This window comes from Oryctolagus cuniculus, chromosome 4, assembly GCF_964237555.1.
Source record: "Oryctolagus cuniculus chromosome 4, mOryCun1.1, whole genome shotgun sequence".
Taxonomy (NCBI): domain Eukaryota; kingdom Metazoa; phylum Chordata; class Mammalia; order Lagomorpha; family Leporidae; genus Oryctolagus; species Oryctolagus cuniculus.
In genome coordinates, this window is record NC_091435.1 from 115,946,366 (window position 1) to 116,018,454 (window position 72,089).

Below are 72,089 nucleotides of genomic sequence, written 5' to 3' on the forward strand. Positions count from 1 at the left end.
TAAATATTTACATGTGTAATGAAATACATAATGTTGTTTGAATTAATCTCATTTCACTTCTATGACTTTTGTGGAAGCTTTTCACAGTAAAAAAATAAATTAAGCTCTTTTTTAAAAATCTCTATTGCTATGACAGACAATTCACAACCTAGTTTTTATAGCTTAAGTAGTGCTCCAAATTCATATTCTAGTCATGAAAAGGCTTGGTGTTTAAAAAAGTTTGTTTTACCCAAAAATAATAATTTTGGTTAGGTTTTTCTTTCCCAATGCTTTTTTCATTTAAAAGATTCCTTCAATTCTTAAGTTGATAGATTTGAGAAACAAAGCCAAGTTCATAGATTACATTTCTTTCTGTTATTTTTCAGTAATTTTCTTTTAAAATTCATATGCTGTCATCCAGTGGTATGTCTGAGATTGTTTTTCCATTTTATCTTAACATAGTTCCTGTTACATATACAAGAAAATTCTGATAACAACTCAAAACCTGAAGAAGTTCCAGAAAGTATATATAAATATTGAGAGTTAAACATGTATGCTTTGGGGGCTGGTGCTGTGGCATAGTGGTTAAAGCTCCACCTGCAGTGCCAGCATCCCACATGGTGCCAGTTTCAGTTCTCAGCTGCTCCACTTCTGATCCAGCCCTGCTATGGCCTGGGAAAGCAGTAGAAGATGGCCCAAGTTGTTGGGCCCCTGCACCCACATGGGAGACCCGGAGGAAGCTCTTGGCTCCTGGCTTCAGATCGGCACAGCTCCCCCAGTTGCAGCTAATTGGTGAGTGAACCAGCGGACAGAAGACCTCTCTCTCTCTCTCTCTCTCTCTCACTGCCTCTCCTTCTCTCTCTGTGTAACTCTGAATTTCAAATAAATAAATAAATCTTTAAATAAATATACATATATATACACACACTTGAGAATAATATTTTATATATTACTTTTATCTTTAAACAAATAACCTATCAAGAAAATATAATGACCAATATAATGATATTGGTATTATAAAACAAAATATTATAGTAGAGTATCATTGAACACTTTTCCAAAAGCTTTAAAATTTTAACATTATAATAGAAGTCTTTTGAATTATTCTGCTAAGTTGTTGCATATTAGAAAATATAGTCTCTGTATATTGTTATATTAATGTTATATAACATAATTCCAATCTTTACATGTGTTCAAATAAATTAATATACAATTTTAAGTTTTTTGTATTTATGAATATGTATTTGCATATAAATACCTCTACTACCACAAAACAAATGAAAGTCAAAAAAATTTAAATATTACTATAGGTCTGCTGAGAGGGCATTATTACTCATTTATGTTTTCAGATTTTGAGAAATATTTCTACTCAGTCATCGAAGAGAAGACTTTTGCACATTATAAAGTTATTCATATGGGACTAAGATATTGATCTGTCTTTAGAAAATAAATAATTTAATAAGAATAATAGAATATGAGGTGATTATTTTTATTTCAAAAAGACAAGTAAAATAGATTCAAGGACTAAGGTTGTTCTTTGAAACTACATATATGTCTCTTTAATGTACAAATATATGTATGCCCAAATGTATCATAATTTTATGGAGTCTAGAATTCTTTGTATAAAATAAACCATGATAGAACTCTCTATAATGTAAGTAGAAGTTTTCTGAAACTTTGAAATATACTGGAAATATAATATTGATTATTGAATGTATTTAGAAGCAAAAATGTGAAAACACTTGAAGATATATTTGCATCCATTTCAGAAATACACCACAACAATAATATATTTTACATTTGTTAGTATGAGGCCAGTAATTGTTTTTCCAATTTTAAATACAAGTTTATTTAAGACATTGCATTATCCACTTAGATACAACACTTAAAATGTGCAACGTTATTTCTTTTCCATGTGCACATGTTCTATATTCAAGTGTTGAGAATACCCTGTAATTTACTATAGTAGCTGAACTTTAAACTGCTACAGAATTGGCTGCAAATTTGGGTCCTTCCATTTTTTACTGTGTGGAAAAATGCTGCATCTATACTGGGATTGGCTTAATCAATCTCCTCAACGACAGACACTGCAGAAGCATAACTGGACAGAGGAGCACCCCAACCAGGCAAGCCCCCAGGCATTCCTCCTGGCCTGCCCCCTGCACTCTGGTATAGCTTGATAATAATGGAGTTGCAGACTTTCTCCTAATGTTCAAATTCTCTTTAGACAGTCTGGTTCTAATCCAGCCAGTTGATGATTTCATTGCATTTGTCACGAATCTTCTGTTTATCCTCATCATTGATCTTGCCTTGAAGTTTTTTTCATCTTCAACAAATGCTTTCATGTCAAATGCATAGGATTCAAGTGAATTATTAGAGGAAACCATGCCCCTCTGCTTCTGATTCTCAGCTTTATACTTCTCAACCTCCTGGATCATATGTTCAAAGTCTTCCTTGCTCAAACAGCCCTTGTCATTAGTAATGTTAATCATGTTCTCTTTTCCTGTACTCTTATCCACAGCAGAGCTTTAAGGATTACATATGCATCAACATCAAAAGTGACTTCAATATGAGGAACACTGCAGGGAAAGAGAAGTGATATCCAACAGCAACAGATCTTGAACATTTTTGAATTTGTCTCCAGATAGAATGGCTGTCAGGAGAGCCGCAGCATAGGCAACAGTCTCATCAGGGTTGATGTTCTTATTTAGTTCTTTTCCAATGAAGAAGCATTGAAGAAACTTCTGAATCTTGAGAATTGTAGTAGAATCACTCACCAGGACAATATCATGGGTCTGCATCTTATCTAATTTGATGGCTCAAAGAGCTTTCTCTACAGGGCCTAGGATGCCACTGAAAAAGACAGCATCCAACTCTTCAAATTGAGCATGAGTAATGGAGATATAGAAGTCAATTCCTTCATGGAGAGAATCTACGACAATGCTCATCTGGGTGCTAAAGAGAAGGTACGTTTAGTTCATTCACAAGCAGTACGGAGACATCTGATGGCTCTCTTGTTCTCACTGATGTGTTTCTTATGCTTGCATTTGAACTCAGCAATAAAATGGTTGACCATTTTCCTGTCAGAGTACCCTCCACCTAAATGGGTGTCTCCAGCTGTGCATTTGACCCCAAAGCTTCTATCTTTAATTCTGAAGGGCAGCTTACCAATTCAAAAGTTAGCAAACGTCCTTCAGCTTCAATCATTTTGTCTAATGCACAAGAAATAGCAGCAGCAGATAGCTCACTATATATGTGTATATATATATATATATATATATATATACTTCACTATATATATATATATAGTGAAATGAAAGGATTTATTGAGCCATTACGTATACTGGTCAGAAAACAGGACCGAGTCCTAGATTTCAGTAACTACCAGCAACAAGGCTAGATTGCAATCGGGAAAATGTCCGTTAGACCTAAGGTCATTTTTATTGTGAAAACTTGGTGAAGGAGGGCATAATTGTTTATGCTGAGGCTATGTTGAGTGTAGATAAGAGGGGTAGGATAACAGGAAGTGGGGGAATCTTTTGTGTGTTTTTTATTTTTTTATAGAAAGCTCTTATTTAATAAATATAATTTTCATAGGTACAACTTTTGGATTATAGTGTTTCTTCTCCCCACACCTGCCTGACCATCCCCAAACCTTCTCACCACCTATTCCCTCTCCCATCCATTCTTAATTAAGATTCATCATCAGTATATACAGAAGATCAACTCTGTACTAAATAAAGATTTCAACAGTTTGTACCCACACAGACACACAAATTATAAAGTACTGTTTGAAGATTAGTTTTAGCGTTAATTCTCATAGTACAATTAATTAAAGACAGAGGTCCTACATGGGGAGCAAGTGCACAGTGACTCCTATTATTGATTTAACAATTGAATCTATTATTTATTTATTTAGAAAACTTTCATTTAATAAATATAAATTTCAAAAGTACAACTTTTGAAGTATACTGAGACCAGCAATGTTTTCAGCATCTTTGGTTACTTGATTCTGAGAATCATTAAAGTAAGCTGTCACTATGATCGCAGCGTTGGTACCAGTCTTCCCAAAGTCAGCTTCTGTGCTTTCTTACACCTTTGTCAGGACCACTGATGACACCTCATCCGGATAGAAATTTGTCTTTCCCTTGTACTCGGATCCTAGACCTGCCTGCATCATTTACTGCCACAAAGGGCCACTGCTTCCTATCAAATAGGACAACAATATTCTCAAATTTATGTCCAATCAATCATTCGGCATCAAAAATCACACTGGTCGGGTTCATTTCAACTTGAAATTTGGCAGCATCACTGATCAGTCATTCAGAGACAGTAAAGGTGACATAGCTTGGGTTGGTTCAGTTGCCATGGTCGTTGTTATTATCTCCACTTTCTCATGCTGGAAGACATCCACACAGGGTAGGTGGTGCCAAGATTGATGCTGATTGTGGGTCCCTTAGACTTCATTTCTTGCACGTTGGCCCGGTTTTTCTCATGAAAAAAAAAAATCCACAATGCTCAGAAGCTGCCACTGATTTAATGAGACCATGGTTAGTAATTTAACTAAGAAATAAATTCACACTTGCTATTATTTGTACCCCAAGATTTAATATGTTTAAATATTTATGAAATATATGAAATTCTTTAAAGAGCAGAAAGTCCTTTTACGAGTCTATGACATTTACTTTTCAGACTTCTTAAGCTATAAAATATCTTTTTATTAGATTCCTGTTGCCATGGTGATGCTTTAAATAATTTCAGACACAAAGGTTTTGAGACAGTCATTGCAATGGTATTGTAGAATTACTTAAAATATGGTTCGCGTAGAGAAACTATTCGATGGCCTTCAGCGAGGATTCTTCTTTCATCACAAGGTTTGATAATTCAATTTATGATAAAATGAAGATGTTAATGCAAGAGCATGTTCTCGATTTAGATGCCATTGAATTCAATTTGAAACTTTTAGATCTAAAGATGACTCCATTATACAGTAATATAAGTTACAAAGCTTATCATGACTTTACTGAGGCATGGCGAGGTGGGGTGTGTTTTGTGGCCTGAATTTAACACAATTTAGCCTGAGACTAACCTTTACTTGGATAAGATTGTAGACTTTTAATCTTTTTCCATATCATGTGTGAATGAACTTTTGTATAGATGTCTCAAAGCACAATAAACTAACGTCAGCTAAAATGAAGACATTAATAATTTAATTTAGAAATATGATGATTAACCAATTTCCTGTATGACCACTTTTTTAAACATTGTGTTTAGCTATGTTGATAAAAATTAATCTGTTTGGGCCGGCGCCGCGGCTCACTAGGCTAATCCTCCGCCTAGCGGCGCCGGCACACCGGGTTCTAGTCCCGGTCGGGGCGCCGTTTTCTGTCCCAGTTGCCCCTCTTCCAGGCCAGCTCTCTGCTGTTGCCAGGGAGTGCAGTGGAGGATGGCCCAAGTGCTTGGGCCCTGCACCCCATGGGAGACCAGGAGAAGCTCCTGGTTCCTGCCATCAGATCAGCGTGGTGCACCGGCCGTAGCGCGCCGGCCGTGGCAGCCATTGGAGGGTGAACCAACGGCAAAGGAAGACCTTTCTCTTTGTCTCTCTCTCTCACTGTCCACTCTGCCTGTCAAAAAAAAAAAAAAAAAATTAATCTGTTTGTATTATATGACTGAAGCCCAATCAAGCATAATTGTAAGAACTCCTCTCCTTTGGGAGTCTCAGGAAAAGTCTACCTTCATCACCTTTGAAAAACATCAAATGTGGATATGTGTATAACCCAGTGGTTAAAAATGTCACTTGGGAAGCCTACATCCATACTGTATCAGTGTGGCAGGGTTAGAGTCTCTGCTCAGTTTCCAATTCCTGCTTCCTGCCAATGCTTAGCCTGAGAGGCGATAGGAGGTGGCTCAAGTATTTGGATCCCTGAAAACCACAGGAGGGACCCAGAGTAAGAGACCTGCTCCTGACTTCAGCATTGTCCGCCCCCAGAGGTTGAAAGCATTTTCAGAGCAAAACAGCTGATCGGAGATATCACGCTCTGCGTGTTGTCTAAATAAAATTTAAAAAAAAATAAATGTTCTTAAAAAATCAGTTGAAAATAAATACTTTCCAGTTTTTCACTTCTCTGTTTTTAGATATTGTGAATTTGAATAAGTATTTTTGCAAAAACTTTCAGAAGCAGACACTAAATTAACGATCCTTTATAATAACATATTTATGTTTAAAATATTTTAGTAAATCACTTATTTTATCTATTTCAGTTATTTTGTTTTATTTCATAAAGAAAATCTATAAATTGTGTGAAATAATAGTACAAAGACCTTGGTTTGAAATAATAGCCATTGTCAGGTTCATAAAACCCAGCTTCTGCATCTAAACCTAGATTTTTTTTTCTAAATCTTTTTTCTCTCTGCCAAAACTTAATTTCTCAGAACATAAATGTGTAATATGTACTTTCTTTTTTTTCTAGAAAGAAACTCATTCTTGGGAAAACTCTTAAAATTATGTATGGTGTAATGTTAATTTTCCAGGATGCTTTTCTTTTGAATTGCATATGCTTACCTTGAGAAATTCTCCATTTTTTCAAAAACCTCTCAAGAGAAGCAAAAACAGAGTACTTACTGACAAGTCAGAATTAATTATGAAGAGGAAAGATGAATAGGATAAAAACATAAAGAAACCTGTAAAATTTAATTTTCTTCAAATTCTAAGCATTACAAAAGCAATTGTATTGAAGGATGTTTTCTGTATACTTCCATTAAAATTTCAGAAAAAAAGAAGTTTACGTAACCACAAGGATAAAAAACAGAATTCAAGTGTCCTTTTTCAATGTTTGAGAAATCTATTTATGTTTTCCTATAAAATTTAAAGTTATTTTTACCTCAGGAAGTTTTGAAAATCTTGAATTTTGAATAAATAAGAAAATGTCAGTTAGATCAGTGTCTATATATGCCCAAATGTTCATTCATTAAATTATTTTAAGCAATTTCCCATACTTTCCTGTTATATCTCTCAAAAATATATATTCAGAAAGCTTCTTTAAAATTCATAAGTAAGTGATCTCTTAAGTAACTGTAATGAAAGTAGGAAAGAACATATTATAAAAACTGTTTCAGGGAGGTACTGTGGCTTGGTGGGTAAAGCTACTGCCTGCAGTGCCAGCATCCCATGTGGGTGACGGTTCGAGTCCCGGCTGCTCCATTTCCCATCCAGCTCTCTGCTGTGACCTGGAAAAGCAGTGGAAGATGGCCCAAGCCCTTCCGTCCCAGCACCCATGTGGGAGACCCACAGGAAGCTCCTAGTTCCTGGCTGCAGATCAATGCAGCTCTGGCCCTTGCGGCCATCTGGGGAGTGAACCAGCAGATAAAAGACCACCCTCTCTCTCTGACTTTGCCTCTCTGTAACTCTGCCTTTCAATAAATAAATAATTCTTTAAAAAATACTGTGTCAGCAATTTTAGCTGATTGCATATGACTGTTTTACTTTTCCGCAGTTATTTAATGAATTTAAACTTCAGATTTTGTAATTACATAAGTGATAGGAAATGTGTGTCTTCTTTTTAGATATTTTAAATTTTAATTTGATCACTTTGGGGAGAAAGTTTAATTAAGAAAATCATTCTTAAATGATGTTGAGTAGTATTTGCTTCCTGTCATAGACTTGAAAGTAATACATTTCATATTGGATCATGTCGAAAATGTGTTTATTGATGTGTTTATTGGTTCTAAAATACACTTCAAAATTGCTGGAGCTACAAGTATGCTTTTAAATTGTTGACCATGTGGAATCAAAATTATTAGTGAACATATGCCAAAGAGGAGAAATTGAACCACTGGGAAGGTTCAATATAGTTTTGTGGGTTTATTGCCATCATTGATGTTGTCATTGCTGTTAAGTGTTTAGCAGAGTAGGACCCTAAGGAAGCTAAAGAAAAACTGGCAATTGCAATTGAGCTGGTTAATTGTCCTACATAAAATTGTTAATTGTCCTGCAGTAGGGATAGATTTTTATACAGAAAGAGGAGTGGTTTAAATTCCGTGGATGCAGGGCTCACACTGTGGCATAGGGAGTTAAGCTGCTGCCTGTGACACCGGCATCCCATATGGGTGCTGGTTCCAATCCAGCTCCCTGCTAATGTGCTTGGGAAAGCAGAGGAAGACGGCCCAAGTGCTTGGGGCCCTGCACTCACATGGGAGATCAGGAAGAAGCTCCAGATTCCTGGCTTCAGTATGTCTCAATCTCAGCCATTGCAGCCATTTGGGAATTAATCAGTGGATGGAAGACCTCTCTCCCTGTCTCTCTTGTCTTTCTGTAATTCCGATTTTCAAATAAATAAATAAATCATTAATTAAAAATAGTAAATTCCATGGATGCAATCAATTAGCATGATGAATAAATGGGACCCAGGATCAGAAGGGCATGATCTTGACATTCATAATTTGTGTGACCTCTGACAAAACATTTTTTTTCAAAACTACCTGGACTTGAAAAAATGGGGAGAGAGTTCCCTGCTTTCCTCACAAAATAGTTCTGATAATTAGAAGCACACACAGACACAAAACAAAGATGATTTTGAGTGCTTTATTGAGTGAAAAATTGCTATCTATATGAGCTATTTCATATTGGATGAAATGGATATTGGTTATATTTTACACATTGAATTCTGACACATTTGGCACATGTCTAGCAAATCTTTTCTGTATGTATAGAATGTCCCAGTCTATCCATCCTGTGGTTGAATTCTTCTATAACCCATTGGGTAGCCTCTCCCATCCACTCTGACCTCTCCCCCCCACATCGCAGTTCTGTGATGTTTGCAAAGCTTGTGATGCCATTTTCTTAGCTTAAAATCTATTGCTGCTTGGTATGACCCATAAATCTCTACTTAATCTAGTCCCTGCCTCACTCTGAAGCTTCATTATGTATCTCTGCTATGATTAATTGATTCTACCACAGAATTTGTTTAGATTTCTCGGACATGCTATGTACTCTTTACTCTTATAGCAATGAGCATATCATCATTCATCTTCCAGCTCCTAGAAGACTCTATTTACTAGAACACTGTTTTTTGTTTTTGTTTTTTCTCATGTGGTACATTCTCAGAAAGTTTTCTCTGATCTTATCTAGCATAAGTCCTTATAACGTGCTCACACAGCCCAGGGACTTTTTCTCCAGAGCATATACTACATTTATTATTATAAATCCAGTATAATGACTATTCTATTAATACTTATTTCCTTCACCAGGCTGAAATGTCTTTGTGAATAATTTTCTATTCTCTGCTTACTATTTAGCTACATAAAATTTAGTAAATTACAGGGGTCCAACAAATAGATTTTATGAAACTTTAATACATGTTGTGATATTGTATTTGCAAAATTAATTAGATCATTTGTTTGATTGTAGATGATAAATTTTAAAATGAAATTATCCATGGGTCAGGCAGCAGGTGACAAAAAAAAATGAGCATGCAAGTAATTGAGTATATTATTAAACAGAATTTGAGAATATTCTGTATGCTTGTCAGAAAGGTTTTGAAAAGCAATGAAGGGCCGGAGCTGTGGTGCAGTGGGTTAACGCCCTGGCCTGAAGCGCCGGCATCCCATATGGGCACCGGTTCTAGTCCCAGCTGCTCCTGTTCCAATCCAGCTGTCTGCTATGGCCTGGGAGAGCAGTAGAGAATGACCCAAGTCCATGAGCCCCTGCACCCACGTGGGAGAACCCAGAAGAAGCTCCTGGCTCCTGGCTTCAGGTCAGAGCAGCTCCCACAGTTGAGGCCAATTGAGGAGTGAACCAACAGATGGAAGACCTCTCTCTCTCTCTGCCTCTCCTCTGTGTAACTCTGACTTTCAAATAAATAAATAAATCTTTTTTTAAAAAAAGAAAAGCCATGAAGATGCAAGTACAGGTAAATTCAGTAAACACTATCCTTTGGACTGTCATCAGCCCACATGGAGCCAATAAATTTGAATGACCTTGACTATAATGAGTGGCCTTGTTAAGACAAATCCCAAAGTAAGCAACAGCTTTAAAGACAGAGCTGTTGGAAGAATGTAGTAGGGGTAGTGGGGGCATAAAAATTTACCTACTTATTAAAGTAGTCCCTGTACCAATGTGTATTTTTGAAATTTTTTTAGTTCTTTCATTAAAATATTAAAATTTCTATACTTGTAATGACATAATCATGTGTATGTGAAATTATAGTATGGTCCCATATAAATGAGTACAACATACCTTCCAGAGATTACACACTAACCAGTATATGTACCAAGCACTGTAGTTTGTAAAAGAGAGGAATGAAAAAGAAATATTGATAACGATAAGAAAGAAGGTGATCAGATTAAGAAAAAGATAATGAAGTCACCTGAAATTTATTAGCAGACTATGTGAAATTTTAAACAAATAATATACCCATTTGGAATTCAATACTAAGGTATTTGAGTATTTAATACAAAATGCTCTCACTGAAAACTGTTTTTCTTTTGTCTTAGCCTATATATTTAGCGATTTTTAAAAATTGTGCTTGTTCATTTCAAACATCATGGCTAGGTAATAATGGTCCCTAAATTACGTCCACAGCCTCATCCTCAGAACCTGTGAATATGTTACCTTACTTAGCTGGAGAAACTTTGCAAATATGATTAAGGTAAAGGATTTGAGGTGGCGAGAATCAATCAAGCCAAATGGAATCTTAAAAGCAAAGAATCTTTCCTGGCTTCAGGAAATTACAGGAATGTAATCCTGTATGATCTAGAAGACAATGAATGAAGCTGGGAAAGGAAAGGAAGAGTTTTATTTTTCCTGAAGTGTCCAGAAGTAATACAGCCCTACTGACACCTTCATTTTGGATTTCTAACCTGGTGAGCTGCATGATAACAAATTTTAATTGTTGTAAGTTTCCAAGTTTGTGCTAATTTATTATAGCATTCAAAAAGAAATAATACATACAAACACAATGGTATGCTTATTTACAAAGGAGCTTAAAATTTAAAGAAATAAATGATAAAATGAACCTAATTAAAAAGGAAATCAAGTTGAGTAGATTCCAAGGAGCAAAATTTAGAATTATAAAAATCAACTAGTGCTATTTTTCATTCTTTATCATTCAGTCAGAATTATTTTTTTCATTTCATTGAAATTTTAAAAATACAATTTTTTATATTTCTTTTTAAGAAAGTTTTAATTTAATGAATAAAAATTTCATAGTTACAGCTTTAGGAATATAGTGGTTCTCCCCCCACCCAACCTCCCACCCCCACTCATGTCCCACCTCCTATTCCCTCTCCCATCCCATTCTTCATTAATATTTGTTTTTAATTAACTTTATATAAAGAACACCAACTCTATGCTAAGTAAAAATTTCGACAATTTCCACCCCACAACACACACAAAGTGTAAAGTACTGTTTGAGAACAAGTTTTACAGTTATTTCTCATAGTACAACTCATTGAGGACAGAGGTCCTACATGTGGAGTAAGTACACAGTGACTCCTGTTACTGATTTAACAATTAATACTCTTATTACGATATCAGTGATCACATGAGGCTCTTGACATGAACTGCCAAGGCTATGGAAGCCTTCTGAGTCCACAAACTCTATCAGTATTTAGACACCACCAAAAGCAAACTAGAAATTCTCTCCTCCCTTCAGAGAAAAGTACATCCTTCTTTGATGGTCCCTGCTTTCCACCGGGGTCTCATTCACAGAGATCATTCATGTAAAACATTTTTTGCCACAGTGTCTTGGCTTCCCATGTCTGAAATGCTCTAATGGACTTTGCAGCCAGATCTGAATGCCTTAAGGGCTGATTCTGAGGTCAGTGTGCTGTTTAGGGTGTTTGAAATTCTAGGAGTCAGCTATGTGGACTGCTTCACATGTTGGAACACTCTCCTTTTTAATTCTATCTATTGTTATTACCAGACACTTGGTATTATTCAAAATACAATTCTGTAAGTCAGTAATTCTTTATCTAAAATTGAGTTATCTTCCCAGAAATTCAGTGAATAAAATGTAATCTGCAGCTATAAATGTTGATTTCTAATCTATTAGATTAGTCAACATAGTTTCATTGACTGTCCTTTATATTAGCTTAATTAAAAAATTAAACTTTATGATTCCAGAAGCTTTTTGTACATTAAGATAAATAAACTTTCAAGAAATAGACTCAACTTACGGTCCTATATAAATGAAATGATTAAACATGTTTCAGTAGGTTGTCAGATTGTGGTCAACTAACAGTAGATATGAATTCAGATAATATTTCATTTATCACCAAAGTAATGTATATTATGTAATGATATATAAGAAATGTGATTATTGTCAGCCATCAAGTGTTATCATTTCCAATTTTGTATGATATCAAACCCCACCAAATCCCAAGGGATTTCATGTTATATCATTATTTGATGAAGTTATAACATACTCACCACAACCTTTATCACAAGAGCTCTGTTCTTTGACTACATTCTTGGTTCTATGTTAAGTGTATTATCTTTATCAGCTCATGATCACAGCAGCCTGCATAAGCTATGAGAGAAAAGGAATCTTATTTCTTATTCAATGATTTGAATACTATTTGGCACTGTAAGAGTTCTCAATAAATGTTTGTTTGACAAATACCATATTGAACAGTTTTTTGTTAATGTTTGTTAATCACTGCATTCTATTACAGGAAAAGAAACTGAAACTTTTTATTGCTTAAGACGAAAGGAGGATTTGATATCAGCTAGTATGCTTTGGTGTCATGTCTCCTAAATTGATTTTAAATTTGCTTCCACTAATTCTAGTTCAAAGAGATTATTTCTGAGTCAGGTCCATACTTTGTGGCTCATATTTCCAGTATATTTCTGGGAGATGTATAGATATGATCACTTTTTTATTTATTTGACAGAGTTATTCAGTGAGAGAGAGACAGAGAGAAAGGTCTTCCTTTCATTGGTTCACCCCCCAATGGCTGCTACAGCCGGCGCTGCGCCGATCCAAAGCCAGGAGCCAGGTGCTTCTTCCTGGACTCTGACATGGGTGCAGGGCCCAAGCACTTGGGCCATCCTCCACTGCCTTCCAGGGCCACAGCAGAGAGCTGGCCTGGAAGAGGAGCAACCGGGATTAGAATGCCCATATGGGATGCCGGCACCGCAGGCGGAGGATTAACCAAGTGAGCCACGGTGCCGGCCCCGGATATGATCACTTTAATATTTTAAAAAAATTGCTCAGTGTCTGTTATTTTATAGAATAGGATCTGCTATAGGAGAGACTTTTCCAAATCAAAATTTTCTGCCCATCAGTTTTACTTAGTTTCTCAAACCAATTCATCCAGAAGTTCCAAACCCTTTTTACACCTTTGGGATATTAATACTCACTTCCTGACCCATAATATTTGATGGATATAATTTGTTTTTATCATCTGAAAAAGTTCAAATTATTTTGAAGAAAATTTTTGGGTCCATTGTTACCTAATTTCATTTTCACTCCTATGTTTGCCTATACTCTAATGAAGATGCTTTGAAAGTGTGTTAATATCTGAAACTATACTCACCCACAATTCTGCTATAGATCTTAAAATTAATAATGACTTTATGCTTCATGAATAGCAAAGTCTGATAATTCTCATTGCCATTATTATTTTGATTCATGATAAAGCTAAATTAAAAAGCTTTGTATAATAATTTTTATTTCTACGATATTATGCTTCATTAATATACCAATATATAGAGACTTGATGGCAAACTAATTTATTTTTATTATTTGAAGCCTTTTTAAATTCCAATAAAGATTTACAAATATATTCTTTTAAATATAAGAAACACTTCTGTAAGGAGCAATCCGGACTGGACTAAGTTACTGGAATTAAGACTTATTCTATGCATCTGCTCTCCCACAATATGGCGCTGGGAGAGAAGAAAACAGCTTCTACACAGCTGCCTCCAGTTCAACCAATAAACAGCAGGACCTACTCCTGATTGGAGGAGAGCAGCGTACTCGGCGTGTGGGCAGCCGAGTTGGGATTGGCAGAGGAGGACTATAAAGGAGGAGAGAGACGGCATGCACCAGGAACATATAAGGGGAACATCTAAGGGGAACACCTGTGCAGCCCCCGAGAGAGCCGGCCGGCGGAGTGCCGCTCCCCTGCAGAAGTGGGGAATGTGGCCAGGGGGAACCGCCCTTCCACGGAGGTGGAAGGGACAGTAGCCAACCCGGGAAGAACCAGCAGCAAACCCGGGGAGGGCCGAGCAGATGAAAGAACAGCGCAGGGTTTAGTGTCGCTCCTCCACGAAGAGGGGGAGCGACAGGGGAGCGACAACTTCAGTCGCTGTTTTCTTTTTTAACTTCCAATTATTCCCAAAGAAAGATTAGCGCATCAGTATCTTCCAGAGTAAATGCGTTAGAGAAACACTTGCAAGCGATTAAAGCCATGATAATATTTTTTGCTTCTTTGAATTATAATCTGGTCCTCATTCAGTAAATATCACTGATTCATTTTTCTAAAGACTACCTGAATAGTTATTAAAGAGAAACTCAGAGTTTTGTGAGTTTGCTTGTTCAGACTAAGGTGAAATGTGAAGCCAAATTACACTTAGATGATATTATATAAATAACTAACTACAGCTTAGTTGTGTTACTAGAAATCACCACTAGGTATAAATGGATAACTATTTATTAACTTTGAGAGAAAATGTGGGGATGACTGGAAGATTATATATATCCATTTTGTCTTCCTAATTGCTTTTTCTTTTATTTTGTCAGATTTGTGCCATGTAAAGACAGGATAACCAGGATACAAAGATAATATTTTTCTATCATTTAATAGCAAAGCATATTAAATTTTATGGCATATTTGATTAAGTTATATGAACAGAGCAGGATGACCAGCTTAATCCTGTAAAAAAAAAAATCTTGCCATTCATCATTAAATAATTTTAACTTGCAAATGTCAATTGAGGATGTGCAAATTAACCCAAGATTGTCAACCTTTTTTTTAAGATTTATTTATTTACTTAAAATTCCCAGAGTTACTCCGAGAGAGGAGAGGCAGAGAGAGAGAGGTCTTCCATCTGCTGGTTCACTCCCTAGTTGGCCATAACGGCCAGAGCTGTGCTGATCTGAAGCCAGGAGCCAGGAGCTTCATCCAGGCTCCCATGAGGGTGCAGGAGCCGAAGAACTAGGGCCATCTTCTACTGCTTTCCCAGGCGATAACAGAGAGCTAGATCGAAAGTAGAGCAGCCAGGACTAGAACCGGCGCCCATATGGGATGCCAGCACTGCAGGTGGCGGCTTTACCCACTACGCCACAGTGCCGGCCCCATCAACTTTTCTGTTCTAGTGGTAAGGTACATTAGGAGGATACTAGGATGAAACCTGTGGAAATAAGGAAATAGCAAAAATTTACTTGATTTATCAACTAAGTTATTTAAAATGAGAATACAGTTAAATCAATAGCAATAGATCTGAAAACAATGAAATTACATTTAGAATTATGTGGATAGAAAATGAGGAATGATATTATAGACAGAAAGTTCAATATTTTTTCAGTCCAGGCTGAAAAAAGACAAAGAACAGAAGACAGTGTCTCTTGTTTATTTCCTTCAAATTGCATACGGGCCATTCTATAATAAAAAGGTCAGTTTTGCTTTATAGGTAGCACAAAGTCTCTTCAAGCAATGTAACTCTTGCTGCCATTTCACCATCAACAATCCTTAAGTGCTTACAATTTAATATGTTTAATTTTATTTGGTTTAAAATTTTGTTTTTATGTCATCAGAAAATGTTGAAAATTTACACATTATATGAGAAATTCTACATATCTAATTTCATTTTTATTTATTTACATTTTAATAACATATAGCACTTGTACATATTTATGACATGTATGCAATATTTCAGCACACACCTACATATATATATATATATATATACACATATACACACACTGTACATTACCAAATCATGCAAGTAGAATTTCCAGTTATTTATCTTTGCTATATGTTTGGAATCTACCAGTTCTTTCTTCCAGTTATTTCTACAATATATGCTTCACTGCTGTGAACCATACTGTTTTCCCACTGTACTGTGGAAGAGTAGAAATGGTTATGTCTAACTGTGCTCTGGTGCCTGTTATCCATCCTCTGCTTTTCCTCTTCACTCTGCCCAATCTCAAGTAGTCACTATTCTAAGATGGACTTTTTTAAGCTTTCACATATGAGGGAAAACAGGCAGTATTTGTACTTCTGTGTCTTTGGTTTATTTCACTTAACATAATGATCATCATGTCCATCCATTTTGCTTAAAATGACAGAATTTCATTTTTCTTATAGCTGAACAACCTTGCATTATGTATACATACCACATTTTCTTTATGCGTTCTTTCAGTGATGGGAACTGGGCTGATTCTACATTTGCTGATTCTGAATAGTGCTGAAAGGAACATGGGAGTGCAAGCATCTCTTTCATATGCTGATTTTATTTGCTTGGAATGCATGCCTAGAAGTGGAGATAACCATATCCTGTGATGCATCTGTTTTAAGCTTTTGGAGAAAACTACATAATGGTACTAATTTGCATTCCCATCAGTAATACATAAGGGTTCCCCTTTCTCCACATCTTCGCAAGCATCTGCTATGTTTTGTATTTTTGTTAATGGTATTCTTTTTTATTTATAAATGTATTCCAGAGCCAACACTGTGGTGTAGTGGGTAAAGCCAACGCCTGCAGTGCTGGCATCCCATGTGGGCACTGGTTCGAGTCCTGGCTGCTCCACTTCCAATCCAGCTCACTGCTTTGGTCTGGGAGAGCAGTGGAAGATGGCCCAAGTCATTGGTCCCCTGCACCAATGTGGGAGAACTAGAAGAAGCTCCTGGCTCCTGGCTTCGGATCAGCACAGCTCTGGCTGTTGCAACCAACAAGGGAGTGAACCAGCTAATGGAAGACCTCTTTCTCTCTCTCTCTCTGTCTCTCTCTCTACCTCTTCTCTTTCTCTCTGTGTAACTCTGACTTTCAAATAAATAAATAAATATTGAAAAAAAATTGTGTCCCTATTTTTAAATGATTTCTTTATTTACTTGAAAGGCAGAGTTACAGAGGCAGAAGGAGAGAAAGCAACAGAGATTTTCCATCCACTGGTTTACTCCCCAAATGGTTGCAACAGCTGGGGCTGGACCAGGCCGAAGCCAAGAGCCAGGAACTTTTTCTGTGTTTCCCACTTGGGTGCTGGAGCTCAAGGACCTGGGCCATCTTCCAATGCTTCCCCAAGTGCATTATCAGGAAGTGATGTAGCAGGAACACAAACCAGCACCCATATGAGATGCTGGCACTGCAGATGGCAGCCTACCCAACTGTGCCACAACTTTGGCCCCTTGATAATAGTATTCTAACTGGAATGAGATGGTACCTCATTGTCATTTTGAGGTTTTTTTTTTTCCCAATGGTTAATGTTATTGAATATTTTAAAATACATTTTTAAATTTCAATTCCTTTATGCGTTATTCTTAACTGAATTGTTTGGTAATTTTGTTGCTGAGGGGTGTGTGTGTGTGTGTGTGTCTGTGTGTTCCTTACATATGCTAGATATTAATCCTCTGTCAGATGAATAGTTTTCAAATATTTTTTCTCAGTCTGCTGTTTGTCTCTTCACTGTATTCATTGTTTGATAAAATGTCTGGTTTTGCTGTTGTTAGGTGTGCTTTTGTCATTTTATCAAAGAAAAAAAAAGTCATTGCCAGTATTAAAGTGTTCCCCAATGTTTGCATTGAGGTTTTTGATCCTCTTTTTAGGGAATGGGGGCAGTGGGGTCAAGAGTAAGTGTTCTGCGTATGGATAGCCCATGCTCCTAGGAGGATTTACCGAGGAGACTGTACTTTCTCCAATATATGTTTTTGTTGACTTGTCAAGAATCAGCTGGCTGTAGATGTGCAGATTTATTTCTGATGTCTCTATTCTGCTCCATTAGTCTATGTATCTGCTTTTATGTCAGCACATGCTGTTTTATTTACAATCACTTCATATTATGTCTTTGGAAGAGGTGTTGTGATGACTCCAGCTTTATTTCTTTTGTTCAAGATTGCTTCGGCTATTCGAGGTCATTTGTGTTTCCATGTGAATTATAAGATGCTTTCTTTATATTTTTGGAAGAATCTAATTTTGTGAAGAAATAATTGTCACTTAGAAGAGATTTTGGTTGAATCTGTAAATTGTTTTGGATAAAAGGAGACTTTTAATAACACTCAATCTTCCAAGAAATGAACATGGGAGGCCTTTCTATTTTTTATGTTTCCTTCAGGTTTTTATTGTTTTGCAGTTTTCATTGTAGAGGTCTTTCATATCCTTAGATAAATTTATTTCAAAGTATTTTATTTTATTTCTATAGCTATTGTGAATGCCATTACTCTTTAAATTTCTTTCTTAGTAAGTTTCTTATTGATGTATAAAAATGCTACTGAGTTTTTCTATTGATTTTGTATCTTACAAAATTTCCTGAACCTATTTATCAGTCCCATGTCTTTTGATTGAGTCTTTTTATGTATAAAATGTTGGCATTTGCAGACGGACATTCTCCTTTCTTATTTCTATGCCTTTTAAATCTTTTTTTAGCCTAATTATTCTGGTTTAAACTGGTACCGTATTTAATAAAAATAGTAAGAGTAGGTAACTTTGTCTGGTTTGAGATATTAGTTGAAAAGCTTTCAGCTTTTACCCATTCAATGTGATGTTGAATATGAACTTTTCATATATGGCTCTTATTGTGTAATGGGATAACACAATTTGTTATAAATTTTTTTAGGATGAATATTAAATTTTACTGAATGCTTTTTATGTGCCTATTGACTTTTATCCTTCATTCTGATGATGTGTTATGCTTAATCATTTGCATGTACTGAAACATTCCTACAGTGCTGGGATAAATCCCACAAGGTCAAGGTAAATGAGTCTTTTGATGTTGTTGGATTCAATTTGTTAATAGTATGTTGAAAATTCTGGCAACTACATTCATCAGAGAGATTGGTCTACTTTTCTTTTTTTGGTGTACCCTTGCTTAGTTTTGGAATCAAGGTAACGTTACATCATAGAATGAGTTGGGAGAGGTCCCCTGTCTTTCAATTTTTTAGAGTAGTCTGAGAAGACTCTGTGTTTTGTTTAGTTTTTTTTCTTTAAAAGTTTGGTAGAATTCAGCAGAGAAGCCATCTGGCCCCAAACTTTTCTTTCTTGGGAAACTTTTGATTACTGATTCATTCTGATTACTCATTATTAGAGTGTTGAGGTTGTCCATGTGTTCATAGTTATACTTCGGCAAGTTCTACATGCTCAGTAATTTATGCATTTTATCTAAATTATCAAATTTATTGGCATGTGGTTGTTCATTTCAGTTTCTAATGATGTTCTCTTTCTGTGGTATCAGCTGTAATATATTCCTTTTATCTCTGACTTTGTTTGAAGATTTTTTTATTGGTTAGTATAACTAAACAATTATATCTTTTCCAAAAATCAGCCCTTCTTTTCATTGATTTCAAAATATTTTTGGTTGTCTATATTTTATTTATTTATATTCCAGTCTTTGTTATGATCCTTAGGATGCATAGTGAGGTTGTTCATTTGAAAACCTACAATTTTGGCATAGGTGCTTATTGTTATAAGCATTCTTTTATTTATTGCTTTTACTGTGTCCCATATGTTTTGATATGTTTTCATTCTTATTTGTTTCAAAGGACCATTTAAATTTTTTCTTTTTAATGTGAGAAACAGAGATACAAAGAAACAAACAGACAGATCTCCCATTTATTGGCTTTCTCAGCAAATGCTCACAACTGCCAGGGTTGAGTAAGCTGAAGTTGTAACAGGAAACCACAACCAGGACACCCATGAATGTGTCAGGGATCCAACTACATGAGCCATTAACTGCTGCCTCCAAGGGTGTGCATTGGCAGGAAGCTAAAATCAGTAACAGAGCCAGGACTCAAAGCAGGGTACTTCAATATGGAACACAGGCATTCTGAAAGATATAACAGCTACATAAAACACATGTCCCTGTGCTTTAGTAAGCCATTGTTTGTTCAGAAGTATGTTGTTCAGTTCATGCACTTGTTTTTTTTGTTTTCGTTTTTTTTTTTTTGTTTGTTTGTTTGTTTGTTTTACAGGCAGAGTTAGACAGTGAGAGAGAGAGAGACAGAGGGAGAAAGGTCTTCCTTCCATTGGTTCACCCCCAAATGACCGCTACAGCCGGTGCTGCACCGATCCAAAGCCAGGAGCCAGGTGCTCCTTCCTGGTCTCTGACAAGGGTGCAGGTGCCCAAGCACTTGGGCCATCCTCCACTGCCTTCTCAGGCCACAACAGAGAAGTGGGCTAGAAGAGGGGCAATTGGGACAGAATCCGGCGCACCAACCAGGAATAGAACCTGGAGTGTCGGCACCATAGGTGGAGGATTACCCACATGAGCCATGATGCCAGCCAATGCACTTGTATAATTAATAAAGTTTGCTTTATTATTGAATTCTTATTTTATTCCATCATCTAAGAAAAAAATACAAGATATGATCTTGAATTTTAAAATTTGTGGAAATTTGCTTTGTGGCTTAATACATTGTTGACTTTAGAGAATCTACATACTGATGTAAAGAATTTGTATCCTGTAGCTGTTTGATAATATTTTCTAGAGAGGTCTGTCTGCAAGGTCCATTTGGTTTAAAGAAGTTGAGCTCTGATGTTTCTTTGTTGATTTTTTTTGTCTAGTTTATCTGCCCATTGATTAAAATGAGATGATGAAACCTTTACTATTATTGTTTTGGAGCTATCTCTCCCTTTAGGTCTAGTATTATTCTATGAAATTTGATGCTACAGTTTTAGGTACATAAACATTTATAATTCTCATGCCTTACAGCTTAATCTATTCATTGATCATCATGCCATGATATTTTTCTCTTTTTGCAGTTTTTGACTTACAGTCTAGTTTGTCTGATGTAAGTACAGAGACTTCTGATTTTTTTTTTTTTTTTTTTTTGGCATAATTTTGTTTCTTATCTGTGTGTGTGTGTGTCCTTGTAGTGAAGTAGGTTTCTTTTAAACAGAATATTGTTTGGTAATTTTTTTAATCCATTCAGTTTGTAGCTTTTAGCTTGGGAAATTACAGGTAAGTAATGTCATAATCCTGTCATTAAAAACAACTTCTGGTTATTTTGAACATATTTTTTTTTCTAATGATTTTTATACTGTCCCATGTTTTCATGATGGTAACTAGCTTTCTTTTGCTTCTACATATGTGACTCCCTAATATATCTTTTGTAAGGCTGATATGGTGGTAATGAAATCCCTCTGTTTCTACTTAACTTTGCTAGGCACAACATTCATAGTTGTATTTTCTTCCAGAACCTGGAATACATTATACCATTCCCTTCTGGTCTACAATATTTCTGCTTATATACCTTCTATTAGTTTAAAGGGGATATCTTTGCAATTTGGCTTTGTGCCTTTCTCTTGCAAATTTTAGAATTTTTTCTTTGTGTTATATTTTTGAAAGTTTTGTTTTTATGTCTGTTTCAGGACACATGGACCTCTTGAAACAGTTATCAATATCTTTCTCAAGATCTGGAAAATTTTCGGCTATAGTTCCATTGAATAGATTTTTTATGCTTTTATTCCTCACTTATTCCTTCATAGAGCCTTAACATTCAGATATTTATTCATTTAGACAAGCTCCAAAATCTGAGTATCTTTTCATTCTTCTTGTTTTTAATTTCCCTCCCCCCTTTTTTCTGTCTTATTCATACATTTCAAAAAACCTGTTTTCAAATTCAAATTCTCTTTCTTCTACTAGATGTAGTGCATTTCACACACCTACCTTTTCTTTCTTCAAAAAGAGGCTTTCAACTATACTTCTTTTTATTTTTCTAAAGATTTATTTATTCATTTTTGAAAGTTAGAGTTACAGAGCAGGAGTGACAGAGAGTGTGAGAGAGAAATAGACATAGAGAGGGAGAGGGAGAGACAGAGAGAGAGGGAAAGAGAGAGAGAGAGAGGGAAAGAGATCTTTCAGCGGCTGTTTTATTCATCAGATGACTGAAGCCACAGCCAGGGGCAGGCCAGGAAGTAAACACTTCATATAGGTCTCTCCACATGAGTGACAGAGGCCCAAACACTCTTGGTTAGTCTTTTGCTCCTTTTTCCCAGGCCACTAGCAGGGGGCTGGGTCAGAAGTGGAGCAACTGGGATATAACCTGGTGCCTACATGTGATGTCAGTGTCACAGGTAGTGGCACTTCAACTGTACTTCCTACCTAACTTATATAGTTCTTTTTCAAGATGTCTCTTTGGTTCTTTTTCAAGACACTCTGGGGGAAAAAAAAACCCTAAATGAAAGATCTCTGTGAGTGAGATCCCAGTGGAAAGAATGGGTCATCAAAGAAGGAGGTACCTTTCTCTGAAGGGAGGAGAGAACTTCCACTTTGACCATGGCTTTGTCTAAATATGATCAGAGTCGGTGAACTCAGGGGGCTTCCATAGCCTTGGCAGCTCATGACAAGAGCCTAGGTTGATTACTGATGCCATAAACAAGAGTGTCAATTTGTAAAGTCAACAACAGGAGTCACTGTGCACTTACTCCTCATGTAGGATCTCTGCCCTTAGTGTGCTGTACATTGAGATTTAATGCTCTAACTAGTACTCAAACAGTATTTTTCACTTTATGTTTCTGTGTGGGAGCAAACTGTTGAAACCTTTACTTAATGTATGCTAAACTGATCTTCTGTATATAAAGAGAATCAAAAATGAATCTTGATGTGAATGGAAGGGGAGAGGGAGTGGGAAAGGGGAGGGTTGTGGGTGGGAGGGACGTTATGGGGGGGAAGCCATTGTAATCCATATTCTGTACTTTGGAAATTTATATTCATTAAATAAAAGTTAAAAAAAAAGATCTTGCTCTCCATTGATTTTGTCATTCCTATCAGGCATTGCTTTTCTGTTTTATTAAACTGTCTATGTATTCTTATTCCTTGTAACATCTTCCTGATTCTTTTGAACTCTTTTTTTTTTTTTTTTTTTTTTTTTTTTTTTTTTTTTTTTTACAGGCAGTTAGACAGTGAGAGAGAAAGAGAGAAAGGTCATCCTTCTGTTGGTTCACCCCCCAAATGGCTGCTACGGCTGGCACACTGTGCCAATCCAAAGCCAGGAGCCAGGTGATTCCTCCTGGTCTCCCATGCGGGTACAGGGCCCAAGCACTTGGGCCATCCTCCACTGCCTTCCCGGGCCACAGCAGAGAGCTGGACTGGAAGAGGAGCAAGTGAGACAGAATCTGGTGCCCTGACCGTGACTAGACCCCTGGGTGCCGGCACCGCAAGGCGGAGGATTAGCCTAGTGAGCCCCGGCACCGGCCTGAACTCTTGATAAGACATCTTATCACTCTCATTTTCTTTAGAATCTATTGCTAATGTGTTTATTTTTTCCTTTGTGGGCATATAATGCCTTGCTTTTTTATATTTCCTGTATGCCTACCTTGACATTTGAATACCTTGTTGATCACTTGACTCTGTGACTTTTAACAGGAGCTTTTTTAAAGATGTGTCTTCTGTCAGTTATTTGGCATTAGTTCCAGATGGGTTCTGAATTATATTTCCCAATATGTTCTTCCACTATAGTTGATGACACCAGCAATGGGAGCGTGGGAGGTTCTGCTGGTTCTCTACAGTGGTACATGGATCTTGGTGGTAGCCTATAGGGTAGGGCTCAAAGTCGTGTGTCTCTTTCATTCTTCATTAGTAGAATTCATGGAAGGGTTGGCCTGGAATTTCTGAGTCATAATTCAGGTCCCTGAGGTGACAGGAGTACATCTGATGTTCTGGTAGTGCCATCCCAAAGTCCAGTAGGGATTCATGGGCCTCCATGTTTTCAGCCTCAGGTTCTAAGCAATGTATTTTTATCCTTTGCTAGACAATTAACTCCCTTTATGTTATGCTGTCAGGGTAAGGGTGAGGAATGGCGTGAGCAGTCCTGTGGCCACAAATGCCACAATGCTACATTTCTGCCAGAGCCCACAGCCCTCCAAGACTAGCGTAGTATGGGTTACAATCAAGTGCTAGTTTGCTATGGGTTACATGCTGCTAAGGTGGTCTTGTGGGTTGAGACTGTTGTAACCAGCCTCACATGATGCTGACCAGGATATGTATCTAATCAATGGGGCCACATATCTACTCTTGGCAATGGATTTGTTGCAGAAACTCTTTTGTACATGCACTGGCCTGAACACAAAGATAATCAAGATTTGTTCAATGATGAGTTTTACCAGGTTTCTACCAAATTCTAAGGGAGCAGTCCTGTGCTCACTTTGGTGTCCTATTTCCAAGTTGCTGGAGGCTTGCACTTTGTTGTCTACCCAAAGTTGAGGAAGGGTTGGTGAAGATAGTTCCTTGACCATCCATGCTGGCAGTAAGCTGGATTACAGCCTAGGCTCAGTTGCAGGATCTGTCACTGTCTCGAAGATATGTGTCAGGTCCTCATGAGGCTGAGGGTGATATAGACTAAAACACTAGTCCATTGTCCAGAGTGCAGATTTCCATCTGATTCTTGTGCAAGCATTGGAGTGGCATCTGTCACTACTGGCCTAAGTAAAGGATCCTCAGGGCTCTATCTAGTGCTCAATCTCACTCTAGAGGGGTGGTCACAGAGTTTTAAGACTGAATTAAGTTTCCTTTCATACTATTCTTTTGACGAATTTTGATTCTTTATTGTCTGCCCTAGGTTGGGGTTAGGAGAGGGGTGACACTAACAACTTCCTTCTTGCCTTTTTCATTGGGTATTTTCTTGTAAAGTCTATTATGAGCAGATTGATCATATGTTTAAGACATCAAATATTTCATAAGTGATTACTGGCTAAGCCCAAAACTGTTTTAATGCACTCCCTTATAATATTTACTTTTTTTTTAGAAAGATATTTCTCTGATCTTTTTCAAATGTTTACATGCTTCACAATCATCTGGAAACCATGTTAGTTTACATATAACCAGTCTCTTATCCCAGAATTACTCACTCAATAGATCTGGGCTGGAAAAAGAATTTGCATTTCTAATAACTTACTATGAAATAAATCGAAAGCATTTCTCTAATCATTTTTAATTCCATACCTTTATTTTTGAAGTTTGTTTGATATTCCTTTTCTTTTATTTTATTTTTATCAATTTTTTAAATGTCAAATGGAACTTTGTTTAAACTCAAGTCCCAATTCTGGGCGAAATTTGTTTCCATCTCTTCTGTTTTCATAAGAAATGTCAACAATAAGAAATGTTTGACAATATTCATTTATCTTATATTATAGTTATTTGTATATGTTAGAATAATATCCTATTAAGTTTTTACTTTTTCCTTTAGGAAATGGAATCCTATGGGTGTCCCTGAATGAGCCTGGACTCCAAGTACAGATCTTCTTGAAATGGAAATTAATATCATGAGTAAATGTTACAAACAATGTCAGATAGTACATTGCAGCTTCTAAACTTGACAATTATCTGATTATACAATCAAATGGACACTATGAGAAAAAGTGACTTGATCAGCTCTTGTCCTGACGGTTGATGTACAATGTAATACTTTATCCATTTTAGTATTTTTTTTTTGTTCTAGTACCATTGGTTGAACTCTGTAATTAACACACAATTATTCTTAGGTGTTTAAATTTTAACTGAAAAGTGATCCCTGTTAGGAATTTGGAAAACATTATGCTGAGTGAAATAAGCCAATCCCAAAGGGACAAATACCACTTGTTCTCCCTGATAGGTGACAACTAACTGAGCACCAAAAAGGAAACCTGTTAAAGTGAAATGAACACTATGAGAAATGGTGACTTGATCAGCCCTCATCCTGACTGTTGATAAGCAACTTAATATGTTATCCCTCTTAGTATTTTTTTTTGTTTGTTCTACTTAATACTTTTGGTTGAATACTGTAATCAATACACAATTCTTCTTAAGTGCTGTAACTTAACTGAAAAGTGATTGCTGTTAAATATAAGAGTGGGAATAAGAGAGGGAAGAGATGTGCAATTCAGGGCATGCTCAAGCTGACTTACCTCAAACGGTAGAGTTAGAAACATACCAGGGGATTCCAATTCAATCCCATCAAGGTGGCATGTACCAATGCCATCTCACTAGTCCCAGTGATCAATTTCTGTTCACAATTGATCATAATGATAGGACTAAGAACCAAAGGGATCACATAAACAAGAATAGTGTCTGCAAATACTAGCTGATAGAATCAAAAAGGGAGAGAACGATCCAACATGGGAAGTGAGATACACAGCAGACCCATAGAATGGCAGATGTCCTAAACAGCACTCTGGCCTCAGAATCAGCCCTTAAGGCATGCGGATCCAGCTGAAAAGCCCATGAGAGTATTTCAGGCATGGAAAGCCAAGACCCTCTGGGAAAAAAAAAAAAAAAAAACCTAAATGAAAGATCTCCACGAGTGAGATCCCAGTGGAAAGAATGGGTCATCAAAGAAGGAGGTACCTTTCTCTGAAGGGAGGAAAGAACTTCCACTTTGACCATGACCTTGTCTAAATATGATCAGAGTCAGTGAACTCAGGGGGCTTCCATAGCCTTGGCAGCTCATGACAAGAGCCTAGGTTGATTACTGATGCCATAAACAAGAGTGTCAATTTGTTAAGTCAACAACAGGCGTCACTGTGCACTTCCTCCTCATGTAGGATCTTTGTCCTTAGTGTGCTGTACATTGAGATTTAATGCTCTAACTAGTACTCAAACAGTATTTTTCACTTTATGTTTCTGTGTGGGAGCAAACTGTTGAAATCTTTACTTAATGTATGCTAAACTGATCTTCTGTATATAAAGAGAAACAAAAATGAATCTTGATGTGAATGGAAGAGGAGAGGGGGTGGGAAAGTGGAGGGTTGTGGGTGGGAGGGACATTATGGGGGGGAAGCCATTGTAATCCATAAGCTGTACTTTGGAAATTTATATTCATTAAATAAAAGTTAAAAAAAAAAACAATCTCCATATTTCCCACTGTTTCCTACCCATACACATGATGACATCAGACACAACTCCATGAAAGTCTACCTACTTTGTGGTGAAGAAGAGAATAGAAAAATGGAAAGAACTGGTATAAAGAATGGGATTTTTGCATAAGAAAGCAAGAGTGTGTTTTCCTATGAATCAGATGGGATGCAAGGACTATTCTGGAGCACATCAGTGTTGGTCCAGTACAAATTTGCCTTAGGACTTGCAAGCATATCACTCAAGAACATGTAGATAATAGAGTATCAGTTACATGGAGAATATTTGGCAATCAGAAGACAAAGCCATGATATTCCTCAAATCAGAAGAAAAGTTTGGTGATAGAGATGTCATCAGTTTATACCAGACAGTATTCAGCTAGTATGTTGAGGCATCCTTTTTCAGACAAGTAGATATTTATTCAATTGTATTTTAACATAGTAAATGAATATATATACACACACACACACATATATATATATATATAAATTGATGTATATATATCAAAACAGCATAGGATTTCAGACCCAGATGTAACCTTAAATATCAGGTTTTTATGAGATTGGATGAAATATCATGGAATCTAAAAATTCCTAACAGTATAGAAGAATATAGCAAAAATGAAGTTCTATATTTATTACTAAATTTTAATGTAATTTTTATTTTTCAGGAAAGAGAAATGTAAATGGGATAATCAGTTATAATAAGGGCCTTTTCTAGGCACTTATTTTTTGAATTTTCATTTTAAAAGTGGCACCAGAGTCATTAAGATGGGATTGTATCCTACTCATGGTTCAAAATTTTAAATTACTGATAATGCAAACTAAATGCAAATATCAAATACATTTTATAAGATAGCATGCAATCAGCAGATAAAGATTGCTTAATATATGAATTTTGAAAATTAAGGTCTTTAAAATAGCATCTCTAAAATGTAATTTTTCCTAAGATGGAATATGGATTTGTTCATACAGTATTCCATAACATTTTCTTGTGCAATTATTCATATGTTAATTTGATAGTAAAATTTTGTGTTGTTTCTGCTGTGTTTTGTGTGTTTTTGTCAATGGTGTATATGTGCCTATGTAAAATTTCTCTGCTAGGCATACCTCATTTTCAATTTATAAAATTGTGTTTGTAGTATTATTTCTTAAATTGCATATGTCTCCCCCACTGGGTTGCCAAGTGCGAAACTGAAGTTGTTTTTTTTTTGTTTTTTTTTTTTTTTTTCCCTTGGGCTATTTTATTCAGAAGAATTTTTAGAGGAAAATAGAGTGTTAACAATTAGTGGAGAATTGCAAATATTATTTTTACAAGTAGGTTAGAATATTTACATTTAAACTTGCACTTCTGATTCCTTCTTGCAACCAGTGAGCATTTCTGGGTTTTCCCAACTAGATTCCTAGATCTGAATCACTTTTCTCTGCTGTGAGGAGTGCTTCAATGGCAATATTTAAAGAGGGATTTTAAATAGTATCTTTCTTTGCTCATCTAGAGACCTTTCTTCAAATCAAATTAGAAGTGACCTTTCTAAAATATAAATGCTGTCAGTCCACTTAAAATCCTTAAATGGCACTGCATTTCATACAGTGTAAAGTCCACAGTACTTAGCTGACTGTGCCATTCCCTCTCTAAGCAGTTCCTGCCTTATTTGCTTAGACCATTCCCTGCTATTCCTCCAAACAAAACTGTGCTGAGGTAAAAATGTAAAGATTTTGTGAACGTGTCACATATTTCACATCTCCATGAATTCCCACAAATTATCTTCTGTTCTGTTTTATTCTCTCTTTACATGCTTCCACTTCAATAGAGTCCTGTTAATCTTATTAATTTGCCAAAACTAAACTCATATTACCTTTTCTGTAGTCTGCAAGTAGGACTATATGTGGGACCTTCTTTTTTACTCTCGTAATAGGGCTCACTTATAGCACTTGCATAATTTTTTATAATTCTTATTTAGTGGGGTTCTAAGTACAAGAGTATTTGACCTATAGTGTGTATTATAACAATACAATTCAATGACCCATTTCAGTTATGCAACTCTTAAATAACATTATTAAAATATCCTACCTTAATTGTATTATCATCTATAAAATAATTATATTTACATTCACTGCCAGAATTTGGCCAATAACATCTATTTTTATTGTTTATTGAGTAAAATACTGGTACTATATTTGAAGCAAATTTTAGTATTTAATTTTAGGCCACTTAGGAGCAAGGAATCTCAGTTCTATTACAATATCCTCCATTAATGTAAACCCAATATCAGGATTTATAAAAGGTTATCTGGCTTACTGGAATCTAAAACCAACTCATAAGTTTATTGTAAACTAAAACACATACATAGGCTGGCGCCGCGGCTCACTAGGCTAATCCTCCGCCTAGCGGCGCCGGCACACGGGGTTCTAGTGCTGGTTGGGGCGCCAGATTCTATCCTGGTTGCCCCTCTTCTCTGCTGTGGCCAAGGAGTGCAGTGGAGGATGGCCCAAGTGCTTGGGCCCTGCACCCCATGGGAGACCAGGAGAAGTACCTGGCTCCTGCCATCGGATCAGCGCGGTGCGCCGGCCGCAGCGCGCCGGCCGCGGCGGCCATTGGAGGGTGAACCAACGGCAAAGGAAGACCTTTCTCTCTGTCTCTCTCTCTCACTGTCCACTCTGCCTGTCAAAAAATAAAAAATAATAAAAAAAATAAAACACATACATAAACTTTAGAAATAATGAGATCCTTTCAATTAGAATTGACTCAATATTTATTTTTATGAAAATTTATTCATATGCACTGGAGCAAAATGCTTCTCCTTTATTTAGTCTCTTGATATAAGCACCCTCAGAAATAGGCAATGATTTGTCTGTTGTTGTAAGCTTTGGATAATTTTCCCATTATTTTCATGAAAGACTCTATTTCTGTATATATGAATAATAGAAACATTCAACTTGTTATCATTTACTTATCTACCCATTAATTCATGTATTCATTCAAAAAAATTTTTATTACCCACCATGTCCCCATCACTGTGCTAGGGAATTCATATTTTAACAATCAGACAATTTTCTACCCCCATGGACTTTAACTTTTCCTGGAGGAAATTTACAATAAAGACAAAAATTTATCATATAACATTACATAAAGTATCATAGAATATTAAGTAGTTGGAGGATAAAAACTACTAGCTATGAGAGTAATTTTAGGAAGAGATATCAGGGAAGGGCATTCTAAAGAGCTGTCATTTGAGCAAATACATAAACAAAATGACAGAATGAACTGAGAAATTTCCAGTTGGACTTCTCACAGGCTGCTTACAACTCAACTTTTTTTTTTTTTTTTTTTTTTTTTTTTTTTTTTTTTGGACAGGCAGAGTTAGACAGTGAGAGAGAGAGACAGACAGAGAGAAAGGTCTTCCTTTTCCATTGGTTCACCCCCCAAGTGACCGCTAGAGCCGGTGCGCTGTGGTCAGCGCTCTGCGTGGATCCGAAGCCAGGAGCCAGGTGCTTCCTCCTGGTCTCCCACATGGGTGCAGGGCTCAGGCAAAACTCAACTTTTAATTTCCTTTATCAGATATGTTGCCAAGCCACTGTATTTCCACATCTCAGTGAGTGTTCCTGTTATTCGTCAGTTTATGTTAGAATAGTTAATGTTACCTCTATGCTTACCTATTTCACGCTCAACTATATTTACCCTGAATATCACCACCTTTCTCCAAGTCCACCATGACTCTTTGCTCCTAGGATAAGGAAGCAAATCTTTGAAAGGACCTATGTGACCTCAATGTTTGGCTCCTTTCTGGTCACCTTTGTCACACAAGCTTGCTTTGTGCTCTACTCTTCCTAGCCACACTGGTATACCTACTTATTTTAATTATTTATTTTTTTAATCGAAAGGGTATATAAAGACAAATCTTCCATCTGATGATTAACTCCTCAAATGGCCACAATGGGTAGGGCTGGAGCAGGCCAAAGCCAGAATACAGGAGCTTCAATTCGGGTCTCTCATGTAGGTGTAGGGGTCCAAGTAATTGGGCCATCTTCTGCTGCCTTCCCAGGTGCATGACAGGGAGCTGGATCAGAAGGGGAGTTCCAGGGACTCAGTGGCATCCACACAATGCCGGCCCTGTACACTGCTTGTTTTTACTTCTTTGGTTTCCTTATAATTTTCCCCACCGTGATAAAATTCTACAGCTATACTTGGAAAATTCTTTCATTCTTAATTGCTCAGTTCATTTGCATTCATTGTTAAATTCTCAGGACAGTTTCACTACCTGAGGGAACTTTTTTAACTTTCCTGATGAGGACAACTTACTCCCTCCTGTCATTGGTCCCAAAGCACTTTCCTTCCCAGAATTCTTCCTGGACAATTTATGTATACATTTGTTTTCTTGATGATGTGATTAACATATTTATTCCCCACATACTCTGAGTCTTTCAAAAGTGCATGCCAGACAAGTTTTGTTCTAAAATTGGTTAACTAATAAATCCTTAAGTAATCACTAGATGAATAATCAAATTCATCAATTTGTTCATTAATAGGCTTTTTCTCCAGCATTCTCCCCCAACCTATTAAAATGTATATGCTAAATTTTTTTAAAGATTTATTTGAAAAACAGAGTTACTGAGAGGCAGAGGCAGAGGGAGAGAGAAGTCCTCCATCTGTCAGTTCACTTCCCAGATGATCATAGTGACCAGAGCTCCGCCTATCTGAAGCCAGTAGCCAGGAGGTTCCTCTGGATCTCCCACGCAGGTTCAGGGGCCCAACGACTTGGGACATCTTTCATTGCTTTCGCGGGCCATAGCAGAGAGCTGTATTGGAAGTAGAACATCCAGGACTCCAATAAGACACCCATTTAGGATGCGGCACTGCAGGCAGTGGCTTTATCACAGCACTGGTCCCACACTCTTTTTTTTTTTTTTTTTTTTTCTCTGAATTACTCTAGATCCTTTTTACTGCTGGGCTTTTGAACATGCTGTTCTCTCTGTTTGAAGAAGAATTTGCATTACGGTTTTTCTCCACTGTTCACATTATACCATAATTAACACTTTGATAAAGGCAGCTTTCTAGAAAGTTCAACCTCTTCAGTCTTCTAGACTCTTTTTCTGCTGTTCTCTTTCAAAAGCTATGATTTAATTGTATGAATACACAATTATTGGGGCAGGCATTGTGATGTAGCAGGTTAAGCTGCCACCTGCAATGCCAGCATCCCAAATAGCCACCATTTAAGACCTGGCTCATCCACGTCCAATCCAGCTTTCTGTTAATGTGTCTGGGAAAGCAGCAGAAGATGGCCCAAGTGCTTGGGCTCCTGTACCCATGTGGAAACCCAGAAGAAGCTCCTGGTTTCTAGCTTCAACCTGGCCAAACCCTAGACCTTACAGCCATTTGGGAAATGAACCAATGGATGGAAGATCATTCTTCCCCCACCTCTCTATCTCTTTTTCTTTCTCTCTTGCTTTCCCTCATTTTCAAATAAAAAATAAATAGACAGTTATTTTCATTTTTCCCTATTTATGTTGATTATTTGACTATGAGCTCTACAGAGGTGGAGACTATCCTAATTTGTACATTATTTGATCCTCTGTAACTAGCACAGTGGTTTGTGCATATTAGACTGATATTTTGCATGAACAACTTAGTAAAAATTAAAAATCAGAAAGTCTGAGAATTACATTTTATTAAAATGTACATATCTCTTTTCTCATAGATATTAATTTCTCTCTTGATTTCACATTTGGTCATATTTGAAGCCCCCTACAGCTGCTCAGAGATGTTTCCATTATTAAATTCACAAGAAATCATGTCTGAATCCACACAGAGTGTGGGCACGAAGCTTTCTCTTTCTGTGCATTTATTATCAATAAACAAAGCATGCGCTTCAGCTACTCTCCATTCCGAAGGATGATTCCTCTTGTACAGACAACTCTCTCAACACCACGTCACATTGCTGGAAATCAGTTTTACATCACCTTTACTTTTGCATGGGAGTTATTCTGTCCCCCCACCCCCGGGAGCTTTTCTTTAATGGTTTAATCTGTATATTTACCAAGGACACTCTTGTTTCCTTTTCCTTCTTGCAGTTATTCAAGTGGAAATGAAGATCAGATTTTTTTTTAAGAATTTGTTTATTTATCTGAGATGTAGAGTTACAGACAGTGAGAGAGAGAGACAGAGAGAAAGGTCTTCCATCCTCTGGTTTACTCCCCAGATGGCCACAACAGTTGGAGCTGCTCTGATTGGAAGCCAGCAGGAGCCAGGAGCTTCTTCTGGGTCTCCCACACTGGTGCAGACTCCAAGCACCTGGGCCGTCTTCCACTGCTTTCCCAGGCCATATCAGAGAGCTGGATTGGAAGAAGAGCAGCCAGGACTAGAAGCGGTGCCCATATGAGATGTCGATGCTGCAGGCACAGGACTAACCCACTGCACTACAGCACTGGCTCTGATCAGATTGGTTTATCACAGCAATAGTATAGGAAAGGTGGGCACATATGAAAGGTTGTGCATTGTTGAGCACATGATTTATTTTCTCATCTTACATCAAACAACAGAGATAGGAAATAATATTGTTTATCTGAGCATTTCCCTTCATTAAGTTTCCAAGAATGCTCATTTATTAAACATTTTTCTCACAGCCTTAATAGAAATTACTCCTTTTCCATCCTTTTCATTATGCGCTACGTGATATTGTGTTAGTCACACTAATATTATGCCGCTACAGTTGCTTTTCTGTTTGTATGACTTTCAGGTATAATATGCTAAATAGGGAATGTTCATAATCTCTCCAATCACTGTGAAATATTGATTCAAAGTATTAACTAAGAATTACTGAATTTATTTTGAAAACATTGTATAACACCTACATTCCTATGTAAATTACATACAGAGTTGCTTTATTCTACATTTGTACATTCTAAATTCAATAAAAATAGATAAAATTTTGAAGCAATTTAAGTGGTTTCACATCATGCATTAAAATACCACAGACTCAAGCAACCAGCATGAATATTATATACTGTAGTTGACACTGCTTTCTTTCATGCACAGAAAGAAACACATTCTATTGTTTACCCAAAAAGAATTTTTCCAGACTCCAAGTTAATAGATGCTGAAAATAGCAAGAGAGGCAAGGAAGGAGCAAAAGCTTTCTCTATGTAGGCTTCAGACATTCTATAAACAAATGCATTTGGACTTGATAATTCAGCAAACAAACATGTTCACAGTGAGATTTATCTAATAAAATTATTTTAGATATTGATACAGATGATGGCTTAATATAAGGAACAGGACTATTTCATAATCTTGGAGGTAAGTAGATTTGTTTTCAATTTTAAACAGTTTATTTGAAATAATATTTTATCCAAAGAAGGCTTAAAAGCAGAATAGAGAGTTACTTTATACCCTTTATCCAGTTATCTCTACGGTTAACCTTTTCCATAACATGGATTCTTGATCAAACTAGCCAATTGATGATAGTACAATATTATTAACAAAACTAAAATTTTCTTTATATTTCAAGTTTTCCCATTAATGTCATTTTGTAGATTCATAATCAAATCCAGGACGTCACGATAACTTTCAGTCATTGTATCTCCTTAATGTTCTCTATTCTGTAAGAATTTCTCAGCCTTTTCCTTCTTAACTGAAGATTCCTGGTCAGATAATTTGACCTGTGGAAAATACTTCCATTGGATTTAGCTATTTTGTCATGATTAACCTTTGTCAATATAGGAAATAATGTCACACAGGTAAAATGCCCTTCTCATGATTTCATATCACAAGTCCAATGAGACTTCCACTAATTCTGTAAATGTTTAACTTTACTACTTGGTTAAGGTAACAGTATCTGCCAGATTTTCCACCATGAAATTTATTGTTGCTTGGCTCTTCCTATTCTGTTCGTAAGAAGTGAATCATTAAATTCAAATTAATTTCTATCTGCAAAAGAAAGATTATCAGAGACTTTGTGGTCACCTGCTAACATCAAAACACTGAATCATTATTATTCTAGGAAAATTAGAGAATATGGCAATATATTGCCCTCTCTTAAAGTTTTGTCCAATAATATTTTTAAAAGATTTATTTTATTTATTTGAAAGGGAGAGAGGGCCGGCGCCGCGGCTCAATAGGCTAATCCTCCACCTAGCGGCGCCGGCACACCGGGTTCTAGTACCGGTCGGGGTGCCGGATTCTTTCCCGGTTGCCCCTCTTCCAGGCCACCTCTCTGCTGTGGCCCGGGAAGGCAGTGGAGGATGGCCCAAGTCGTTGGGCCCTGCACCCCATGGGAGACCAGGATAAGTACCTGGCTCCTGGCTTCGGATCAGCGCAGTACGCCGGCCGCGGCAGCCATTGGAGGGTGAACCAATGGCAAAAGGAAGACCTTTCTCTCTGTCTCTCTCTCTCACTGTCCACTCTGCCTGTCAAAAAAATTAAAAATAAAATAAAATAAAAAGAAAGGGAGAGAGAAAGAGAGAGAGAGAGAGAGAGAGAGAGAGGAAGATCGAGGAAGATCTTCTGTACCCTGTTTCACTCCCTGAAAGGCCACTAGATCTGGGGCTTGGCAAGACCAAAACCAGGAGCCTGGAATTCCAGCAGAGTCTCCCAGATAGGTGCAGGGACCTAAGCACTAAGGCTGTCTTCCCTTGTTTCCCTAAGCACAATTGCAGGAGGCTGGATCTGAAGCAGAGCAGCTGGGAGTGAACCAGTGCTGTAATAAGAGATACTGGCACTGCAGGTGGCAGCTTAACTTGCTGTGCCACATTGCCTGCCCCATGTCCTCTAATTGTAACACTAATAAGTGGATCTTGCAGGCAACAATTTTTATTATCATGTGTTAGTGGTAAATTCCTATTTTGTTCACTCCCTTTACAACTATCGTTTCAAAATTTTCTGCATGAGATACTTGTTATTTCTACTGAATTTTTATATTTATCAAAACATGCTTATATTTCTATGGAGTTAGGATATTTATTTAACTCTTAGAATTTTAATCAAATCTTTAAAATTTATTTAAATTGGCCCGTGGGGGAAGTCTTGAGTTGGAGCGTGCCTTATGCACTAATTTTTATAGCAGTGCTTCACTTTCTGACACTATAATGTGTGCTGCAGGCTCACCAATTATTTTTAATATAATATTCCTAAAATGAGCCATTTATCTGGTTGTATGTTATCCTTTTATTAAATAATCGTATTAGGAAACCAAGACCTGAGCTACACATTTTTTTTTTTCTACACAGGTCTTGTTGCAGATTCTTGGTAGCATTTGTGACAGCATTATTTGCTTTTATTTTTGCTAGTCCAATGAGAATTTGGTTATAGCTCATTATTTTTTTTTTTATTTGACAGGCAGAGTTACACACAGTGAGAGGGTCTTTCATCCGCTGGTTCACTCCCCAAATGGTGGCAACAGCCAGAGCTATGTCTATCCAAAGCCAGGAGTCAGGAGCTTTCTCCAGGTCTCCCATGCTTGTGCAAGGGCCCAAGGACTTGGGCCTTCCTCCACTGCTTTCCCAGGCCATCAGCAGAGAGCTGGATCAGAAGAAGAGCAGCCAGGACCAGAACAAGCCTCCATATGGGATGCTTGCACCACAGATGGAGAACTAATCTCCTACACCAAAACACTCATTATGGTTTTAATTTGCTGAATTTAGTTGAAAATCATGACTAAGTATACTTAAAGATATTTTGGCTACTTGTTACTTTTTCCTACATTAATTGCCATTTTTTAAAGATTTATTTTATTTACTTGAAGGTCAGAGTTACACGGAGAGAAGAGGCAGAGAGAAAGAGAGAGAGAGGTCTTCCATCCAATGGTTCACTCCCCAGTTGGCCACAATGGCCGGAGCTGCACCAATCTGAAGCCAGGAGCCAAGAGCTTCCTCCAGGTCTCCTATGCAGGCATAGGGGCCATCCTCCACTGCTTTCCCAGCTGGATATGGAAGTGGAACGCCCATATGGGATGCCGGCGCCTCAGGCCAGGGCATTAACCCACAGCACCACAGTGCTGGCCCCTACATTAATTGTTTAAGACTCTCACTATATGAAGCATATTGTGATTATCAACCTGATGACCAAGATAGTAATTCAAGATTTATGAATGTGTCTAAGAGCAATATCTCATGTTTCTATGTTACCATTGCTTCTAACCCAAACTCTCAAGATTTAATTAAATCTTCATAGTATTCGGGTTCCTTTCCATGCTGCTGGCCAAAGCAAGCAGAGATATTTTGTTATAAACCAAAGCTTAACATTATCCTGTATTTTAGAGGAGTGAACATGAGGTTAAAACCCAATGAAAATAGCTTTCATTTAATAAAATAATTGATTCCCATAAAATTCCATTTGAGAACTTTTATGTAAAAACATTTTGCTCACATCTACATTTCTAATTGAAATAGGATGAACAGAATGAAAAGATCAAAATACAAGTTAAAACTGTTTAGAAAGCTTAGGATTATAAAACCCAAAATTTAAGGTCAAATTTACCCATACAATTTCTATTCTCATAACTTTTAAATTAAAGATCACATTTAAGGGGCTAGCTTACTGTGTAGCTTGTGTAATGGGTAATGCTGCTGCCTGCAGAGCCAACAGAGCCATATTTACACCAAATTGTGTGTCAGATGCTCCACTTCTTCTTTTCTTCTTCTTTTTTTTTTAAATAAAGGTCTATTTATTTATTTGAAAGTCAGAGTTACAGGGAGAGAGAGAGAGTGAGGTCTTCTATCCTCCGGCTCACTTCCCAGATGGCCACAAAGTGCTGAGCTGCACCTAGGCTAAGTCATGAGCCAGGAGCTTCTGCCGGGTTCCTCAGGTACGTGCAGAGGCCCAAGTACTAGGGCCATCGTATACTGCTTTTCTAGGCCATAGCAGAGAGCTGGATCAGAAGTGGAGTAACCAGGACTCTAACCAGCGCCCACATGAGATGCTAGCATTGTAGGAGGCAGCTTCACCAGCTAAGCCACAGTGCCAGCCCCTGCTCCACTTCTGATCAGCTCCCAATTAATGGTCTAGGAAAAACAGTGGAGAATGACCCAAGTGCTTAGGTCCCTGCCACCCATTTGGGAGACCTGGATGAAGTTCCTGGCTTCAGCTTCACTCAGCCATGGTCGTTGTGGGCATCTGGAGAGTGAACCAATGGATGGAAACCTCTGTCTCTCCCTTTCTCTTTGTAAATCTGACTTTCAAATAAATAAATCTTTAAATGTTTATAGCAGCTCAACTCACAATAGCTAAGATATGGATTCAATCCAGGTCCCCATCAACTGATGAATAGATGAAGAATTTGTGGTATATATGCATGATAGAATACTACCTAGCTGTAAAAAGAATGTAATTCTATCTTCCACCACAAAATGGGTACAACTGTTGATTATTATGCTTGGTAAAATAAGCCAGTCCCACAAAGATAAATATAGCATGTTTTCCCTGATTTGCAGTAACTAATTACAGAGTACAAAACTGATGATTTGAAATTTATTTTTATAGCTCTTGTATATACTCTTGAGGAACAGTGGTTTTGCTGCTTACTACTTCCTGAATTCTATATTTAGTGGAATGTTAAATTTTGTAAAATCGTGGTTTTCAATCCTAGCTGGCTGATTAGAAGTGACTTGTGTTTGCCTCTTCACAGAAAAGAAACAGGACAACAAGGGACAACTGCATTTCAAAGAGAATGACTTGAAGAACATTAGGACTCACCAAGGGAGTGACAGGAATCCTAACAGGCACAGAGAATTAGGATGATAACACACAGAGAGGAGCAAATAATTCTATCATTAAAACCACTGAACTTGGCTTAGAGTAGAAGGCAGAGACTCCACACTACTGGGAAAAAGGAATAAAGCCTTAGAAGCCCCATAATATCTATATTACAGTTTGAACCACAAGAGAGTGTACAGAACTCACAGGCTTTGAATCCAGTTTGGGGAGCTGCATTGGATCCCTGTCGTGTCCTTCCTTTAGAAAAGAAACTCACCTTGGGTCTCCTGCAACCTGCAGAGGCCAGGCTGCTCCAGCACAGCATCATGTTGCCAACAGAGCCAATGCTAGCGTCCATCTTGTACTAGTGGCAATAGGAAATTCTGTCACTGTGGTAGCTGCCATGAAGGACCTCTGCCACAAGCTCTTGCTTTGTGAGGCCTGAGGACAAGCCTCTCCATAGCCCATGGCTTGAGCCTCCTGGCAACCACAGCCAGTCTCTGCATTCATTGGAACTTACTTCTAAGAGGCATAAGGACACACCCTTCCATAGACAGCACTTCTGTGTCATAGCTGCTGCCATTGTGATCTGCAGTCACTTCTGCAGGACCTTCAGGCACAGCCCAACATGAATATTCTCAGCTTTACAGCTGGTGTCACTGCCACAGGTTGTCATCTCTTCAGTTCCGGAGGCATGCCCTTCTATGATCTATGCCACAGAAGCAGGTATTGTCAAATGTTATGCTCTCATACGTGGTTGAATCTGTAGGGCCTGATGACATATACCCCACTCTCATCCTTCAGTTCTATGGGACAGTGGAGATGTGTCTTTGACAGTCATTATCCACTGTAAATTCATACCTCTACTTCCACAAATGCGTGCAGTTCATTGAGACACTTGTAGACACCACTAATGTTCAAACTGAAGAAATAACATGAAGGCTACACATCCATTCTTACTCAGAACTAAAGCCTAAACTCCTACCTTCCTAACACCATACATCACCCCTAAGTGATAGTCTTTCCTTATGAAATCTGCTGCATAAGATTGGAAGAGGATACCATTAGACCTGATGTACTGACATCAACGTAGGGAACAAAGAAGTGTGGAAAATACAAAGAATAATAGCACTTACAAAGGAACACTGTAGTTCTTCAGAAGCAAAATTAAATGCAAAGAAAATAGACTGTAGGCCTGAAAAGGAATTCAAAATAATAATCCTAAAGAAACTTGGAAGGTGCAAGATGATGAAGATGTATAATTCAATAAAATGAGCAAAACTCTTCATGAGGTGAATGGTAAATTTGACGGAGATAGAAATCATAAAAGCACTCAAATACAATCCTGAAGCTGAAAAGATATTTGTTCACGTGATTATGGATTCTAGAAATCCATATGTGCTGTACATAGAATTGGAGGCTCAGGCAAGCTTGTCATGCATCTCGAGTCTAAGCTCAAAGGTTTGGGACTCAGATGAGCTGATTATGTAAGTCCCAGTGTGAGCTTGGAGGTCTAGGAAGCAGGAGTGCTGATGTCCAAATGCAGCAAAAAAGTGTCCCAGCTTATGCAGAGATCAAACCTACCCTTTCTCTGTCTTTTTGTACTATTCATTTCCTCAGTGCATTGGATAATGTCCACACACATTGATGAAAATAATCCTCTTTATTAAGTCTACTAAATGAAATTCTAACTTCCTCTGGAAACATTGTTAGACTCATCCATAAGTAATGTTGCACCAGCTAGCTGTCAGCCAGTCAGTTTGACCTATGAAGTTAGCCATTGTACTAAAAGCAAAAAATTATGTGCATTGCATGTGAGGTGATGTAGTATTATTTGAAGGTGGACTCATATTAGCAAAAAAGGTACATTGTAGATTTCAAGATCAACAAAAATTTTAATAAATTTAAGAAAGTAAACAATACACTAATGAAATAAAATTAAGGAAGCAAAATTGGTGAGAGAGAAATAAAATAGAATCATACATATAACTCAATTAAAACAGCAGAAAGCAAAACAAGAGATAACAGAGAAAAAACAATCAAAATACCACAAATAGAAAACAGTTACAATCATAATAAATAATCAATTATGAATTGGGTAAATGTACAAAATTAAGAGATTGTGAGAGCAGATTTAAAAAAAATGAACAAGAGCCAATGATCTAATTTTTATCAAGAAACTCAATTTTAAACAAAGCTATGTATAAAGACAAATACCATAATACTAACCAAAAGAAAGTGGGGGAATTAATATAGTAATTTTAGAAAAAGTTGACTTTAGGGGAAGGATAATTATAATTGATAAGGGAGACAACTGCATAATGATAAAGGGATAGATTCTCTAAGAGGTATAACAACTTAAATACATCTGGACTGAGAAAGAGCATCAAAACACATGAGGCAAAAGCAATGTACTGAAAGAAGTAGAAACATTTTTTCCCGTAATTGAAAGCCAAAGTTAGCAGAAAATCCATATGAATATAAATGAATTGGACAGTAATATCTATCAACTTGATCTAATTGACATTTATAGGATATTCATCAAGCAACAGGAGAATAAACATCCTTTTGCTCTCATGGAATACTCACAAAGATAGGCACATTCTGACTATTAACTCACAGTAACATACTTAAAAGGATAGAAATTACACAAAGCAAATTTTCACATCACAATAAAATCAAATAGAATTCAAAAAACACAGAGATGGAAAATCTCCAAATATCTAGAAATTAAATGACATAATTCTAAATAAATAACTTTTTGAAGAATGAGTCTGAGGGGAAATTTTTAAAAAATACACTTTGAACTAAATTTAAATGACAGCACAATTTACCAAAACCTGCAGGATATGGGAACTCATCTTCCTAATACAGTTGACTTAGGTAGTGGGATATTAACTGGCATAGGCCGTGATGGGTAAATACCTGGTTAAGAAGTGATTTCTTAGAATTTCTCCTTCATTTTATAAAAGAATCATTTATTTAAAAGAGGGACTGACCGAGAAATGAGAGACACAGAGAGAGAGAGAGAGAGAGAGAGAGAGAGAGATCATCCATCTGCTGGTTCACTCCTTCAATAGCCACAAAAGCTAGGTGGTGGGCCAGGTAGAAGCCAATTACCAGCAACTCCATCCTGGTCTCTCTCATGGATGGCAGGGTTCCAAGTACTTGGAACATATGCTGCTTCCTAGGCACAATAGCAGAAAGCTGGGTAAGTGGAGCAACAGGGACTAGAACTAGTACTCTGGTGAAGGATACCAGCATTGCAAGTCATGGCTTAACCTGCTGTGCCACAGTGCCAGCCCCATGATTTCTTATTCTACCATCCCTATGGCCCTTACGAACAGTTCAGTATTGACAACCAAAGTTCTTGGCATTTTGTCTCTAGAATTAAAGGAATAAGTCAGACATGCGTTTCACTGACACTGTGAGATTTACTGAGTTCCATTTGTTTCCTAACCTGGAAGCAGTGCATAATTACACTAAATTACAGCCCATGTACCTGTACTCTTCATTGGGTAGGATTTTTACACAGAGAAGCTATAGAAAAATAAACAAATATCTGTGCTGATCTAAAGCCAGAGAATATTGTCTTTTCTACAATTAAAAATAAACAGTTCTGGTAAGTACCAACATGGTTGATCATTCATGATTTTGGCTTTTAAAGAAGAATTTTATGATAAGGATAAAATAATTGCTGTGTTTGTAATTTAAAGATTTATATCCATGATTTCTATGTTACTTATCTATCTCGACTATTTTCTCATTACAGCTTAACTAGCTGAGAGCAAGTCCTTGTCTGGTAATATAGAATTTTTATATCAATGACAAATCTAAAGACAAGTTCATATCATGAGACATTCACTGGAAACCTGCTTCCATGCCTGAACTTAGACCATACTCTCTGTAATTTGGGTCTCATTACTGATAATCAAGTAATACATTTTTGTCTGTTTACCTTTGATGAATCTTGTATGTAAATATTTTGCTCATCTCTGTTTAGATTTTTTATAATTTTATTTATATAAAGAGAAACAGAGACCGTAAGATAGTCCTCAAACCATCTGCCTCTTGAGCCTTATTTGCTTTTTTTATTTGCTTAATAGTGATTCAATTCTTTAGAGTAATTATCACTGGTAATGAGGCAGTACATTTCCCATTTTCCAATGACTGACTTCATATTTTGAGAGCAAATAAAATATATTTCGATTTCATATTCCATGCTTTCTTTAATTTCTACCTTTGAATTTCATTACCATTACCTCTAGCTAAATATTTTTGGAAATTATTCAATGAATATATGATATATGTATACTCATATACGTAGGTGTGTGTTTGTATGTCTATAAATTTTTAATGTCCATGGCACAAAGAATGAATTTTTCAGAACTATTTTCATATGTGTTAAATATGAACATGATTATCAGGCAGCTCTTTAAGTGTAGGTATGATTTTTTTTATTCAAATGCTTATTCCCAAATTACTTCAGTGTTTATTGAATTGTACTTTGGGAAATAAATCTTCACACAGAATCTGTTTTGTGTTTCTGGCCCAGAGTTTTTAAGTTATAAACTTGCATAAGTGTTAAGATCCCCTGAGCTACAATTTGCATCCCTGAGTGGAATATATTCATTTGAAGCCATAAATATTTTTAAACAATTTTCATGCTCAAATGGTCATGAAATTGAGGGGACTTTCAGCTTCAGTAAATCATATGCATTTTCTTTTTTCTTTAACCCTTTTCTCTGGTGCACATGTGGTGTTTCCTTCTAAGTTATTTATGGGAGAAATTTTGTGGTAAGAAAGCACCAAGAAGAATATTATATTAATTTACTTTCAGCTTTGCTTCAAGAAAGTGAAAAACAGTTCATAATGCTAAGTTAAAAGCTTGGATCAGAATTCACCAGTAAAAAGATATGGAATATTTTTGTATCTTCATTTTGAGAAAATAGACCATAATTAAAGTTTTTCCAGTAATGGATAAACAGTAGGCACCATTATTTTATTTTTTCTATTTTTAATTGACTGTCATACTTTTATTAACATTAAAACATTATTAAATTCTATTAATATATTATTGACAGCTTCTCTCTGACATTTTAAACTACTTTTCATGTATTCCTTTGTTTTTTTTTTTTTCTTCATGAAAAACTTACCAAGGCAAAATTACTATCTCACAGAAGAAGCAGGGAAAAGTTGTATAATATTGACAAGCTCTGTACTGTGTGTCTAATTCTCATCTTATCTCTTCTGTATTCTTATTTCTCTCAAAGTAGGCCAGTCAGGACTTAGCAGTAACTATTTAATATCCAAATATACTGTTCTTCAAAAATGATTAATATGTTTACACATATATTTGCTATAGATTTTTACTTGATTATTAAGCTATCACATGCTAATTAACTCTAATTGTAGTTTGTAAATGTTGTGAATATAAGCCTTTAAGTGCATATAAATTAAAAATATGTTATCTCAAAAGGTAATAAATATTTAAAAAATATAATGAAATGCAAACGTTACAGATTTTTTTAACATTTTATTTTTCATTTATTTAAAAGACAAGAGAGAGATAGAGTGTGCAAGAGAGAGATAGAGATCATCCATTCTCTGGCTCACTCCCCAAATGGCCACAATGGCTGGGGCTGAGCCATGCTGAAGCCAGGAGCTGGGAGCTTCTTCCAGGTCACCCCTGTGGGTATAGGAACAAAAAACTTGAGCCATCTTCTGATGCTTTCCCAGGCACATTAGCAAAGAGCTGGTTCAAACCTGAGCAACTGGGAATTGAATCCCAGGAACAGATATGAGATATTGGCATTGCTGGGTTTGGCTTAACCCATTGTTCAGCAACACCAGCTCATATATTTTTTTTAAAGGACAGATTTTTTTTTTTTTCAAAAGTTTCTCTCAATGTGCAAGAATTGGGTGAAGTTGATACGACTTCCATAGTGTCATCAGACGGCTTGCATTTAATAAAAAATAATCCAAGTTTAATCATCCATTGAGTCCATCCTATTACGTACGAAAGGATACTATGGAACCAAACATTTTAGGCAACTGTTTTGGGAAAAATAAATTGCTGTTAAAATGATATAACCAAGGAAAGGTTATATAATACATAGTTCTCATTATAACAACCTGTGAAGTGTATCGCCTGAGTAGAGAATATTTGAGGGGCTAGTGCTGTGGTAAAGTGGCTAAAGTTGTGGCACAGGTATCCCATATGGGCACTGGTTTGAGCCCTGGCTGCTCCACTTCTGATACAACCCCCTGCTAATGTGCCTGGGAAAGCAGCTAAAATGGTCTAAATACTTGGGCTGTTATATCCACATGGAAGACCTGAAAGAAGCTACTGGCTCTTGGCTTTGACCTGGCACAGCCTTCACCACTGGGGCCACTGGGAGAGTGAACCTACAGATGGAAGATCTTTCTATGTAATTCTGCCTTTGAAATAAAATAAATAAATCTTTTAAAAAAAGAAAATATTTGAAATACAACTTGATAGAAAGCTTTATAATTATTTTATGGGCCAAAAGGCTCTATATACATGCACTATATCCACTAACCAATTATGATATTTAATGAGTATAATCGATAATAACATAAATATTGTATTTATATTATAGGTAAAAAATGATATCTGTTTAAATGGGGGCCTGTTTTTTGTTTAGTTGGTTATGTTTTTATTTTTTAAATAAAACAACAGAAGACAAACTTACTATGTGAATTAACGGTATAACTAGTACCCAAACAGTACTTTATACTTTGTGTTTCTGTGTGGGCGCAAACTGTTGAAATCTTTATTTAGTATATACTAAATTGATCTTCTGTATATAAAGATAATTGAAAATGAATCTTTATGTGAATGGGATGGGAGAGGAAGCGGGAGATGGGAGGGTTGTGGGTGGGAGGGAGGTTATGGGGCGGGAAAAGCCACTTTCATCCAAAAGCTGTACTTTGGAAATTTGTATTTATTAAATAAAAGTTAAAAAAAAGAATCTACCTGCTTTTAAATTTTGATAAAGTCTAGAAGACTTCATATTATATGTCTAGATTTGAAGATTCTTCAAAAAGTTTATGGAAAATCAAATCAAGTATCATTTTTTTTTGAGCAAAAAATTTTAAATATATGCATAGTTATTTCAAGCTATGCATTTCCATGAACTTTTTGAACACTTTGTACTTAGAAATACAAATCACGCTAATAAGTGATTAAATAAAATATGCCTTTATCTTGACAAATATTTTAACAATGGTATAGTTGAAAAATATACTTATATTGTGACTTTAAATATCAATTTTCAATGATCATTATAGTTAACTATTTTGATTCATATATGGCTTGATGATACCTGTATCTTAGCAAAATTTATGCTAGGCAAAATCAAGCAGGTGATAAGAGCTTATTAAATGTGATTGAATTATAGAGACAGATTAGGCAAGGAATGTTAAAGAGCTGAGGTAGGAGGTAGAGGCAGAACTAAGGCCCTATCTTACCTAAAGGAAAAGTAAACTTTTTCATATCTTCATAACAGGAGACAGTTTTCTGTTTTGTAGAAAAATATCCATATAACTTAGGCCCCTTCCCACCTACACAGACTGAAAGACAGCAGCAGTATCTTTCTTGAATGACTTCTATATTTTTGAGAATGATAATCCTGTATTTTAAATTAGTAAGAGGAGTTTTAAAAAGCATTTGCATCTCAACAGGCCAGAGAAGAAATTTACAATTACATTCTTAAAGCAAATTTTCCAAGAAAAAGTCAGGGACAGATGTCTGTGGTTAGGCCATTTAGAATGGGGTCCATAATGGTCAGGATAACAGGAAGTTGATGGGCCTAGATGCAAGAAGAAGCCTGCTCAGTTAAGTCAATCTCTTGATGGGTGTGTCACTTGGATGAGTAATAAAATAAATATATATCATTTAAAAATAGTATAAGTAATTTATATTTTTATATTTATTTAATCAAAATCACCATTAACAATAATGATCTGAGTCAAAATTAAGTTAATTGCATTTAAATATATGAATAGAATGCTTAAAATCTATAAATGGAATGGAAAGTAAATTTAAAACCTGAAAAAATATACATTTTTATTTTGAAATGTTCGGTTAGTACTTGACAAACCACAAATTAAAATTATATATGGTTTCAATTTAAATTGTCGAGTGGAATACTTAAAATTGAATTTTTGAAAATGTAATTATGCACCTTAGTACATATTTGATAAGAATAAAAATATATGCAATTCTAAGATTTGGTGTTCCTACAGATGACTATGTTAATCGTACTTTGGAAATTTATATTCATTAAATAAAAGTTAAAAAAAAAAGAAAAAAAAGAATTAGTATCACATTTCTCAAATGTTTTATCTACATTATCTACCCAATTTTGAAAATAACATAATTTGTACAATAGGTCAAAATGTTTCTCAGCTGCTTTGTACAAATGATTCTGAATTCCTTCAAACTGGAACACAAAAAGGGTCAAGAAAATGGATATTAATCTCAATTGAAAAGTGACACTTACTTGTGTAAGAACCTATTTCATCCCCTGAAAACTGAGAAGAATTTGATAATAAATTTATGTTTTCTCTAGTTCAAGTCTTGCATATTTACAAGCAATGCGTAGTTCCAGGCTCAGTAGCAACAAACTCTGCAATCTTTTTTGCCTGAGGACCATTGCCTTTGATTTTGAGAATGCGGATCTGCACTCCCCGGGGCTCCATGATGTTGGTAATGAGGGGATGGTTTCAGAACATGATGTCCTTGAATTGAGCACTGAATTTAAGTGAATCCACACTTGCTGCAATGTTTTTATTTCCCATAAGTGTTTGTGATGCATAGGTTCTTCTAAAGCATGAGGCCCATGACAGGATTTTTATGTGGGTCTCTTCAGATAATTTATTTTATTTTACTTTTTTAAAAGATTTATTTGATTTGATTTGATTTGAAAGAGTTACAGGGATGCAGAAGGGGAGAGAGAGAGAGAGGGAGAGAAAGAGAGAGAGAGAGAGAGAGAAAGTCTTGCATCCACTGGTTCACTGGTTCATTTCCCAGATGGCCATGAGGGCCGGAGCTGAGCCAATCCGAAGCCAGAAGCCTGGAGCTAGGAGCTTCTTCTGGGTCTCCCACCCAGATGCAGAGCCATCTTCCACTGCTTTCCCAGGCCAAAGCAGAGAGCAACTGGGACTTGAACTAGTGCACATATGGGATGCCAGCACTGCAGGCTATGGCTTTACTCACTGAGTCACAGAGCCACTCCCAGATAATTTATTTCAGATTAAACCCTACCGGGTACAGAATAATTATTACTACATACTTTAACTTTTCAATACAATTTTTAACCCTTTGTTTGAACCTTGCTCAAATAATATGCTTGCCTTAATAATAAGAATATATTTTAAACCTGTTTAGGTCTTAATGAAATGTAAAGTTTAGTTGATTCAGCACATTCAGTTACCTGATTATTGAGAGATAAAGGTTTTAATCTGCCTACATTGAGCTTATACCTTTTTTTAAATCCATGTAGAATTCTTTGAGGTAAATTACACATTCTGATGGATTGCAGTAATTCATACTTCTCAGTCATTTGTGACTTAGTGAGATTTGATGCTCTTGATTACCAACTCGAACAAGAGGAAGAAATATAACTCAGATGTAAGAATTCCACTTTATTTTTACTTTATTATTATAAATTATAAAGAATGGTTGCATATATCAGCATGAAGTATCATAGCTATCATTTATGGAATGTTATTTTAATAGACTTAACTGAGTATTCTAAATGTCTAACATCATATACGGGTGATGTGTTTTCATTTAATTTTAAAAATTGTATGACATAAATCCATCATAACACTTGAGTTAGCTATTGGAATATTTGTAAGCATGAAAATCATATATATAAGGCCAGTTAAGAAGTGGGGAAGTAGGGGATAAGTAGCCTGAGCACAAGACTCTCTTGGACTATTAAATAAAATGTGAGAACATTAATACTTTTGGGAAGATCATGGCATTTTGAGTAAAAGTGATATTACTCTACAAACTACAGTACACTCTAACTCATAGTTATATATATATGTTGAAGAGACTGTAGAGTGACTGACCATGAATTAACACCACAAAAATTAAGGAAGAGCTTATCTCCCACTATGACTGATTAAACTGTCTGACACTTGCTTTCTTAGACACAACAGCATGTGATTAAGGCCTCTTCAGTCACTTGCATCTGTTGTAGATGGAAATAGAAAAAGCAATGATTATGAAGAAACTATTCTCCTGAAGTCTACATCAGGGAAGACAGCTACACGAACATTCAGGTGACAGTGTTGGCAGTGAATTTATCAACATTCTTGGTATTCAGGGATAGTCACATCAGAGATGCATTAGCAGGACATAAACAAAAACTATTTATGTGTCTGCTAGGTAATATAACTTTTGACATTACCCATTGCTGTGTATCCTCCAAACTTGCTTCCAGGTGTCTATAATTTGTGAGCAAGTAAGATTTCTTTTACATTAGCTGAAACCAAAATCTGATAATATATTGAAATATCCTAACTGATGTAGGGAACAAGTAAACACTCAAAATATTTTGTGTCTTAGTGAAGAAACTTTCTGTATAGTTCAAAGTACTTTTTGTGTTTTAAATAAATGTATTGTCTATTTATTACACATGATTCTGCAATAGTCTGTAGTAGATCTTGCAATTTCTGTAGTAGATTGAGTCTTATGTTTATTGTAGTTACTATTTAAGTTTAATTAATTAGTTACTTAATATAAAAAAGACAGAAATAGAGGCAAACAAGCAGAGAAATTTCCCATCTGCTTTCGGTCCCCATATGCCCGCCATCTCCTATGCTGGCTCAGGCCAAAACTGCAAGCAGAGGATTCAATCTAGGTCTCTCACATGAGTAGGAGGGACCCAATCACTTGAGATATTTTCTGCTGCCTCCCAAGGTCTGCATTACTAGGAAGCTGGGACAAAGTGCGAGTCAGATCACTGGCTTTCTGATATTGTACGTGGGCATCTTGATTGGTGTCTTAACCACTAGCAAATGCTTGCCTCAATTTCTCCTTTGAATTCTATTTTACCTGTGTATTACATCTGGAAAGTCTTCACCCATGTGATTTCCTACATGAATTTCCAGTCAGAACTATTATGGAAACATCTTTGTAAAATTCTACCAGCATCTACTATTTATTTCAGCATCACCAGATATAAATGTCATTATTATCATATGTGTATCTATATCTGTCTATTGAGAGAACAATTTTCCTAAACAAGAGAAAGACACTATTTAAATATTTTTTCATGTCAAGTCATCTTAGGGAATTAATTGTGTAATGTTTCTACATAGTTCCTTTTCTCTCCACATATGTGAGAGGCACCTGTAGGATCTCTGTCCTTAATGTGCTGTGCATTGAGATTTAATGCTATAACGAGTACTCAAATAATATATTTCACTTTGTGTTTCTATGGGGGTGCAAACTGTTGAAATCTTTACTTAATGCATACTAAACTGATCCTCTGTAAAAAAAAAAAAAAAAAAGAAAAGAAAAGAAAAGAAACTATCAACTCCCAACTTGACTCTCACTGGGATTAAACATGACAATAGGTCTGATCTGATTTCATCATCATTAAAAAAAAAATCATCTATTATTTTTCACTTTATGTTTCTGTGTGGGAGCAAACTGTTGAAATCCTTACTTAATGTATACTAAGCTGATCTTCTGTATATTAAGATAATCGAAAATGAATCTTGATGTGAATGGAAGGGGAGAGGGAGTGGGAAAGGGGAGGGTTGTGGGTGGGAGGGACGGTATGGGGGGGAAGCCATTGTAATCCATAAATCGTACTTTGGAAACGTATATTCATTAAATAAAAGTTAAAAAAAAAAAAAAAGAAAACATAGTAAAAGTTAAAAAAAAAAAAAAAGAAAGGCATCTAAAACTTGGCTTTCATTTTGTCTCCCAATATTTGAGCAACAATTGTACATTTATTGCTTCCAAATCCTATTCTCCTATTCTTCTTAAAAAAAAAAAGATTTATTTTATTTATTTGAAAGACTGAGTTACAAAGAGAGGTAGAGAGAGAGAGAGAAAAGTCTTCCATCCAATGACTCACACCCCAAATGGCCGCAATGGCCGGAGCTTCGCCAATCCAAAGCCAGGAGCCAGGAGCTTCCAGGTCTCCCACATGGGTGCAGGGGCCCAAGGACTTGGGCCATCTTTTACTGCTTTCCCAGGCCATAGGAGAGAGCTGGATGGGAAGTGGAGCAGGCAGGACTAGAACCAGCACCCATATGGGATGCTGGCACTTCAGGCCAGGGCGTTAACCCTCTGAGCCACAATGCCGGTCCCCCAAAACCTTTTCTTAATAATTAGATTTTCCTCTGTACCTCTGCATGTGTTGTTCCTCTCTATCTATCTGTACATGAAGGCTTAGTAGTAAGTTTTTCCTGCACATCTCCAAAAAATACTACCTTTCACTTGCCCCCCACATCTCCAGGAAATGAAGTTTATGAAAAGTAGCACAACCCTATCTGAACTTGGCACAGTCTCACTGCATGCTGCATCCAGCCAGAGACTTTACTCCATGGGCTCCAGTCTGTCTGGGGGAGGAGGTAATCTGACAAGAATAACTTAATAGCCAGAGGCAGCCTGCACACCAAGTGCATAGTTGCCAGGACAGCAGAAATGCTAAGTTTACCGTAAGGGATGAGCAGTTTTTTTTAAAATGTCTAGCTGCAGGGAATTAAAGCTTCCAGATGGCAAGATTGCTGCTGATCTGCATCCAAACACTCCACCCAGCAATCCTTGAAGAGCTGGGTCCTTTCTGAGGCTTAGCCTCAAAAGGCAGTCTTCTCTCCTTCCTCACTCTACCTTTCTGCTCTCAGATGTGTAGATCATTCTTGGTAGAGCATTCTGTGCACATTATAAATAAAAATTGATTTTAAAATAATATGTTTAGTTTTAAAAGTAAACACAAAGATTCAGAAAGCAAGAAGTATTTATTTTCTTACTGACACTCATGTTAAATATTAATGCAAATAATTATACCTGCCTACACTTATTTATTTGAAAAATTCACTGCCCATGTTGTTCTCAGAGAGCAAAGATTGTAATGCCTTGATTCAGTAAGAAGAGATTATAAAAGGTTCTAAAATCCTAATATTGAAACACCACATGGCACATAACAAATTTAATCTTTATGTGTCTATTTAAAATTTTGCTTTTAAAATGAAGATAAATTTAAAAAAATAGAATGATGTATTACAGTCTCTTACCATCTGGAGATCACATGCTTGGCAACTTGAAATATAGGCACTGCTCCAAACTCAGAAAAGTTCACAAGGTTCTGAATAGTAAATACAGACTGTACTTGTCCAACAGTCCAGATTTTTTGTTTCTTGAGTTGGGAATGTGTTGAACCTATCATCAGTCTTGGAAAGCTGGTCCTTAGGGAACATGAAAGTGAATTTTTTTTATTCCTAAAAGCAACAGTGTGTTATCTTTTTTAAAAACAAAATTCAATAGCCAGCTGTTTCAGGAACATTTTTTAGGTTAGCTATTCTCTTTCCAGGGATTTGTAAAGGCACTCTGTCAAACATCAAGTTTCTATAAATGTGTGGGTTTGTTCTGAGATATTTATTCTGTACCATTGATCTATTTCTCTGTGATCATTCTATAGTGATGCTGTATTAATTACTAATTTTTATAGCATATCCTGAAATTTAATAGGAAAACTTCCATATTCTATTCTGCAAAGCTGTCTTTCCTCTTGTTTGCTATTTATTTGTATATAAAATTTATGAACAATTTAAGGATTTTAAAACAAAAACATGTTTGTGATAGTTCTAAGTATTTCCTTGAAATTAAATATATCAGAAAAGCAGCACCTTGATTTTTTTTCATGTATTACATGTATTTTAAAATGTTTTATATATTTCTCGATAAAAATCATTTACATCCTTGGATAGATTCATTTCTCATTATATTAATTTTCATTTAATTTTAATGATTTTCCATTATGGGTGTACAAAGTTATCATATTTTATAAATAAATAATTTATCAATATATAATACATATTTACATATAATTTATATATTATAATACAACATATTATATAACATATATTCATATATTATTCATATATTATTTATATATAAAATATGATAACTTTGTACACCCATAATTGAAAGATTTTTTTTATTTAATTGAGAGCTAGAGTTACAGACAGACAGATGGAGAGACAGGGAGGAAGGTCTTCCATCTACTGGTCCACTCTTCAAATTGCCATAATGGCCAAAGTTGGGCCAATCCAAAACCTGGAGCCAGGAGCTCCTGTGAGTCTCCCACATGGGTGTAGGGCCCCAAGCACTTGGGTTACCTTCCACTGCTTTCCCAGGCCATAAATAGAGCGCTGGATCAGAAAAGGAACAACCTGGACATGAACTGGCAACCATGTGGGATGATGGCACCACAGGCAGAAACTTAGTTTACTGTGCCACAGTGCCAGTTCCATCATGCTTTTAAAAATCTATTTATTTGAAGGTAATAGTGAGAAAAAAAAAGAAGGAGAGACAGAAAGAGAGAAAGAGACGTTATCTGTTTGTTCACTCTGCAATTCTGAATCTCAGAATCCAGAACTCCATTCATGTCTCCCACTTAGGTGGTAGCTATCAGCTGCTTTCCCAAGTGCATTTGCAGGAAAGTAGATTGGAAGCAGAAGATCTGGGACTTGAGCAGGCACACTGATATGGTAAACCATTGTTGCAAGTGGTGGCTTAAGCCACTGAGCTACAATGCTGGCCCAATATAGATTTTTAAATGTTGATCTTGTATTCGGCTCACTTGATCATCTCATATTCACCCTGTAAAAGTTCTCATTATATAAATGTTAGATATTTTTTTCTGCCTTTAACTGTCACTCTGTATTTCCTTGTACCACTCAGGTACAAGGAAACAATAAAGTAGCACATGTACGTTTTAGTTTAAAATTTAATGGAAATTACAGTATCTCTATTAATAATGATGTTAGCAGTATATATCAGATCACCCTTGATTATATCCATGACGTTACTTTTGATTCACTATCTAAGAATCGGTTAATATTTCTAATATTAACCTGCACCTGGACTAGATCCTACACTCTTGAATGCTGGTCTTGCAGACAGTGGCTTAATCTGCTATACCACAGCCCCAGCCCTACATTAGAATTTTTAAGTTGAGGGGCCAGTGCTGTGGCACAGTGCGTTAACGCCCTGTCCTGAAGCGCCAGCATCCCATATGGGCGCCCTTTCAAGACTTGGCTGCTCCACTTCCCATCTGGCTCTCTGCTATGCCTTGGGAAAGCAGTAGAAGATTGCCCAAGTCTTTAGGCCCCCACACCGGCGTGGGGGACTCTGAAGAAGATCCTGGCTTCGGATCCGCGCAACTCTGGCAGTTGCGGCCAATTGGGGAGTGAACCACCAAATGGAAAACCCCTCTCTCTCTCTCTCTTTCTCTCTGCCTCTCCTCTCTCTGTGTAACTCTGACATTCAAATAAATAAATAAATCTTAAAAAAAAGAATTTTTAAGTTGAAGCATCCTCTTAGGCTATAAACAATATCTGTTTCTACTTCCTTGAACTCAAATTTTCTGAACTATTGTGTACAATATCTCAATTTGATTAGTGAATAACATTGGGATTATCTGTCTATTTATGTATCTATATATCTATCTATCTAGTTTATCTAGTCTATCTTTAGTCCAGTTACCCTGAGACAATCAGGAAAAGCCTATAGTTTATGAAAGCCATGTATATTGATTCCTTACAGCAAGAGAAATCTCATTCTAAATCTACAATGTACATCTCACCAAAATGGCAAAAATGGAGCAATTATATTTAGGGGAAGGGTGGGACCTAGATAAAAATTAAATAGGGTCTTTTGATGGACTCAAATTAAGGTAGGACTATTTTAAAAGGATCAATATCAACTTGGGACTGCAAAAGAAGTCCATCACCCTATTCGTTTGAAAACTACAAATTTGTGATAAATAAGGAACAGTGTATTCAGAAAGCCTTCATCTGATATTCTTCATCTGGATTGGAAATCAAGGCACTTTCTCTGTGTCAAAACCAATCAGGTCTTCCAGTAAGAGTAAGACATGGCATTCATACTGATGCAATTTCAAACAAGTTTCTGGTAGTCTCTCATTTTCCCAGTAGAGAACGAACTTCTGAAGTGACTAAGAAAGAAATGGTGATTCAAAACAGCAGTTGCTATGACACTTTAAAGTTATAGAATGACCTTGGGAAATAATGGTGTTGTTTTTAAATACTCTGTATCTATCTTCCTAGACTGATGAATCAAAGACATTTTTGTTTTCTCAGTAAGAGCTCATTCTCTCTCTTCCTTTCTCGTATATCTATATCTGTATCTATTATGATCTATATATCTGTATTTATATGTATAAACATTTGCATATCAATATGTATTGATAATGATCATTTCAACTATAAATTAATGATATGTTATAAATATACACACAATTATTTATTCTTAAAGAGTTTTGTTTATTTATTTGAAAGGCAGAGTTACAGAGAGGGAGAGACAGAGGAGAGACCTTCCATCCATTAGTTCACTACCCAAATTGCCAAAGTGGTCAGGGCTGGACCAGGATGAAGCCAGGACCTTGGTACTCCATCAGGGTCTACCACATGGGTGGCAGGACTCAAACACTTGTACAATCTTCTACTGCTTTCCCAAGCAAGTTAGCTGCTAGTTAGATCTGAAGTGGAGCAGCTGGGATTCCAAATAGTACCTATATGGGTTGCCGGCATTGCTGGCATCAGCTTAACCCACTGTTTCACAATGCAGATTTCAAATGTACATTTAAATAATCAATTTTTTACTGTTGCTGACCTTTCTAGAATCAAAGTATAAAAGCATGAAAAAATTTTAGTTATATAGATGTCCCACTTGTAGATACATAAAATCAACCAAATTATCATAACTGTTTTCATTAATTACTTTATCAACAGCAAATTATTATTTCAATAATATGGGAATGTATAGAGGGTAATATAATACAATAAAATAGCCGGTAATTAATATACAATAATAAATTTGGTCATTTTGGAAAATATGCTTCATTATTTTTTCTTTAAGAAACAAAATGTTACAAATTACTAACTCCTAGAGCTAATATTCACCACTCCCTCTTTTATGTTGGTGATCACATTTTAGTTACATGCACAAAATCATTCAAAATAAAGAACAATCAATGGAAAATGAAAAAACTGATATATGCATGTATACAAATTAGTTTGAAAATCTCATGGAACATATTATTATAAAAAACTACAAATGGATTTTAAAATTGTATATAAAAATGAATTCATTTATTAATTGAATTTTCCTATGAATTTTTTGAAGTATGCTTGTATACACACAAATATATAGACATTTATTCAGTTTGTTCTTCAGTTATTGTTTTTAATTTTCATATCGATTGATAATTTTCATATCAATTGTTATTTCTTTTATGTCCACCTACATTTTTTAAAACATTTTGAGATATCTTCTTTTTTTTAAAAGATTTATTTATATATTTGAATGTCAGAGTTACACAGAAAGAGGCAGAAAACAGAGAGAGAGGTCTTCCATCCAATTGTTCACTCCCCAATTGGATGCAATGACCAGAGCTGAGCTGATTCGAAGCCAGGAGCCAGGAGCTTCTTAAGGGTCCCTCATGCGGGTGCAGGGGCTCAAGGACTTGGGCCATCTTCTACTGCTTTCCTAGGCCATAGCAGAGAGCTGGATGGGAAACAGAGCAGCCGAGTCTTGAACCGGTGCCCATATGGGATGCTGGCACTTCAGGCCAGGGCGTTAACCCGCTGACCACAGTGTTGGCCCCAAGATATCTTCTTGATTACATCTGGGGGCCAGCGCTGTGGTGCAGCGGGTTAACACATGGCCTGAAGCGCCAGCATCCCATATGGGTGCCGGTTCTAGTCCTGGCTGCTCCTCTTCCCATCCAGCTCTCTGTCATGGGCCGAAGTACTTGGGCCCGTGCACCCATGTGGGAGACCCGGAAGAAGCTCCTGGCTCCTGGCTCCTGGCTTTGGATCAGCACAGTTCCAGCCATTGAGGCCATTTGGGGAGTGAAACAACGAATGGAGGACATTTTTCTCTCTCTGTGTGTCTCCCTGCCTCTCCTCTCTCTGTGTAACAATGACTTGCAAATAAATAAATGTTTTAAAAAATTATATTTCTGTTTCTGTTTTTGATAATAGATTTCTTCATCTGATTCTTCAAAATCTTTGTGAAGTTTGATTTTTTTATCATGAGTGAAATATTTATTTTCTCATTACTTTTTGATTTGTATTTTTGCAATATTAATATGTATAATAATTGAGTGATGACTTACTCTTGGTCTCAGGATATTGACATTGCCTTTGGCTAAATTTAAAGGATTTTACTGCTCCTCAATCCTTAAATTTATGGGATATTGAAAAGATATCAGATCCAAGCCAATAAGTGAATTGTCTCCATCCTGGAATTAGTTTGTTGTGCAATCGTCCCATTAATGGAGCAGCAAATAAGTCGTTGATTGAATATGCAACAGCATGAAGTTTTCTTTATGCGTGTTCTTGACTAAATTAACTCCTCTCCAGTTTCTAAACTTGGCTGTTTTGTATCCCCCTCTTCCACCTGCCTCCTACAGTGGCCCACAAACCACTGACATGAATAATTTTGCATTTCTATTATTCTGCAGTCCCTGCTATATCCACTGGTTTCCAGAAGTCAGAGTTTAGTTGACCACATCTTCTACCTTGTTCAGTTCTTCACATTTTACATCATGTAGCTATGCTTAGTTTTTGAATCTAGCTTTGTGCATATAATTTGCTGCTTTGATTCTTTATCAAACATTGCTATATATTCACGGCAGTAATAAGGGAGATACTTACAAAACATAATCTAATAATATGATATTTAAGGAAAGCATGTTTACTTATTTTAATTTTAGGGTAAAATAGCTAATTACTCTATAGTTTATGTATACAGCATCTTTACCAAATTACAATGGAGATATCTGTTGAATTAACAAAAGGAACTGAGTGAATTATTTTGGTATGGCACAATGATTTTTATAAGAAAAACTCATCTTTAACCTTAAAATATTAATATATAATTTAGATTCCATATCATATTTGATAATTAGAAATTACCTGTGGGGTCTGTGCTGTGGCACAGTCAAGCCACTCATTGCCAAGCCAGCATCCCACATTAGAATGCTTATTCCGGTGGTGGCTGCTCAGCTTTAGATCTACCTCCCTGCTAATGGACCTGGGAGATGGTAGATGATGTCCCAAATACTTAATTCTCTGCCAACCAAAAGAAAGATCCAGATGGAGCTCCTGACTCGTGGCTGTGGCATGGTCTAGCCCTGGCTGTTATGGGCATTTAAAGAGTGAACCAGTGGATGGAAAACCTCCCTCTCTCTCTCTCTGATTCTCCTGTTCTCTATAACACTACTCTTAAAATAAATAAATAAATATTTTAAAATATGTTACGTATATTTTAGATTCCTTTTTATCTTACATGAATGACTTCTTTTTTAAAAGTGTTCATTTATTAATTATGCTAAAGAATAGGTAAAAATAATTTCTAAAGAATATTATAATTTAGAACTGAACCTGACTTGAATGCATAAAGAAAACTATTTTTCTACTAGGAAAGCTGGATATATTTTAAGATAGTTCTTAAAAATATTTACAATTTAATACTTTCTCCCCATTAGTATTTTTTTTTGTTCTAGTACTATTGGTTGAACTCTGTAATTAACACACAATTATTCTTAGGTGTTTAAATTTAACTGAAAAGTGATCCCTGTTAAATATAAGAGTGGGAATAAGAGAGGGAGGAGATGTACAATTTGGGACATGCTCAATCGGACTTGCCCCAAATGGTGGAGTTAGAAATGTGCCAGGGGATTCCAATACAATCCCATCAAGGTGGCATGTACCAATGTCATCTCACTAGTCCAAGTGATCAATTTCAGTTCACAATTGATCACACTGATAGGTCTAAGAGTCAAAGGGATCACACAAAAAATACTAGTGTCTGCTAATACTAAATGATAGAATCAGAAAGGGAGAGAACGATCCAACATGGGAAGCGGGATACACAGCAGACTCCTAGAAGGGCAGATGTCCTAAACAGCACTCTGGCCTCAGAATCAGCCCTTAAGGCACTCGGATATGGCTGAAGAGCCCCTGAAAGTATTTTAGGAATGGAAAGCCAAGACACTCTGGCAAAAAAAACAAAAAACAAAAACAAAAACAAAAAAACAAAAACACCTAAATGAAAGATCTCTGTGAGTGAGATCCCAGTGGAAAGAACAGGGCCATCAAAGAAGGAGGTATCTTTCTCTGAAGGGAGGAGAGAACTTTCACTTTGGCTATGACCCTTTCTGAGTAAGATCAAAGTTGGCGAACTCAAAAGGCTTCCCCATAGTCTCGGCAACTCATGACTAGAGCCTAGGGAGATTACTGATGCCATAAACAAGAGTGACAAATTGTTAAGTCAACAACAGGAGTCACTGTGTACTTACTTCTCATGTGGCATCTGTCAGTGTGTTGTCCAATGTGAAGTAATGCTATAACTAGTACTGAAACAGTATTTTACACTTTGTGTTTCTGTGTGGGTGCAAACTGATGAAATCTTTACTTAATATATACTAAATTGATCTTCTGTATATAAAGATAATTGAAAATGAATCTTGATGTGAATGGAATGGGAGAGGGAGCGGGAGATGGGAGGGGTGTGAGTGGGAGGGAAGTTATGGGGGGGGAGCTGTTGTAATCCATGAACTGTACTTTGGAAATTTATATTTACTAAATAAAAGTTAAAAAAGAAAGCAGCCAGATTTGGTATAAACACTAAAAAAAAATTATGGATAATCCAAAGGATATGACATAGATTTTTATTGTATTAGTGAGAGATTTAGAAAGCATTTAAAAAAGTATATATCTCTTAAATAGTATGTTATAAAACATTTTTAAGGCAAAACCTTAATTTGAAAAAAGCTGTCTTGGAAATATTACTTATCATACAAGAATGAAATAATTTGGATGTATATGGAATCTTAAAATTAATTTTAAACAGTGATTCAATTTATTTTTGTTTTAGTTATATAATAGTGGGGTAAAAATTTAATCTTTAACTATTCTATGTCATTGCCCATATAAGAAAAACAGTTATAACATGTAGCCCTTCAGAAATTCTATTAGTAATCATGTGGTATTTTCTGATTTTTAGCATCACGAATACATCCTCCTTTCCATTTAAAAGAATCAGCAACCTTCCCTTCCCCATTGTTGATGTTTTTCTTTGTTATTTGGTCCCAGCATGAACTGCTTCGTGATTGATGAAACCCAGTAGACTGCCACAACCATTCAGAGAACAAGCTATGTCTTCATTTATTCCTTATTAACTTAAATGCCAAACTTCATTGGCATGTTACAATTGCTAAAACTTAAAGCTGATCAACCACATGAGACAAAGAAAGACTAAACATTTAGTCAGACTCTCTTGGTATGTAAGTGTTAATAACATCAGTTATGAAAGTTGTTTTATAGACTTTACCATCTGTGATAATAAATTTCATAGTAAACCACACAGGTGTATGGATTATTGTATTTAAGAACAAACACGGATCTGATACGCTACTTCTCTGCTTAAAATCGTTTGATCCAGCTGAATTTTTTTTAAATTTCTAGAACTTCAGTTAAAATCCATCAATAAGTTGTATAAATTGATGTAAACTTGTTTTTTTTTTCTCCAGATCTATCCACATATTTTTTTATTTCACCTAGCTCTGTCATTTACTGAACATGACTGTATATTCTACCTATATATTCTACTCTGGCAACACAAAGCAAATGTGGCACTGCCACCTTTCACATACTTTTACTCTGAGTCTTTGTTAAGCTATTTTTACTTTTTGAAATGCTCTTCTGTTAGTAGTATCAGAACTAAAATCATAACCGTCCCTCAAGGACCAGTATAGAAGATTGCGTTAACCAAGAGGTTACCTCAATTCTGGAGACAGAATTTCTCTCATCCTCTGCTCTTACAGATGATTTCGTATAATGTCTCTTTACAAATAACTTAAAGATTGATAAAGTAAATAATTATTTAATCTTCTATATGTTGTGTGCAAAAATATATAAATGGTACAAAATAAGTCTACATAATATACTGAGAAATAATAGAAACTTACTACTGGCTAAGTTTAAAGACCTAATTGACAATTTGCCTGAGATAAAGTTGAGGAAAGGCACACTGAGAACACATCATAAAGGCAGACATAGCGAGATGCATTAATGAGCTTGACAAATTTCCCTTAATACAAGGAAGAATGATGTAAGGGTTTAGGTAAGGAACAGTTAAATATTAATAAAAGGAAGAAGTGAGAAATAAATAGTTGTTTTAACAATGCAAGAAAATGAGTAAGATCAGATCGAATGCTGAAATGTGAAATGAAAGAAATGAAACAACAAAATAATATTGGAAAGCAAAAAATAGAAACATCTAGGAAGCAGAAATAAAACCAGTTAATGGTTGATTGCTTATGGTAAAGACACGAAGTGTATAGTAACACTTCCAGTTATTGTAAGAACTCTTTGGTGTAGTAATGCAGATGTTTGCTCCATACTATTGGCTGATTCCCCTCTTTTTGGCATTTTTATTAAGCTATTAAGTCTCTCACATTCATTCAAGCCTTTTGCTCCATTTCATGCTGTTGAGGAGATGAACTTGGGAAGATGAAGTTATCAATCCATGCCTTTTGCACTTGACCCCTTATCTATGTGTTCTCATATGGTAACTAGTGTCATGGTAACTGACAGCTCCAATGATGGCTAGTTGCTCACAGCCCTATAATGTAACAGTTTGACTTTGGGCCCCTTTTGTCTATAAAATCATTTCAACAATGGAAGGACATAGTTAGTCGGGGCTGTAACTGAGTGTGAACAAGTAAGCAGCTGGTTGTGGCTGTGTGACTATGTGACTGTGTGGCTATGTGTAACTGTAGATATCTGTGTGTGTGTCCAACTACCATCATAGACACAAAAGTGGACTATATCTGTGGCTCTGCTACCGTGGGGGGAAAGTGGCTGTTCCTTGTGCATTTCTCACAACCAAGGTGAGTAAACCCACAGATGGGCTCCAAGTTGTGCTCTGGCCTGTTGGAATCTGAATCTCTGTGTTCTAGGCGATAAGTCCCAGGTGTACACATACTTTTTTTTTTCTCTGAACTCCAAATCCTGGTATTTTCCAAGTTTCTGTCATCCTTAAGGATGACACATATAGCATCTAGAGTCTTACATCTGTGACTTCTTTGGTTCTATTGAATTGTTTTTGAAAGACCTACAATCACACCAAACTCTTTATATTTGTTGACAAACTTCTTTCCTTTCAAATCAGTTACTTATGTTCCTGTCTGTTCCATGTGTTTGATCTCAGTGCCCATCAATCTGAAATAAACCTCACTAAACTGAAGTAATTTCTAAACATCTTCCAGAATTCAAGGCCACTTATGACTCAGCTCTCTACTTCTAGTCTAAATCAATCTCTGTCCCTGTTGATTATTCTCCTTTATTTGATTCTTAGATATGGCATACTTTATTATTTATATTGGAAATACATATTATCTACAGTTTATTATCCTTTCTCAAATTGAGATTCAACTTTTTAAAATGACTCCATCTTCACTGCCAATGTAGTTAAGTTTCTATTGTAAGAATTCAAGTTATGCAGTTATCAGCAATTCACAGGGAATAGCAGAAAGCACACATTTAGGTTAGAGCTGGGTGTTGGAAGACAGATAAACATAATTCATCTGCTTCATTCTCTGGGTAAATGTAGTTCTTCCTCATAATATTTCCAACAATTTATTTCTTTTTTATTTTTTATTTAATAAATATAAATTTCCAAAGTACAGTTCATGGATTACAACAGCTTTCTACCCCCATAACTTCCCTCCCACTCACACCCCTCCCATCTCCCGCTCCTTCTCCCATTCCATTCACATCAAGATTCATTTTCAATTATCTTTATATACAGAAGATCAATTTAGTATATATTAAGTAAAGATTTCATCAGTTTGCACCCACACAGAAACACAAAGTGTAAAATACTGTTTCAGTACTAGTTATAGCTTTACTTCACATTGGGCAACACATTAAGGACAGATGCCACATGAGAAGTAAGTACACAGTGACTCCTGTTGTTGACTTAACAATTTGTCACTCTTGTTTATGGCATCAGTAATCTCCCTAGGCTCTAGTCATGAGTTGCCAAGGCTATGGAAGCCTGTTGAGTTTGCCGACTTCAATCTTATTCAGACAGGGTAATAGTCAAAGTGGAAGTTCTCTCCTCCAACTATTTATTTCTCTGTAAGAAATGCAAGATTGAGCATGCCTCCATAGCTGAATTAAGGATGCTGGAGCCAGGTTACCTTAGTTGAAATCCTACTCCTTCACCAAGAATTGGTTAAGCTCAAGAAAATTACTCAGCTGCTCTGAGGCTTCATTTAAAAAAAAAAAAAATTGGCATAATAGCAGAGTTTATGTATTGCTTTGTGAAATTTAATTGAGCTAGTACAAACCAAAAGCATAAAAAATTGCCTGTGAAAATAAGAGCCTGAAAAACATTAGTTATCATTCTATTTTATCTTTTGTAATTAGTACAATGTTTAAATTGAAGACAAGAGAAACACCTACCCCTAGAATTGTTGGGAAAATTCAACTAATACTTGCAGACCATTTGAATAGTGATAGATGACTGTTAAGAGATTTTCACTCACTGCTTTTTTTTTAACATCTGTAATTATGGGGTACATTCCAATAGTTTTGTGAAGTAAGTGATTAAAATCTCCACAAGTACTATTTAGGAACACTTCTATTTAGGGTTTAAGGTAAGCAAAATAGCTTGTTTAATTTGTTACATGGCTTAAATAAAGTAATGATAAAATAGTCCAAATAAATAAAAGCCACAGGGGTTATTAAAATTTTCAATGCTTTTATATTTTTCCCTATGAATTTGCTAAAATATTTTTCTATATTTCTTGTGGAACATTCTTTCTTTTGTTTCTATTACTTCTTTCAATTTTTATTTCCTATATAGTAAGCGATTTTTGTCTACAGATTTATGATTTGTGAATCTTCTTGGTGCTTTGAAATATTGACTATTCAATATTCATTATCTATTCTGATCCACTAAGATTTCCTATTCCCTTGGTATATCTTTAATCCACTGTTTTTCTACTTGGGCAGTTCTTGTGGGTTGTATGTATTGTAAATAGTAAGTTCAGTTGATTATTGTTGAGTATAATTGCTCATATGTGTAGATCAGTTTCCTCTTTCACTATTTGGTTTCAATTTTGTCTCTTCCTCTTCCCAGTTTGTTGTTGTTGTTATATTTTTCCTTTTCCCTCTTTCTGGGGGTTGCAAGAAAATTTTTTGAAATTTATTTTTACTTACTGACACCTAGTTACATCTCTTTTAATCATTTTTAGTCAGTTGCTCTATCCTGCAAGATGCATACAGTTTGGAGAATATTTCTAGTTATTTTATCACTAAAAAGTAGAACCTTTTCAGCAATATGCATTTCTCCCTTCTGTCATTTATGCTGCTTTGTAAAAATTATATTATTATAAAGAAAACATTTCATAGATACAAATCTAAGAAGATAACCATACTTCTTGTCTCCCTCAATCCCCTCTCTTTCCTTCTTCTTTTTTTTTCTTTCAATTTTTGCAATACCACATTTAAATTAGCTTTATAATCACAGGCTTAGGGGCGGTGCCATGGCTCACTTGGTTAATCCTCCGCCTGAGGTGCCGGCATCCCATATGGGTGCCGGGTTCTAGTCTTGGTTGCTCCTCTTCCAGTCCAGCTCTCTGCTGTGGCCAGGGAAGGCAGTGGAGAATGGCCCAAGTGCTTGGGCCCCTGCACCTGCATGGGAGACCAGGAGGAAGCACCTGGCTCCTGGCTTTGTATCGGCACAGCGTTGGCTGTGGTGGCCATTTGGGAAGTGAACCAACGGAAGGAAGACCTTTCTCTTTGTCTCTCTCTCTCTCACTGTCTATAACTACCTGTCAGATAAATTTAAAAAAATAAATAAATAAGAAATAAAAAAATTAAAAAAATCACATGCTTAACGCACCATTCACTATAATGTTCAACAAGTAAAAAGTATAAAGGCCACTTCTTCCACTGGAGTATAGACAAGGGCTTAAAACAATAATAAAATCATAAGATGCCAATTTCATTCTCATACTTCTTTTTTTAATTCTATACTAACTATCCCACATCACAAAACATATATTTGTCTTTTGGGGAGTTGCTTATTTCACTAAGCACAATGCTCTCCAGTTGCATCCATTATGTTAGAAAAGATAAGATTTTGTTGTTGTTTTCTGGTGAATAGTATTCTGTTGTGTAAGCTAGTATAACCATTAAGGAAGAAGACAGTATGGAGATTCCTCAAAAATCAGATATGATTTCCATATGATTTCCAGATATGACAACCGTATGATGTAGCCATTCCACTCCTAGGAATTTACTCAAAAGAACTGAAAGAAGCATATGCAAGAGTTTTTTGTACCACCATGTTTATTGTAGCTCAATTCACAAGAGCTAAGACATGGAATGAACCCAGATGTCCATCAACTCATGACAAGATAAAGAAAATATCAAATATATATGGTGTTTTAATTTTTTTTTACATCACTGAATACTATTTTCCTAAAATATCCATATTAACTAAGAAAAAATTTGTCCTATCCAGTATTGGGATATATTTATATGAAAAATGTATTTATTCATTATTTGAAATACAAGTATAAATGAGAATTACATGTTTTATTTTGAAGATCTGTACAATCTCCAATAGATATGATAATTTTATTTATATTTATTTAAAATAATTTGAGAAACATTCTTCATATTTATCAAAATAATCCCTACTGTTATTCATTATATCCTATTCAATTCAGGTAGAAATTTCCCTATAAGTTTTATAGTTTTTACTAAGTGTTTTAAAAACTTGAGGTATTCTTTTTCATTTTTTAAGATTTTTTTTATTTTTTTTTAACTTTTATTTAATGAATATAAATTTCCAAAGTACGGCTTATGGATTACAATGGCTTCCCCCCCGTAACGTCCCTACCACCCGCAACCCTCCCCTTTCCCACTCCCTCTCCCCTTCCATTCACATGAGGATTCATTTTCGATTCTCTTTATACACAGAAGATCAGTTTAGCATACATTAAGTAAAGATTTCAAAAGTTTGCTCCCACACAGAAACATAAAGTGAAAAATAATAGATGATTTTTTAAATGATGATGAAATCAGATCAGACCTATTGTCATGTTTAATCCCAGTGAGAGTCAAGTTGGGAATTGATAATTTCTTTTTTTTTTTTTTTTTTTTTTTTTTACAGAGGATCAGTTTAGTATGCATTAAGTAAAGATTTCAACAGTTTGCACCCCCATAGAAACACAAAGTGAAATATACTGTTTGAGTACTCGTTATAGCATTAAGTCTCAATGTACAGCACATTAAGGACAGAGATCCTACATGAGGAGTAAGTGCACAGTGATTCCTGTTGTTGACTTTACCAATTGACACTCCTGTCTATGGCATCAGTAATCTCCCTATGCTCCAGTCATGAGTTTCCAAGGCTATGGAAGCCCTCTGAGTTCTCCGATTCTTATCTTGTTTATACAAGGTCATAGTCAAAGTGGAGGTTCTCTCCTCCCTTCAGAGAAAGGTACCTCCTTCTTTGATGGCCTGTTCTTTCCACTGGGATCTCACTCACAGAGATCTTTTGCCAGAGTGTCATGGCTTTCCATGCCTGAAATACTCTCATGGGCTTTTCAGCCAGATCCGAATGCCTTTAGGGCTGATTCTGAGGCTAGAGTGCTGTTTAGGACATCCGCCATTCTATGAGTCTGCTGAGTTTCTCACTTCCCATGTTGGATCACTCTCCCCTTTATTTATTCTATCTGTTAGTATTAGCAGGTACTAGACTTGTTTATGTGCTCCCTTTGACTCTTAGTCCTTTCATTATGATCAATTGCGAACTGAAATTGATCACTTGGACTAGTGAGATGGCATTGGTACATGCCACCTTGATGGGATTGAATTGGAGTCCCCTGGTATGTTTCTAACTCTACCATTTGGGGCAAGTCAGCTTGAGCATGTCCCAAATTATACATCTCTTCCCTCTCTTATTCCCACTCTTATGTTTAACAGGGATCACATTTCACTTAAATTTCAACACTTAAGAATAACTGTGTATTAATTACAGAATTTAACCAGTCATATTAAGTAGAACAGACAAAAAAACTACTAAGAGGGATAATGTATCAAGTTGTTCATTAACAGTCAGGGCTATGCTGATCAAGTCACCATTTCTCATAGTGTCGATTTCACTTCAACAGGTTTCCTTTTTGGTGTTCAGTCAGTTGTCACCGATCAGGGAGAACATATGGTATTTGTCCCTTTGAGACAGGCTTAGTTCACTCAGCATGATGTGTTCCAGATTCCTCCATTTTGTTGCAAATGACTGGATTTCGTTGTTTCTTACTGCGGTATAGTATTCTAAAGAGTACATATCCCATAATTTCTTTATCCAGTCTACCGTTGATGTGCATTTAGGTTGGTTCCAGGTCTTGGCTATTGTGAATTGTGCTGCAATAAACATTAGGGTGCAGACCGCTTTTTTGTTTGCCAATTTAAATTCCTTTGGGCAAATTCCAAGGAGTGGGATGGCTGGGTCGAACAGTAGGGTTATCTTCAGGTTTCTGAGGAATCTCCAGACTGACTTCCATAGTGGCTTGACCAGTTTGCATTCCCACCAACAGTGGGTTAGTGTCCCTTTTTCCCCACATCCTCGCCAGCATCTGTTGTTGGTAGATTTCTGTATGTGAGCCATTCTAACCGGGGTGAGGTGAAACATTGTGGTTTTGATTTGAATTTCCCTGATCGCTAATGATCTTGAACATTTTTTCATGTGCCTGTTGGCCATTTGGATTTCCTCTTTTGAAAAATGTCTATTGAGGTCCTTGGCCCATCTCTTAAGTGGGTTGTTGGTTTTGTTTTTGTGGAGTTTCTTGATCTCTTTGTAGATTCTGGTTATTAACCCTTTATCTGTAGCATAGTTTGAAAATATTTTTTCCCTTTCTGTCGGTTGTCTCTTCACTCTCCTGACTGTTTCTTTTGCAGTACAGAAACTTCTCAATTTGATGCAATCCCAATAGTTGATTTTGGCTTTGACTGCCTGTGCCTCCCGGGTCTTTTCCAGAAATTCTTTGCCTGTGCCAATATCTTGAAGGGTTTCTCCAGTATTCTCTAATAACTTGATGGTGTCAGGTCATAGATTTAGATCTTTAATCCATGTTGAGTGGATTTTTATGTAAGGTGTAAGGTAGGGGTCTTGCTTCATGCTTCTGCATGTGGAAATCCAGTTTTCCCAGCACCATTTATTGAATAGACTGTCCTTGCTCCAGGAATTGGTTTTAGATCCTTGATCAAATATAAGTTGGCTGTAGATGTTTGGGTTGATTTCTGGTGTTTCAATTCTGTTCCATTGGTCTATCCATCTGTTTCTGTACCAGTACCATGCTGTTTTAATTACAACTGCCCTGTAGTATGTCCTGAAATCTGGTATTGTGATGCCTCCGGCTTTGTTTTTGTTGTACAAGATTGCTTTAGCTATTTGAGGTCTCTTGTGCCTCCATATGAATTTCAGCACCATTTTTTCCAGGTCTGAGAAGAAGGTCTTCGGTATCTTGATTGGTATTGCATTGAATCTATAAATTGCTTTTGGGAGAATGGACATTTTGATGATATTGATTCTTCCAATCCATGAGCATGGAAGATTTTTCCATTTCTTGGTATCCTCTTCTATTTCTTTCTTTAAGGTTTTGTAATTTTCATCATAGAGATCTTGAATGTCCTTGGTTAAGTTTATTCCAAGGTATTTGATTGTTTTTGTAGCTATTGTGAATGGGATTGATCTTAGAAGTTCTTCCTCAGCTATGGCATTGTCTGTGTATACAAAGGCTGTTGATTTTTGTGCATTGTTTTTATACCCTGCTACTTTGCCAAACTCTTCTATGAGTTCCAATAGTCTCTTAGTAGAGTTCTTTGGGTCCCCTAAATAAAGAATCATATCATCTGCAAAGAGGGATAGTTTGACTTCTTCTTCTTAAATTTGTATCCCTTTAATTTCTTTTTCTTGCCTAATAGCTCTGGCTAGAACTTCCAGAACTATATTGAATAGCAGTGGTGAGAGTGGGCATCCTTGTCTGGTACCAGATCTCAGTGGAAATGCTTCCAATTTCTCCCCATTCAATAGGATGCTGGCCGTGGGTTTTTCATAAATTGCTTTGATTGTATTGAGGAATGTTCCTTCCAAACCCAGTTTGCTTAGAGTTTTCATCATAAACGGGTGTTGTATTTTATCAAATGCTTTCTCGGCATCTATTGAGAGAATCATATGGTTTTTCTTCTGCAGTCTGTTAATGTGGTGTATCACACTGATTGTTTTGCGCACATTAAATCATCCCTGCATACCAGGGATAAATCCCACTTGGTCTGGGTGGATGATCTTTCTGATGTGTTGTTGCATTCTATTGGCGAGAATTTTATTGAGGATTTTTGCATCTATGTTCATCAGGGATACTGGTCTGTAATTCTCTTTCAATGCTGCATCTTTCTCAGGCTTAGGAATTAAGGTGATGCTGGCTTCATAGAAAGAATTTGGGAGGACTCCCTCTTTTCGATGTTCTGAATAGTTTGAGAAGAATTGGAGTCAGTTCTTCTTTAAATGTCTGGTAGAATTCAGCAGTGAATCCCTCTGGTCCTGGGCTTTTCTTTTTTGGGAGGGCCTTTATTACGGTTTCAAATTCTGTCTCAGTTATGGGTCTGTTTAGGTTTTCGATGTCTTCCTGGTTCAATTTAGGTAGATTGCATGTGTCCAGGAATGTATCCATTTCTGATAGGTTTCCCTGTTTGCTGGCATACAGGTCCTTGTAGTAATTTCTGATGATTCTTTTTATTTTTGTGGTGTCTGTTGTTACATTTCCTTTTTCATCTCTGATTTTATTGATTTGGGTCTTTTCTCTTCTTTTTTTTAGTTAGTTGGGCCAATGGGGTGTCAATTTTGTTTATTTTTTCAAAAAACCAGCTCCTCGTTTGGCTGATTTTTTGTAATGTTTTTTTGGATTCAATCCTGTTGATTTCTTCTCTGATTTTAATTATTTTTCTTCTCCTACTAGATTTGGGTCTGGTTTGCTGTAGGTTTTCTAGATCCTTGAGCTGAATTGAAAGCTCATCTATTTGGTGCCTTTCCAATTTCTTGATGTAGGCACCTATTGATATAAACTTTCCTCTTAACACTGCTTTTGCTGCGTCCCATAAGTTTTGGTATGTTGTGCTGTTATCCTCATTTACTTCCAGAAAATTTTTGATTTCTCTTTTAATTTCTTCTATGACCCATTGTTCATTCAGGAGCATGTTGTTCAATCTCCATGTGTTTGCGTATGCTCTAGGGATTCCTGAGTTGCTAATTTCCAACTTCATTCCTTTATGGTCTGAGAAGCTGCATGGTATGATTCTAATTCTTTTGAATTTGCTGAGACTTGTTTTTGGCCTAGTATGTGGTCAATCCTAGAGAAGGTTCCATGTACTGCTGAGAAGAATGTAAAATCTTTAGCTGTAGGATTGAAAGTTCTGTATATATCTGTTAGATCCATTTGGGCTATTGTGTCGTTTAATTCTACTGTATCCTTGTTGATCTTCTGTCCTATTGATCTGTCTATTTCTGAGAGTGGAGTATTGAAGTCCCCCAGTACTATTGTATTGGGGTCTAAGTCTCCCTTTAAGTCCCTTAACAAATCTTTTAGATAAACTGGTGCCCTGTAGTTAGGTGCATATACATTGATAATTGTTATATCTTCTTGTTGTATTGATCCCTTAATCATTATATAGTGCCCCTCTTTGTCTCTCTTAACAGTTTTTGTGGTAAAGTTTATGTTGTCCGATATTAAGATGGCTATGCCCGCTCTTTTTTCATTTCTGTTGGCATGGTATATCTTTTTCCAGCCTTTCACTTTCAGTCTGTATGGATCTTTGTTGGAAAGATGTGTTTCTTGTAAGCAGCAAATAGATGGGTTTTGTTCCTTAACCCAATCAGCCAATCGGTGTCTTTTAACTGGACAGTTCAGGCCATTAACATTCAATGTGACTAATGATAAGTGGTAACTTTGCCCTGCCATTTTCCAAAGATAAGTTCTAATATATACTTTGAATTCCCTGTGATCTTTTGCTGTGAGGTTTCCTTCCGTTACCTTCTTTCATATTGATGACCGTGTTTCTGTGTTTCTGTGTGTAACACATCTTTAAGCATCTTTTGCAGGGCTGGATGAGTGGCGACAAATTCTTTCAATTTCTGTTTGCTATGAAAAGTCTTTATTTCACCTTCATTCACAAATGATAGCTTTGCAGGATATAATATTCTGGGCTGGCAGTTGTTCTCTCTTAGTACCTGGGCTATATCTCGCCATTCCCTCCTAGCTTGTAGGGTTTCTGATGAGAAGTCAGCTGTGAGTCTGATTGGAGATCCTCTGAGAGTAATCTGACGTTTCTCTCTTGCACATTTTAGGATCTTTTCTTTATGTTTCACTGTGGAGAGTTTAATTACAACGTGTCGTGGTGAGGATCTCTTTTGTTCATGTTTATTATGGGTTTTGTGAGCTTCCTGTACTAGGATTTTTGTGTCCTTCTCCAAACCTGGGAAATTTTCTGCTAATATCTCACTAAAAAGGCCTTCTAATCCTTTCTCCCTCTCCATGCCTTCAGGAACTCCTAGAACCCGAATGTTGGTTTTTTTAATACTATCCTGCAGATTCCTGACAATATGTTTTAGATTTCTAATTTCCTCTTCTTTTCTTTGGTCTGACTGTATCCTTTCCTGTTCTCTGTCTTCTAAGTCCGACATTCTCTCTTCTGCTTCACCCATTCTGTTTGTAAGGCTCTCTATTGTGTTTTTCATTTGATCTATTGAATTCTTCACTTCATTATGATTTATCATCACTATCACAGTTTCCTGTTGTACTAGTTGTTTCGTTTCATTTTGATTCCTCCTTAAAATTTCATTTTCACGAGAGAGATTTTCTATCTTGTCCATTAAGGATTTCTGTAGTTCAAGAATTTGTTTTTGAGAACTTCTTAATGTTCTTATCAATTTTTTGAGATCTGCTTCTTTCATTTCTTCTATCTCATCATCTTCATAATCTTGAATTGGGGTGTCTTTTTCATTTGGGGGCGTCATGGTGACTTCCTTGTTTTTATTACCTCGGTTTTTGCGTTTGTTAT

General features: G+C 36.3%; 1 pseudogene; it reads right to left on the bottom strand.

Annotated features, from left to right (window-relative positions):
- Positions 1 to 2,007: 2,007 nt before the first annotated feature.
- Positions 2,008 to 39,003, bottom strand: LOC100352780 (heat shock cognate 71 kDa protein-like; annotated as a pseudogene).
- Positions 39,004 to 72,089: the final 33,086 nt, after the last annotated feature.